Here is a 60,948-nt window from a genome sequence, read left to right as displayed (position 1 = left end):
CTGAGCTGGGCCGGGATCATGGGACAGAGAGAGCTCGTGGCAAGAGGGCCGTGGTGCAGAGAGACAGCTGTGGCCAGGAGCAGCTCCTCTGCACAGTGCAGCAGGAAAGAGACACAGAGGCACAGACATAGAGAGAAGAAAAGGAGAGAGGGGCTGAAGGCAGTTGGCAGTGGGATGATTCTGAGAGCTGCCTGCAGGAGAAACCTGCACAGCCCTTGACAAGGTAAGGGTCTGGCTGCAGGGCCATGCAGCTGCAGGTCCTGGAAGGGTCTCCTGCTGGGTCTTGTTTCTGTGAGGGCAGTGGGAAATGCAGTAGGCTTTGAGAGTCTTTGAGGTTCTGCTGCAAAAAGAGGGGCTTGGGCTGGGGGTGTTCTTAGGCTTGTAATAGGTTTTAGTTTAAGTAGTCTGTTCTAACTTTGCTCTGCCTTCTCCTCTTCAACATACAGCCATTTTCTAGGTTAGAGAATGATGAACAGCAGCTCTGTGAGTGAGTTCCTCCTGCTGGCATTCGCAGACACGCGCGAGCTGCAGCTCCTGCACTTCACGCTCTTCCTGGGCATCTACCTGGCTGCCCTCCTGGGCAACGGCCTCATCCTCAGTGCCGTAGCCTGCGACCACCGCCTCCACACCCCCATGTACTTCTTCCTGCTCAGCCTCGCCCTCCTCGACCTGGGCTGCATCTCCACCACTCTGCCCAAAGCCATGGCCAATGCCCTCTGGGACACCAGAGACATCTCCTATCAAGGATGTGCTGCTCAAGTTCTCTTTTTTGTCTTCTTCTTTGGCTCAGAATTTTCCCTTCTCACTGTCATGGCCTATGACCGCTACGTTGCCATCTGCAAGCCCCTGCACTACGGGAGCCTCCTGGGCAGCAGAGCTTGTGCCCAGATGGCAGCAGCTGCCTGGGGCAGTGGCTTTCTCAATGCTGTCCTGCACACAGCCACTACATTTTCCCTGCCCCTCTGCCATGGAAATGCTGTGGACCAGTTCTTCTGTGAGATTCCCCAGATCCTCAAGCTCTCCTGCTCAGATGCCTACCTCAGGGAAGTTTGGGCACTTGTGTTTAGTTTTTCTTTAGCCTTTGGTTCTTTTGTTTTCATTGTGGTGTCTTATGTGGAGATCTTCAGGGCAGTGCTGAGGATACCCTCTGAACAGGGCCGGCACAAAGCCTTTTCCACGTGCCTCCCTCACCTGGCCATGGTCTTCCTCTTTCTCAGCACTTCCACGTTTGCCTACCTGAAGCCTGCTTCCATCTCTTCCCCATCTCTGGACTTGGTGGTGTCACTTTTGTACTCAGTGGTACCTCCAGCAGTGAACACCCTCATTTACAGCATGAGGAACCAGGAGCTCCAGGTTGCAGTGAGGAAATTGTTTCTCTATGTGCTTCTTAAGCATCAGTGTTGTTAACATTACTGTGATTTGTATCATACCATTTTTATACTTAGTATTATTATCATATTGTAATAATAATAATAATCCTCTAAACGCTACCATTCTATTTGAGAAACTGACATAAGAGATTTTCATATCATTTTTTTTATTATTATTTATTATTTTCATAACTTTTGATATTGCTTTAATTTATTTAGTAATTTTTTTACTTTGACTACATCTTCCATTCCACCTATTGAACTAGGCTTCCTCTGTAGGTATAGACAATAAAGAAGACAGAATAAATTCAATGGTCTCAGTATCCCTCTCTTCCCATCTTCTCTGGAGCTGGGGGAGCAGCCCCAGCATGCAGGAGGGGCTCAGGGCCAAGAGCCCAGCTGACACATGCAGGAGCAGCCCATGGTGGCCCTCGGGGCTGCCCCTCACTGCCCGCTGGGCTCTGCCTCTCTGCAGCCTTTGGGTCGGGGCTGCTACTTCTCTGGAGCCATGCCCATGGCCAGCAGCATGATGTGGCCTTTTCCCTGCTGCTCTCTTTAGGTCTCCACATTTTTATCCTGTGCTCTTTTTTATGGATAAGCCATCAGATCTCATGTACTTTGGTGACAGTCTTGTTGTCCCTGCAGTGGCATCCCTGTGGCTGCAGGCAGCAGCAGGCACTGTGCAGCCCCGAGTCACATCTGCCTCCCTGCTAGCACCACAGTAATAAAAGGGTCTTGCTCAGGGCAAACCCAGAAGTCTGGACACCTCTTTCAAATGTGCTATTGGGAATAGAGCTAAGAGGTTGCTCCCTGCTCTTCTGTTTTCTGGGGATCTTCATGGAATGCAGGACTCAGGATGAAAGTCCCAGGGTGGTTTGTGCAGAAACAAGGGCAGCACTAAGAGCTCCCTTTATGGGGGCACTTGCCCAAGCAGATGACAACTGGTGTTGGACTCATCAGCATGAGACTGCACCCCCTGCAGTGGGGCTGATGGCCGAAGCCAGCCTGGAGAGCTTCCAGGAGATGTCAGAGGATCTCCAGGGACAAGGTGCTCAGTGGGTAGTGATTAGAACCTCATAAAATGACTGTGCAAGGTCGTTTCAGGTAACAAACAAGGTGAATCTGAGGAGTGCATGGGCAGCTCAGACTGCTCAGGCTGGATCAGCTGTCACTGCAGATTCTCCTCCCAGACTCTTTCCCACATAGAGCCAACTGTCTCCTGGGGCAGAGTGAGAAGCACAGAAGGCCTTGATGCTGTGCAACCACGGGTGACCAACACTGTTCTGGTCACCTATCAAAAACACAGCACCACAGGGCCTGATCTGCAGAGAGAAACTCTGTCCCAGCCATGAGTCATCATACCCACAATGGAGAAGAAGGTCTGGAAGGAGTCAAGAAAGTGCTAATAGACACCAGGACAATTGAGGAAGCCCAGAGGCCCTTCTGAAGGGTCACTGAGTGCCACCTGAGAGGCAGTGCTGGGCAGTGGGGAGGGTCAGGAGAAAGGCTTGGGTGAAGGATGTGAGAAACAAGGAAATGTCACTGCCATTGCCCCAGGGCTGCAACAGATCTCTCGCAAGGCTCATTGATGGGGATTTGTGAGCCCAGGGGCCAGAAATGAATGTAGCCTGCAGAGCATGAGCCTGTCCGAGGTGGACTGAGCAGAGCTGAAGTGCTCAATCTGGTGTGAGCAGGCAGGGGAGAACTCTGCAGCCCCACAGCACACAAAAGCCCCATCAAAGGAGCCTGGCGAGTGATTCCTTGCAGCCCTGGGGCAATGGCAGTGACCCCCTGAGCTGGGTCTGTCTCCCAGCCTGCCCAGCACGGCCCTGCAGACTGCCCCCATGCCCTGGACACCAGAACCCCTTCCTCTGCAGAACAGCACCGTCAGCTGGGGTTCGGGCTGGGGCTGGGGCTTGGAGGGCGCTTCCCTGAGTGTCTGCTAGGCCAGCTTCAGGCTTCTGGATGTGAGCGTGATCTTCACTGTGCACAAGGAGCTGGGAGACCGCCAACAGGCTTGGGGCTGGAACATTGCCTGCAAGGTCCCTTCTGCCCTAGCACCTCCCAGGACTGGCACGGAACTGGCTTCTGAGTGTCAGAGAGGCTGGGAGCCCAGCAGGTGTGCCATGGGCTTGCAGGATCACAACCAGATCATTTCTACCTGGACAGGTCCTGGCCCAAAAAGGGGGTGTTTTCTAGGTGTGGTATTATAAGCTCAGTGGTGTATCAGAAGCACTAAGTCCAGCAGGAAGCAAATGGCTGTTAAATGGCCTGTGAGGTGACTGCTTTCTGAAGTAGCTGACAGGTCACCCTTGACTCCTGGCTGGGATCTGTGCCTTTAGGCTCACATCTGCCAGTGTCCATGGTAGGGCAGCAGAAGGCACTTGCTGTGCATGTAGTTTCTGAGATCGGCTCTTTCTAAGTACCTGGTAGGCCCCATAGTGGAAGAGGTCTTGGATAGGGGTTGTCATGTCAGAGGTGTCAGCTGTGCCTTTAGGCTCAGAACTGATGGGCGCATTGTGCAGGGTGCTCCTACAGACATTTCTCTCCTTCTCCATGCTGGTTCTCCAAACTTCCCCTAAGAAGATGACTGATATGGGGAAGTCAGGAGAAGCCTGGCCAACAGAGATGTGAGACTTGTGGGAGGGCAAAGGAACGTGGACAGCAGAAGCTAATGATTTTGCAGAGGTAAGAATGTTCAGGTAATGTTGATCCTACCATAAAGCAGACTTAAAGCAGTCATGTGAGGCCCTTGCCCTATTTTAACCTGTAACGTTAATCCATAAAGCTAAATGCTACTCCACACCCTGACAGGAATCCACTGCTCTAATATTTGACCACAAGATTCCTTGAAGCCAAAACTAGTCCATAGCCTCATTACATCGCCCTTAGTCTCTTGCTCACCCTGATCCCTGCCCTTAACACTACCATTAACATGCTCTACTTAGCCCTAAACTTCTTGCAGACTTAAACAAAACCAAAGAACTTGTACATACCCTAACCACAGACCTGACACCACAAGCCAAACACCAAACCCTTCCACTACACATTTGATGAATCTCTATCACAGAAAGCTGAGCCCTAGTCCCTAACCCTATACATGAATGCCTAATGCCCAAAGCCCTGATTCCTTTTCATTCACTTATTCACATCAAGCCCTTTTCCTAACCCTTATCTTAAGCACATAAGATGCTTGGCCCTTATTCCAAGAACTTAAGGTTCTTGGCCCATGGGGCAGGGTAAGAACCATGAGATTGCTCTGCAGTCATGTGGCATACAAAGATGAATGTGAGGGGCCATGGATCTGACCAGGTTGTGGGCCACAAGGAGGAGATGGATGGGAGTGCGCTGAACAGCTCAACTCTGCCTCGGGATCTCCTGCCCCAGCACGAGGAATGTTACAGTGGCAGGGACTGTGAGGTCACTTCTGTCTCTGCACTTGATAGGGCAGCTGCAGGAACGTGTCAGGAAAGGGACTGTGAGGTCACTTGTGTCTGGAGGTGGCAGGTCACCCTTGATCCTCCCTGGTATCTGCACTTTTGGGCTGACAGCTGGCAGTGGCCCTGCTAGGCCAGCAGAAGGCACCTGCTTGGCATGCTGACTGGGGGATCCCCTCTGCCTACACACCCAGGAGGACCCAGGCAGAAAGAAGGCCCCAACATGGGTTGTCCTGTCCCTTCTGCTTGAGTCCCTGACTGCACAGCAGCTGTGCCTGACACTACTCTGGGACGTGTCACCCAGGTCAGGCAACTTTACCTTAGTGCTGACAAGTCCATCACTAAACCACGCTACCAAGCACTACATTTACACCTTGGTTCTCCAGTGGATGAACCAGCTCATCAATTTCCTATCTGGGAGATCCTCTACCCATACACAAATCTCTTCTTCCTCTCTTACTTGACCAGCACGGTGACTGGGATGTGGAACACCCTCATCGCTGTGCTGGTGCCTGACACCAAACACCTGCAGATGCCCGCGGTCTTCTTCCTGGGGGAGATTTCTCCTCCTTGCAGGCCTTGTACAGCTCCAGCAACCTGCGCCAGATGCTGGCCAGCTTCCTGGCTAGGGACAGCACCCCCGTTGCTCACAGAGGTGGCAGCACTCTCAGCTGCACCTTCTGCATGACCACAGTGCTTCCTGCTGGGGGCCATGTCCTATGGTCAGCCCTGGGCTGTATGCCATCCCTGTTCTCTGCAAGGCTCAAGAATTGGAAGGCCTGACTCCAGAAGGCAGCTGTACCTGAACCAGGGGAAGTTCTCTCATGTACACTAATTCCTTCTCCTCCTCCCAGCTACAGTTCTGTGGCCACAGTGTCATAGACACCGTCTGTGGTTTTGCCCTATTGCTGGAGCTGTCCTGCAGTGCCACGGTGATACTCATGGTCTTTGATTTCATAATCTACATTTTGAATCCAATCTTCCCTCTCATTCAGTTCTCATGTGTGTGTGTCCTGTATTGGCAGGCCAAGGCCTTATCCACCTACTCTTCTGTCCTCATGAGTGTCACTGTTTTCTATGATACTGCCATCACGGTGTGTGAGAAGCCCATAACAGCCCTCATCAGAGATCTTAATGAAGCCCTTTCCTAAACCACCATCCTCCCAGTCAGTCCTCAGGTTGCCTAGAGGTGGTACAGGAAGGGTGAGAGAGGTTCAAGTGGATCTGCACATGTCATCATAAGACCTATCTCAAAGACCTTGGAAAGGACAGATGGACCAAAGACATTCCTCAGAACTTGGAAATGACAGATGTCAAACTCATCTGCTAATAGGAAGGCAAGCAGAAGGATGATAAAGCCTAATCAAGGAATAAAATGCCAACCTTAGCCTTAACCCCCAAACCAGACCTAAACCGAAGTCCTCAAAGCTTGCCCTTATCCTAGACCTTGAGCAGGATCCTTAAGCACAACACCAATCCCTCCCTCGATGCTTTGCCATTCCCTTGACCCTGGAGGTCCTAAACATTAACCTGACCATCTAACCCCCAAAGCCCTCCACCATGCACACAGCACATCTCAGCTTCAACCCCACTCCTACCCCTAACTTCAGCTGCTTGTCCCCTTGGGGCAGGGCAGGGACTGTGAGGTCCTGCAGCAGTCCCATGGCATTGGAAGAAGCATGTGAGGTGACAGGTATGTGATCAGATCAGAGGCCACAAGGAGGAGCTGGCTGGGAATGCTGGGATGAGGTCAGATGTGCCTCTGGATCTGGTGGGCCTGCAGGAGGCAATGGCTGTGAAGGAGGCTGGGAGGTCACTTCTGTCTCTGGAGCTGATGGACCAGCAGGAGGAATGTGGCACAGATAGGGATTGTAAAGGGCAGAAGCATGCACTTGGAATTGAAGATGATGGTGAGGCACCTTCTGTTCTGGTCAGGTGATAGACCACAGGAAGCCTGATGGCATGGGAGTCATGCTTGAGGTATAGCTCGTGAGACCATAGAATCAGAGAATGGCTCCTGTTGGAAGGGACCTTAAAGGTCACCTAGTTCCAACCCCCTGGCCATAAGCAGGGATGCCCCCCATGAGATCAGGTTGCCCAGGGCATCATCTACACTGCTCTTGATCAGCTCCAGGGATGGGGCATCCCTAAGGTCTCTCAGCAACCTGTTTCAGTGCCTCACCTCCCTCTGAGTGAAGAGTTTCCTCCTAACCTCTAATCTAAATCTCCCCCCTTTTAGCTTAAAACCATTCACCCTTGTCCTATCATTATCTAATTGAGCAAAGAGTCACTCTCCATCTTTTTATAAGCTCCCTTTAAGTACTGAAAGGCCACAAAGAGGTCACCCCGGAGCCTTCTTTCCTCCAGGCTGAACAGCCCCAGCTCTCTCAGTCTTTTTTCATAGGAGACGTGCTCCCGCCCCTTGATCATCTTTGTGGCCCTCCTCTGGATTTGTTCTAACAGACCCACACCCTTCTAGTGCTGGGGGCCCCAGTCCTGGATGCAGGACTCCAAGTGGGGCCTCACAAAGGCAGAGTACAAGGAGTAGAAGTCACCTCCCTCCACCTGCTGGCCACTCCTCTGCTTATGGAGCCCAGGATGCAGTTGGCCTTCTGGGCTACAAGCACAGAATGTACTGTCTCACTGTTGATCTCATTGTCTGTCATAGATAAAGATATTAAACAGCACCAGTCCCAGGACAGACTCCTGAGGTACAACACTTGTCACCAGCCTCCACTTGGACATAGAGCCATTGAGCACCACTCTCTGGGTGTGACATTCAGGCCAACTCCTTATCCACTGAATGGTGCACCCAACAAATGCATATCTCTAATTTGGAGATCAGGATGTCATGTGGGACAGTGTCAATGGTCTTACAGAATTACAAGTAGATGATGTAGGTCTGTCTTCTCTTGTTGTCTGATGTGGTCACTCCATTGTAGAAAGCCAGCACATTGGTCAGGCACAATTTGGACTTTGGTGAAGCCATGCTGGTTGTCTGAGGTCACCGCTTTGTCTTGCATGTGCCTTGACATTGATTCCAGGAGGATCATTTCCATGATCTTGCCAGATCATGGCAAAGGGCACAAAGACCTTTGTGTCCTTTACTCTCCTGAGTACAATACGACTTCCTTCTCAGGAATGGAGTAGCCAACACAGGTGAGACAGATACTATGTGATCACGGATGTCATCAGAAAGCTGATCCCAATAAGATATGGGGAGGTCAGAAGCAGCCTGGACAAGAGACATATGAGATTTTGGTGTGGGAAGACGAGCATGGCCAGCAGAAATTAATGATTTCATAGAGGTAAAAACATTCCTGCAATGCCAATACTGCAGTAACAATGAATTAAAAAAGCCACATATGGCCCTTAATTATTTGAACCAGTAATTTTAATCCCTAAACCTAAATGCTACTACAACACTCTAAAAGGAATCAATTTTCTCTCTTGATAACCGTAATCCCTTCCCTTAAAACTAACATTAAAATGCTCTATTTAACCCTAGACTCCCTGGCAGATGTAAAACACCCGTAAACCACAGAGCTTGTCCGTACCTCAACCACAGACCTGACAGCACAAGCAGAACAACAAACACTCCTACTAAAACTTTGCTTAATCTCTAACATAGTAAGTGAAAAATAGGTACCGAGGGGGCTAGAGAAAACTTAGCTTTACCTCAGGATCTCATGGCCCAGCAGGAGCAATGTGACTGTGGCAGGGACTGTGAGGTCACTTCTGTCTCTGCACTTGATAGGGCAGCAGCAGGAACGTGTCACGCAAAGGGACTGTGAGGTCACTTGTGTCTGGAGGTGGCAGGTCAGCCTTGCCTTCTCCCTGGGACCTGCACTTTTGGGCTGAAATCTGGCAATATCCCTGCTAGGCCAGCAGAAGGCACCTGCTTGGCATGCTGGCTGGGGGATCCCCTCTGCCTACACACCCAGCAGGACCCAGGAAGAAAGAAGGCCCCCAGATGGGTTGTCCTGTCCCTTCTACTTAAGTCCATGACTGGGCAGCAGCAGGCACAAGGCTTGGCTGTGTCTAGCCAAGAAGCTGCAAGGCCAGCAGCAGGCCCCTGGCTTGGAAGGTGCTGCTGAGGTGACTTGTGTGTGGTTGGCTGAGAGGCCGCAAGGAGCCTGCTGGGTTGGGATGCCTACTTCAGGAGTGGTTTCCAACCTGATGGAGCTTTCTGTGGTAGTAGGAAAGAGCAGGAGAGAAAAACTTGCCACAATGTGTGCCCAGGAATGTTGGCAATGGCCATGAGGAGGAAGAAATATCCCTCAAAGGGTCGTGCTGTAGTGCCACAGGTCACCCTCTGATCAGACCATGGCTTTGTGTTTCAAGGAACAGCTGGTGAGGGTTGACAAGACATGGGAGAAAGCAAGGGATGAGAGCAAATTGGTGAACAGAGATGTTTGTCTGCAGACTTCAAGGAAATAGGACAAATTGTGGGACAACGTAGGAAGAGCTGCGGAGGAGAAGGCAGAGCGTGCTGGCAAGAATGGAAGGTCCCAACAGCCCTGAAGGTTTTGTCACCTTGGCTAGAGCTTATGAGGACAGATGTTATACTCGTTGCAGTGGGGCCTCATTGATTCCTTGCAACACTGTGCAGCAACTCAGAGGTGTCACACCACTGTTCTTCTCATGGCATCACACTGCCCACCACATCCCACAGACCCCAGCAAGACCCTTAAGCCAGATGTGGCAGTGCAGAATCTCCCCTTCCAGAGGCTGAGACCAGACCTTGGCTCTTCTGCATCACCAAAACCAACCAAGACCTTTCTCAGCACAGTGCTTTGCCTGTCTGCAATCATGGACTCCAATTATGTGCCCTAACAAGGCCCTGGGGAGGCTTTGTTAGTAACAGCCCTCAGTGGGGCCCATTAATACTCCAAGTCACTTCAGCTTTTCCTTCTGACTTTACTTGCTCAAACAGTTGCATCATTGTCCTCTCAGTACCTGAACTTCACAGACTCAGCACCAAAATGCACCATGGAACTCATTAAAATGCAGAAACACCTAACATCTCTTTGATAGTTTTCTTCAAGCCTTCATTCCTTTTGCAGCTAATTGCAGAGCTGCAAGATGTAATTAAGGAAGATTTCAAAGAGCAACCAATAAAAAAATTTTCGTGTTTCAAAGGCTGAATTTTGCTGCATTTCAGTTTTGAACATCATTCTCGTATTGCTATTCATCCAAGGTGACTTCTTTGGAGACCTTCATTGGGAGGAAGAGCAGAGTGTGCTGGTCTGACAGCTCCACTGCCAGCAGTGGTCTTTGTCCCTGTCAGTGCAGCCCAGCCCAGCACATGAAACCCTTTCTAAGAGAAGTCAGGGGTGTGTTCAGAAAATAATAAAAGAAAATAAAAATATAAAATAAAATAAAATAAAATAAAATAAAATAAAATAAAATAAAATAAAATAAAATAAGATTCAAATGACCATTGGATCCTGAGAAATTCAGCCTGAATCTCAGTAGACACCTGAACATCCATGGACTCTCTTGGATCGACTGTGGAAAACTGAGGGTGAAAAATAAAGAAAATACATCTTTATTGGCTGTAGCTGTACCCATGAGCTTGGCCTCATTGGGGAAATTGTCCCCTTCCAGACAAAGAAACCTAAATAGAATAAAGTGAAAAGACCTGCCCAGTCAATAGAGTAGGGCAAAGTCCTACTTCCTGTGCTATAGATGCAGAAGGCAAAAAGAATTGCATTGTGCCTGACACTACCCTGGGACGTGTCACCCAGGTCAGGCAACTTTACCTTAGTGCTGACAAGTCCATCACTAAAGCACGCTCCCAAGCTCTACATCTACACCTTGGCTCTCCAGTCGATGACCCAGCTCATGGATGGCAATCAGGGAGTCTCGGTTAGCGTGACGCTGCCTCAGGTGCGCCACCATGGTAGCCATTGGCACCTGCTGTTCTTCAACCCTCAGCAAACCCACAACAGAAGGGTTCTGTGGGAGGCCAAGCAAGGTAGACAACTGTTTCATGTCCTTTGTCTCCAAGGCACCTCTGCCAAAGCCCCACCGGTGGTGTCCTCTTGGAACTTGGAAGTTCCCTCTCCTGAAGCAGTCTATGCCAAGGATGCACATAGCCTCTGGGCCAGTCCCAATGGGGTGCTTTTGCCATTCCTTCCCAGTTAGACTCACTTCAGCCTCCAGTACAGTTAACTTTTGGGATCCCCCTGTCACTCCAGAAATACAGGTGGGTTCTACCTCTTTCTAGCTTGATGGCATTAGGGTACTCTGTGCACCGGTGTCCAGTAGAGCCTGATACATTTGTGGGTGTGATGTGCCAGGCCATTAAATATACCCAGTGCAGTAAACCCGAGTCTCCCTTTCCTCCCTGCCTCCCCCTGTCTGGAAGCAGGACACTTCTAGTCCTGCTCATATTATTCATTACTGTGTCTGGTAGATGGCCCAATGGAAACACGTGCTACCATAGCACAGTAATCCCATGGGGCAGGGGAATGGAGCCGACAGTCAAGGGACACATTTGGGTGGGGAAGGTGGGGTCGGGCCCAGCAGAGACAAGGAGTCAAGGCATTGGGATGGGGGAGGCCAGGAGAAGCAGCCCAAGGGGTGGTGCTGCTTGTGAGGACACGTTTGTGGCAGCAGCCGGAGTGGGCAGCAGCTGTGCGCAGGCGAGGGGAGGCCAGGAAGCGCATGCCAAGAGCACTCCTGCCAGCAGAGCCAAGGCCGGGACCGAGCCCAAGGGCAGAGGCAGGCCCAGGGCAGGGGGCTGCAAGGGCCATGCTGAGCTCCCTGCCCCTGCAGCAGCTGCCCTGGCCCTCGGCCTCCTCTCCCCTGCCCCTGCAGCTCTGGGCTCCCTTGGTGCAGCCCTGGCTCTGCAGCACCAAGCCCTGCTGGAAGCCCTCCCCTGCATGCTGCCACCGCTCCCTGACGCTGCTGTTGCCCTCTGCCAGGCACTGCCCAGCCCAGCCCAGCCCCTGCCCACCTCTCCCCAGCTCCCTACCCTTACCTGCTCACCCTTTTGACCCTTTCAACTGAAGGCCTCTGAGACCTTCGCACTGTGACCCAGCTGTGTGCCCTGACATTGCAGAGCTCCCATCAGCAAATCCATCCTTTGACTTAGCTTTACTGTGAAGATCCACTCACTGCCCACCCAACACAAGGCACACAGTGTCCCAGGATAACCCTTAGGATATTCTGGTGGCTCCCAATACATCCTTGATGCCACCAGTCCTGTCAAGTTTCAAACCCAGGAAGCTGCTTCTTGACTGGTCATGTTCTCCAGGGGCACTGGGCATCCACCAGTGATGACTCAGTCCAGCCCTGACTCCCTCACCCAAAACCTGGTTCCCCCATGCCCCTGTGTCCAGGTGGAACCCCAGTACAAGACCACGACCTTCAGTCTGGTACTCCCTGATTATCTTCTGCAATCCAGTTTGGGAGCCCTGAGCACTGGGCAACTTCCTTTTACTATCAAGATACTACAACAAAGGCCAGGTGTCATTTAGGGATAAACACATTCAGAGATAGCCTCTGGCTCATGCAGAGAACTGGTTATCTGGAAAAGAGGAATGAAAGCACACATTTAACAGCAAGCAGAATTTTAAAGAATGCTCTACCCAAAGGTCAGAAATTGCCTGAGATTAACTTGAATAAAACTAGAAAAGTGAGATACCAATTTATTGCTAAATAAATATAATCAGTTTCTTCAGTGTGGCTTTCAGCTCCTGGTTCCTCATGCTGTAGATGAGGGGGTTCAGTGCTGGAGGCAGCACCGAGTACAGAAATGACACCACCAGGTCCAGGGATGGAGAGGAAATGGAGGGCGGCTTTAGGTAGGCAAACAAGACAGTGCTGATAAACAGGGAGACCACAGCCAGGTGAGGGAGGCACGTGGAAAAGGCTTTGTGTCGGCCCTGAGAAGAGGGCATCCTCAGCACTGCCCTGAAGATCTGCACATAGGACACCACAATGAAAACAAAACAACCAAATGCTAAAGAAACACTAAAGACAAGTGCCCCAACTTCCCTGAGGTAGGCATCTGAGCAGGAGAGCTTGAGGATGTGGGGGATTTCACAGAAGAACTGGTCCACAGCATTGCCATGGCAGAGGGGAAGGGAAAATGTAGTGGCCGTGTGCAGGACAGCATTGAGAAAACCACTGCCCCAGGCAGCTGCTGCCATCTGGGCACAAGCTCTGCTGCCCATGAGGCTCCCGTAGTGCAGGGGCTTGCAGATGGCAACGTAGCGGTCATAGGCCATGACGGTGAGAAGGGAATACTCTGATGACATCAAAAATACAAAGAGAAAGACCTGTGCAGCACATCCTTGATAGGAGATGGCCCTGTTGTCCCAGAGGGCATTGGCCATGGCTTTGGGCAGAGTGGTGGAGATGCAGCCCACGTCGAGGAGGGCGAGGTTGAGGAGGAAGAAGTACATGGGGGTGTGGAGGCGGTGGTGGCAGGCTACGGCACTGAGGATGAGGCCGTTGCCCAGGAGGGCAGCCAGGTAGATGCCCAGGAAGAGCGTGAAGTGCAGGAGCTGCAGCTCGCGCGTGTCTGCGAATGCCAGCAGGAGGAACTCGCTCACTGAGCTGATGTTGGGCATTTGCTTTGGACATGGAGACTGCAAAATGAGAAACAAATATACATATATAGAGTCTTATGATTAATGTCTTTGACTAAAATTCAGTAAATTCCCAGTGAAAGCCTTACATTCCCTGTTTCCAAGAGCACCTTTGTCTATCTCCCTGTCTGGAGCCCTGCTTTGTATTTGCTGAGTGTCCTGTACACAGCAGCCACTTCTGCCCATCAGCCCCCAGTGGGACACATGCTCCACTGCACTGACAAATGTCATTGCTGTGGGGGCAAAGCTCAGCCAGAGGGCACATCCAGGAGGGCTGCTCTGTCCATCCCCTGGTGCCCAGCTGTTGGCTCCTTGCACCACTCACCTTGGGGATGGATGCACACAGAGGCTGTGTTGAAAAACCACATTCCCTTGTCTGCAGGTCCTAAAGAAGAGCTCAGAAAAACCCTGGTGCAGTGTGTAAGCAGAGTGAAAAGAAGGGATATTCTCACGTTCATCACTAATCTGTTTGTGTCTCAGTTCAATGCAATAGGAAGCTCAGTCACCAGTGCAAATCCAGCTACCCCATTAACATCGAGCCTGCCCCACAATCAGAGCAGGAAGAGGTTGGCAGAGAGTGCAGAAAGTGCCTTCTCTTTTCAGGCAGCCCCTGCACTGCCCTTCCTTTGCCCAAGCCCCTGGGCTCCCAGGCAGGCTGAGTGCAGGGACCCTGCTCTACACCACAGCCCTGGGCAGCCCTTCCTGCACCCCCGGCTTCTCCTTCCTCCAGGGACTGCAGCTGCATTGCCCTCCAGCCAGACACTTACCGGGTGCAGGGCTGGGAAGTGTTCTCCCCCAGTGAGCTCTGTGCATCCTGCCACTTCTGCATGCCTTTAAGCACACTGTCTCTGCAGGCAGTGCCCCCAGCCCTGCTGCGCTGTGCAGAGGAGCTGCTCCTGGCCACAGCTGTCTCTCTGCACCAGGACCCTCTTGCCACGAGCTCTCTCTGTCCCATGAGCCTGGCCCAGCTCAGCAGCACAGCACCAGCCCAAGGCACTGCAATCACCCCTCTGGGGGCTTTGCTGATGAGCCCACGAACCTCAGGCACTCGGAGACAATTGAAGACAGCTCTCCAGAAGTCCAAGTCAGAGGCAAGTTTCCTGCAGTGTCCCCCTGAGGGCCAGCACTGACACAGCCTCCCTTGGAGCTCGTTAGAGCAGAACCCTGGAGGCAGTGAGGACAAGGAGACAAAGGCAGTGTGAAGGTGACACTGATGTGTAGGAAACATGGATGTGTTTCACCAAGCACAAGGGTCAGGCCTTGTCCCCTGTCCTCTGGGAAGGGAGATCCTTACCCTTCAGACACTGCTCAGGGCTCTTTGTGGGGCAGTAGGAGATGGGGATGTGCATGGCCAAGTGAGGAGAATGGTACAACCCCTGCCTGCTACATGGGTTGGCGAGGAGTTAACTAGGCTCCGTTGCTTTGATGATTAGCAGTCTCCTTATAAGGTTCAGTGGCAGAGACAACAGACATAGCCATGAACACAAATATCTCATAAGGCAGCTCTGTAGGAAGCTGGCCTGGTTCCTGGTGAGCAGGCACCACTGCTCGTATGGCATCCCTCGTGGTGCCTAAGACCCTCCTCAACCTGCACACTGCTCACTCAGCAGGGTCCCAGTCTGCCCCCATGTGTGGGGTTCCTCTTCCTTTGCTGCATGACTGGGCTCTTCTTCTTGTAAATGTCAAGAGGTTTCTCAAGGCAAAATCCTTCAGTTTCTAAAGATTCCCCCACACTGATGCTCCATTCTGTCAGCCATTCATGGCTGCAAGCAGACAGTTCAACCTTTGTGTCATTGTGCTATCTCTGAGAAGACAGCAGCATCAGGAGCTGCAGGAAAGTTTGGATAATACAGGAGTAACCAATTGAATGGAATTGCAGCACAGAGTCACTGAAGGTAGGGGATGGAAGGCTGCCAGGTTCCACCTCTTCTGTGCTTCCTTCTCATGCATGCTGTCAGTTTGTCTGAAGCAGTGTCCAAAATGTTTGGGGCTCTGCAGGTGAAAATTGGAAGGGCCAAAGACAAGGTGGAGCTCAATCTGTATATAACTCTCAAAGACAAACACTGCTGAAAGAAATACTTTAAAAAAGGAGGATTAAGGAGAATCATCATCCTTTATTGGATGTGGGGGAAATCTGGTAAGGATCTCGAGATAAGGTAAAGGCTGAGGTACTTAGTTCATTCTTTACCTCTGACTCTACCAGCAAGACCAGTTGTTGCTCTGGACATTTCTTCCTCCTCATGGACAGTGCCAACATTCCAGGGCACGCTTCATGGGTTTTCCTTCTCCCCTTCTCTTTCCTACTACCAAAGTAAACTCCATCAGGGTGGAAACCACTCCTGAAGTAGGCATCCCAACCCAGCAGGCTCCTTGTGGCCTCTCAGCCAAGCAGACACAAGTCACCTCAGCAGCAGCTTCCAAGCCAGGGGCCTGCTGCTGGCCTTGCAGCGTCTTGGCTAGACACGGCCAAGCCTTGTGCCTGCTGCTGTGCAGTCATGGACTCAAGCAGAAGGGACAGGACAACCCATCTGGGGGCCTTCTTTCTGCCTGGGTCCTCCTGGGTCTGGAGGCAGAGGGGATCCCCCAGTCAGCATGCCAAGCAGGTGCCTTCTGCTGGCCTAGCAGGGCCACTGCCAGATGTCAGCCCAAAAATGCAGCTCCCAAGGAGAAGGCAAGGCTGACCTGCCACCTCCAGACACAAGTGACCTCCCAGTCCCTTTGCGTGACACGTTCCTGCTGCTGCCCTATCAAGTGCAGAGACAGAAGTGACCTCACATTCACTGCCACAGTCACATTCCTCCTGCTGTGGCTGGAGATGCTGAGGCAGAGCTGAGCTCATCAAAGCATTCCCAGTCATTTCCTCCTTGTGTCCCACAAACTGATCAGATCCATGGCCCCTCACATTCAGCTTTGAATGCCATTTGACTACACAGCAACCTCAGTTCCTGCCTTCCCCCAAGGTGCCAAGCGCCTTAAGGTAAGGTTTAGGAGCGTTGTTGAAGGTGAGAAGGTTAATGCACAGGTACAGGGACTTTCGATGTTATTTGTTCATGTATGGTATTAGGGACTAGGGCTCACCTTTCTGTATTAAACATTAAGGAAAAATTAGTTTTTGTGTTACCGAGTGTTTGGTATTCTGTTTAAGGTGTGACATATGTGGTTAGGGTATGGGCAAGTTTTGTGTTTTAGGGTTTTGTTTATTTCTGTTAAGAAGAATAAGGTGATCTTTGATGTCCCTTTGAACCAAAACCATTCTATGATTCTGTGATCCCATGTTTCTATGATTACCTGTGACACTGCTACCGTTGTCCATACAAAGCCCATAAAGGCTCTCCTCAGAGCTTTTAACCAAGATTTTTGGTTAGTCCGGCTGGCATCCTCTTACAAGTAGTGTCCCCCAGGGGTCGGTACTGCGACCTATCTTGTTTAAGGTCTTTATTGATGACCTAGATGAGGGGATTGAGTGTACCCTCAGTAAGTCTGCAGATGACACCAAGCTCGGAGGTAGTGTTGATCTGCATGAGTACCTGTAGGTGGCCTTTCAGAGGGATCTGGATAGGCTGGATTGCTGAGCTGAGGTTAATGGGATGAGGTTCAACAAGGCCAAGTGCAGAGTCCTACATTTTGGCCACAATAACTCCATGCAACACTATAGGCTTGGGGCAGACTGGCTAGAAGACTGTGAAGAAGAAAAGGACCTGGGAGTGTTGATGGATGCTCGGCTGAACACGAGCCAGCCGTGAGCCCAGGTGGCCAAATAGGCCAAGGGCATCCTGGCCTGTACTAGAAATAGTGCAGCCAGCAGGAGCAGGGAGGTGATCGTCCTCCTGTACTCAGCTCTGGTGAGGCCACACCTTGAGCACTGTGTTCAGTTTTGGGCCACTCATTACAAGAAGGACATCGAGGCACTGGAACATGTCCAGAGAAGGGAAACCAAACTGTTGAGGGGACTGGAGCACAGGTCTTATGAGAATCGGCTGAGGGAACTGAGATTATTTACTTTGGTGAAGAGGAGGCTCAGGGGAAACCTCATTGCACTCTACAACTTCCTGAAGAGAGGTTGTGATGAGGTGGGGGTCAGCCTCTTCTCTCAGATAACTAATGATAGGACTTGAGGAAAAGGCCACAAGTCGTGCCTGGGGATGTTTAGATTAGATATCACAAAAAAACTTTTTCTCTGAAAGAGTAGTCAGGAACTGGAATGGTCTGCTCAGGGAGGTGGTGGACTCACTGACCATCACAGTGTTCAAGAAGCACCAGGACAAGGTGCTAGGAGATATGGCTTAGTAGCTTAGTGGGTAGTATTAGTGATAGGAAGGTTGGACTAAATGGTCTTGTAGGTCCTTTCCAAATCTGTGTTTTTATGATTTCTATGACTCTATCATAGGGCAAGGGAAATGGTTTTAAACTTCAAGAGGGTAGATTTAGAGTAGATAGTCAGATGAAATTCTTGACTTGGAGGTGAGGCACTGGCACTTGTGCTGTGGCTCCAGAGGTCACCCAGAGGGAGTTTGGATCAGCCCATGCCCTTGTGTTTGAAGGAACAGCTGGTGAGAGTGGAGAGGCAGCAGTGAAATCATGGGAACACCAGAGTGAGAGCAAGGTGGGGAAGAGAAGTGTCTGTCTGCAGCCTTCAGAAAAGTGTGCGACAGCATAGGAAAGTGTGCAGAGGAGAAGGCAGAGGGCTCTGACAAGAATGGAAGGCTTCAGCAGCATTGATATCTTTGTCCCCTTGGCCATGGCTTATGACAAGACGTATTATACTCATGGCATTGGGACCATGTATTCTTCTTTCAACCCTGTGCAAACACCGGGAGGTGTCATATCACTGCCCTTCACATGATATTGTGGACATCACCCCCTACCCCACAGACCCCAGGAAGAGTGAGACATGGGGATGCTGGGGGTGAAGGATCTCCCCTCCCAGTGGCTGGGGTCAGGCCTTCACCTTCTGATTCACCAAAACAAACCAAGAGTTTCTCAGCACAGTGCCTTTGTCTCTCTGTAATCATGGCTTCCAGTCATCTGCCCTAACAATTCCCACAGGAGGCTTTGTGAGTAACCGAATAAAATAGGCAACAGAGTATTGAGTATTCTAATACTACAGAATAGTGCAGCCAACAGAGGTGAGACAGGTACTCTGATATAATGACAGCCATCAGAAAGCTGATCCCAGTTAGGTGACTGATATGGGGAGGTCAGGAGTAGCCTGGCCAGGAGAAATGTGAGATTTGGGGGAGGGAAGAGGAAGGGAAGAGGAGCTCGGAAGCTTACCTTTGTAGAGGTAAGAGGGTTCATGTAATGTTGATGCTGCTGTAACACTGACTTCAGTCTTGTAAGGCCTGTAAACAATAACAATAATCCCTCAACCTAAACATTAGTGCAACATCCTGACAGGAATCCACTGTTGTAAAGCAGAACTCAAAATATCACCTCAAGAAAAACTCAGCGCATAGCCCCTGTCCCTTACATTTACACTCTTGCTCACCCTGATCCCTGCCCTTAACACTACCATTAAATGCTCTATTTATCTCTAGACTTCTTGCCAGACCTAAACAAAACCCTAAGCCATAATGCTTGCCCATACCTTGACCACAGAGCTGACAACACAAACAGAACACCAAACCTTTCAACTAAAACTTTGTTTACTCTCTAAACCAGAAAGGTAAGCCCCAGTGCATAGAGGACAACAGAGAGGTGAGCTCTGCCTCAGGATCTCCTGCCCCAGCAGCAGGAATGTGACTGGGGCAGGGACTGTGAGGTCACTTCGGTCTCTGCACTTGATAGGGCAGCAGCAGGAACGTGTCACGGAAAGGGACTGGGAGGTCACTTGTGTCTGGGGGTGGCAGGTTAGCCTTGACATAGACCTGGGATTTGTACTTTTGGGCTGCCAGCTGCCAGTGGCCCTGCATGGCCAGCAGAAGGCACCTGCTTGGCATGCTGACTGGGGGGATCCCCTCTGCCTCCAGAGCCAGGACGACCCAGGCAGAAAGAAGGCCCCCAGATGGGTTGTCCTGTCCCTTCTGCTTGAGTCCATGACTGGGCAGCAGGAGGCACAAGGCTTGGCTGTGTGTAGCCAAGAAGCTGCAAGGCCAGCAGCAGGCCCATGGCTTGGAAAACGCTGGTGAGGTGGCTTGTGTCTGGCTGGCTGAGAGGCTGCAAGGAGCCTGCTGGGTTGGGATGCCTACTTCAGGAGGGGTTTCCACCCTGATGGAGCTGTCAGTCGTGGAAGGAAAGAGAAGGAGAGGAGAAACAACCATGAAGCGTTCCCTGGAATGTTGGCACTGGCCATGAGGAGGAAGAAATGTCCAGGGGAACAACTGGTCCTGCTGCTAGAGTCTGAGGCAAAGAAGGAATTAAGTACCTCAGCCTTTACCTTATCTATAGATAATCACCAGACTTCCCCCACGTCTAATAAAGGATGATGATTCTCCGTAATCCTCCTTATCATTTCCATAAACAGTTTCCTATTGTCTTTGACATAAATAAACAGATTGAGCTCCAGCTGGGCTTTGGCCCTTCTAATTTTGACCTGCACAGCCCCATAACATTCAGGGGACAGCTCCAGACAAACTGACAGCATGCATGAGAAGAAAGCACAGAAGAGGTGGAAAATGGCAGCCTTCCATCCCCTACCCTTCTCTGACTCTCTGCTGCAGTTCCATTCAACTGGTTACTCCTGAATTATCCAAATTTCCCTGCAACTCTTGCTGCTGCTGCTGTCTTGTCAGAGATATCACAATCACAGAAAATTTGAATTGTCTGCCTGCAGACATAAAGAGCTGACAGAATGGAGCATCAGTGTGGGCAAACCTCAAGAAGCTGCAGGATTTTGCCTACAGAAGCCTCTTGACATTTACAAGAAGAGCCCAGTCCTGCAACAGAGGAAGAGGAACCCCACACATGAGGGCAAACTGGGACCCTGCTAAGTGAGCAGTTCTCAAGAAGGAGGAGGGCCAGGGCACCACAAGGGATGCCATACAAGCAATGGTGCCTCTTCACCAGGAAGCAGGCCAGCTTCCTACAGAGCTGCCTTGTGAGATATTTGTGTCCATGGCTATGGCTATTGTCTCTGCCACTAAAGCCTTTGAGGAGAAAGCTAATCACTAAAGCAACAGAGCCTAATTAACTCCTTGCCCACCCATGAACCAGGCAGGGGTCATACCATTCTCCTGCACTTGGCCATGCACATCCCCAACTCCTACTGCCCCACAAAGAGTCCTGAGCAAGGTGTGACTGCTAAGGATCTCCTTTCCCAGGGGACATGGGTCAAGGCCAGGCCCTTGTGCTTGGCGACACAAACACATCCAGTTTTCCTACACCTCAGTGTCACCTTCACATTGCCTTTGTCTCCTTGTCCTCACTGCCTCCAGGGTTCTGCTCTAACGAGCTCCAAGGGAGGCTGTGTCAGTGTTGGCCCTCAGGGGGACACTGCAGGAAACTTGCCTCTGACTTGGACTTCTGGAGAGATGTCTTCAATTGTCTCTGAGTGCCTGAGGTTCGTGGGCTCATCAGCAAAGCCCCCAGAGGGGTGATTGCAGTGCCTTGGGCTGGTGCTGTGCTGCTGAGCTGGGCCGGGCTCGTGGGACAGAGAGAGCTCGTGGCAAGAGGGCCCTGGTGCAGACAGCTGTGCCCAGGAGCAGCTCCTCTGCACAGCGCAGCAGGGCTGGGGGCACTGCCTGCAGAGACAGAGTGCTTAAAGGCAGGCAGAAGTGGCAGGATGCACAGAGCTCACTGGGGGAGAACACTTCCCAGCCCTGCACCCGGTAAGTGTCTGGCTGGAGGGCAATGCAGCTGCAGGTCCTGGAGGAAGGAGAAGCCCGGGGTGCAAGCAGTGCTGCCCAGGGCTGTGGTGCAGAGCAGGGTCCCTGCACTCAGTCTGCCCAGGGAGACGAGGTGCTTGAGCAGAGGAAGGGCAGTGCAGGGGCTGCCTGCAAAGAGGAGGCACTTTCGGCACTCTCTGCCAGCCTCTTCCTGCTCTGATTGTGGGGCAGGCTCTCTGTTAACAGAGCGGTTGGATTTGCACAGGTGACTGAGCTTCTACTGCCTTGAACTGAGACATAAACAGTTTAGTGATGAACCTGAGAATATCCCTTCTCTTCTCTCTGCTTACAGACTGCACCAGGGCTTTTCTGAGCTGTTCTTCAGGACCTGCAGACAAGGAGATGTGATTTTTCAGCACAACCTCTGAGTGCATCCATCCCCCAGCTGAGTGCTGCAAGCAGACAGCAGCTGGGCAGCAGGGGATGGACAGAGCAGCCTCCTGGAAGTGACTTCTGGCTGAGGTTTTTGCCCATATCAACAACATTTTCCACTGCAGTGGAGCTGTGTGGCTGTGTGCTGTGTACAGGACATTCAGCAAGCACAAAGCAGGGCTACAACCAGGGAGAGACACAAAGGTCACCTTGAAAGAAAGATAATGTGAAGGCTTTAATGAGAAAAGAAATGAGTATTGTTCGGGGAAATTTCCCCTAACAGTCTGTATTTTTCCTTCTATGCAGTACCTTTGATGAAAGGCAGCAAATGCCCAACATCAGCTCAGTGAGCGAGTTCCTCCTGCTGGCATTCGCAGACACACGCGAGCTGCAGCTCCTGCACTTCGCGCTCTTCCTGGGCATCTACCTGGCTGCCCTCCTGGGCAACGGCCTCATCCTCAGCGCCGTAGCCTGCCACCACCGCCTCCACACCCCAATGTACTTCTTCCTCCTCAACCTCGCCCTCCTCGACCTGGGCTGCATCTCCACCACTCTGCCCAAAGCCATGGCCAATGCCCTCTGGGACACCAGGGCCATCTCCTATCAAGGCTGTGCTGCTCATGTCTTTCTCTTTGTCTTCTTTATCACAGCAGAGTTTTCCCTTCTCACTGTCATGGCCTATGACTGCTACGTTGCCATCTGCAAGCCCCTGCACTACGGGAGCCTCCTGGGCAGCAGAGCTTGTGCCCAGATGGCAGCAGCTGCCTGGGGCAGTGGCTTTCTCAATGCTGTCCTGCTCACGGCCACTACATTTTCCCTTCCCCTCTGCCAAGGCAATGCTGTGGACCAGTTCTTCTGTGAAATCCCCCAGATCCTCAAGCTCTCCTGCTCAGATGCCTACCTCAGGGAAGTTGGGCCACTTATGTTTAGTGTTTCTTTAACATTTGGTTGTTTTGTTTTCATTGTGCTGTCCTATGTGCAGATCTTCAGGGCAGTGCTGAGGATGCCCTCTTCTCAGGGCCAGCATAAAGCCTTTTCCACGTGCCTCCCTCACCTGGCAGTGGTCTCCCTGTTTGTCAGCACTGGCATGTTTGCCCACCTGAAGCCCCCCTCCCTTTCCTCACCATCCTTGGATCTGGTGGTTGCACTTCTGTACTCGGTGGTGCCTCCAGCACTGAACCCCCTCATCTACAGCATGAGGAACCAAGAGGTGAAGGATGCAGTGAGGAAACTTCTTCAATACATGTTTCTTGATCATCAGTGATGTGTTCAGAAGATGTATATCTGATAACATGCAATTTTGATTCATATTATATCATATCATTTTTATCATTACTGGTGCTATCAAAACATTTTAATTTATAATAATCCTAACAGAAATAAAATGTTATTTGGGAAAATGATATGATATTTTTAAAATTATTTTTCTCTGTTAGAATTTTTAAAATATTTTATTTTGTTTTTAATAATGTAATTCTTACCATTCTAAATGTTACATTTTGTGTTTGCTTTGACCATATCTTCTAACATACATAGAGAACCAGGCTTCCTTGGTAGATAAAGACAATAAAGATACCATCAGAAATGCTTTGGTCTCAGTATCCCTCTCTTCCCATCTCCTCTGGAGGTGGGGCAGCAGCCTCAGCATCCAGGAGGGGCTAGGGGCCAAGAGCCCAGCTGCCACAGGAAGGAGCAGTGTATTTGGATTCGACCTTGTGGATCTAAGTGACAGTCCTGTCGTCTCTATAGCAGGGCCGGCACAAAGCATTTTCCACATGCCCCCCTCACCTGGCCACGGTGTCCGTCTTCCTCAGGCCTGTCATGGTTGTCTACCTGAAGCCCCCTCCATCCCCTCCCCATCCCTGGACCTGGTGGTGGCAGTTCTGTACTGAGTGTTGCCTCCAGCTGAGCACGTCCTCATCTGTAGCATGAGGAGCCAGTAGCTTAAGGATGCCTTCTGGAAATTAATGACTAGATGTGTCTTGGATGCAAGAAATGTCTGATCTGCTTCTGCACATGACTTGCAATGTCAATAATTGGAGGAAGAGCCAGTATACCTGTTTGTGTGTTTTGTTTTGTTTTGTTTTGTTTTGTGGTTGTGTTTGTGCATATTCTTATTACATTAATTCAGCTAATAAGCACCCATTAAAATGATATGGAAGTACCTGTTGAATATAGCTCATAGACTCTGTGCATGTGAAGCCATGCTCTCTGTGAATTTAACCTTAATGGAGTTAAAATTCAACTGCCATTTTGTCTGACATCTGTCCTCTGAGACCAGACCTGGCTCTGCAGGGGCAGTGCCTGTGCTCAGGGGTGCAGAGGAAAAGAGTCCCATCCCAGCAGCACGGCCAGGGAGCACCAGCGCTTGGGGCATGCAGAGCTGCTCTCTTGCCACTGCCGCCCTGTCCTGCTGAGCCCTGCTGGTGGGGTCAGGCCCGGCTGCTCCTGGAGCTTGGTGCCAGTGCTGCTGTGGGGCTGTGCTGGGACTGCAGGCAGGGACAGGCAGTGGGCACGGCAGTGGCACAGCTGGCCTCCACTGCAGCACTTCCCTCGTAAGGGGGGATCTCCTCCAAGGTGGGCTGACCAGAGCTCAAGTGCTCAGTCTGGTGTGAGCAGGCAGAGGAGAGCTCTGCAGCCCCACGGCACACAAAAGCCCCAGCAAAGGAGCCTGGTGAGTGATTCCTTGCAGCCCTGGGGAAATGGCAGTGACCCCATGAGCTGGGTCTGCCTCCCAGTCTGCCCAGCACGGCCCTGCAGAGTGCCCCCGTGCCCCAGGCACCACAGCCCCCTCGCTCTGCAGAGCAGCAACGCCAGCTGAGGCTGGGGCTGACACTGGGGCTTGGAGGCCACTTCTCCTGAGTGTCTTCTAAGCTAGTTACAGGCTCATAGCTTCTGGATACAAACATGATCTTCACTGTGCACAAGGAGCTGACAGACCGCCAACATGGAATGGTGCTAGAACATTGCCTGCAAGGTCCCTCCTTCCCTAGCATCTCCCAGAACTGGCACGGAACTGGCTCCTGTGTGTCAGAGAGGCTGGGAGCCCAGCAGGTGTGCCATGGGCTTGGAGGATCACAACCAGATCACTTCCACCTGGGCAGGTCCTGGCCCAAAAAGGGGGTATTTTCTAGGTGTGGTATTATAAGCTCAGAGGTGCCTCAGAAACACTAAGTCCAGCAGGAAGCAAATGGCTGTTAAATGTCTTGTGAGGTGACTGCTTTCTGAAGTAGCTGACAGGTCACCCTTGACTCCTGGCTGGGATCTGTGCCTTTAGGCTCACATCTGCCAGTGTCCATGGTAGGGCAGCAGAAGGCACTTGCTGTGCATGTCGTTTCTGAGATTGGTTCTTTCTAAGTACCTGGTAGGCCCCATAGTGGAAGAGGTCTTGGATAGGGGTTGTCATGTCAGAGGTGTCAGCTTTTGCCTGAAGTCATCCTTTAGGACTGCTTTCAGTTTTCTACACAGAGGGGGCCACTGCCTCCAAGACGCTTGGGGCAAACTGAACCATGCATGAGGGTTTGGAAAAAGGTACCCTGGGTGCACAGAAGCCATTCTGTATCCAAAAGTTGGAGGCAGGAAGCAGAATTTTGGGGTGGTAGAAGAGCTGCTGAGCACATTGTGCAGGGTTCAGCTACAGCCTTTGTGTTCTTTTCCATCCTGACTTAGGTGCCACGTCAGTCTCAAGATAGGAGTAGCCAACAGATATGAGACAGAAACTCTGAGATCATGAAAGCCATCAGAAAGCTGCCCCTGAGAAAATGACTGATATGGGGAAGTCAGGAGAAGCCTGGTCAGGAGAGATGTGAGATTTGGGGGAGGAAAGAGGAGTTTGGCTAGCAGAAATTAATGATTTCTGTGAGGTTCGAACATTCAGGCAATGTTGATTCTGCTGTAACCCTGACTTCAAACAGTCATGTAAAGCCTTTCCCTTATTTTAACGAGTGACATTAATCCCCAAACCTAAATGCTACTCTACACCCTGACAGGAATCCACTATTCTTATGCCTGACTTCAAAGTATCCCTTGAAGCCAAAACTCAGTCCATAGCCCCTTTCCCTTACCTTTACTCTCTTGCTTACCCTGATCTGATCAGCTTGTGGGCCAAAAGAAGGAGAAGGGTGGGAATGCTCTGAGGAGCTCAGCTCTGCCTCAGCATCTCCTGCCCCAGGAGGAGGATCATAACTTTGGCAGGGACTGTGAGGTCACTTCTGTCTCTGTACTTGATAGGGCAGCAGCAGGAACGTGTCACAGAAAGGGACTGTGAGGTCACTTGTGTCTGGAGGTGGCAGGTCAGCCTTGACTTCTCCCTGGGATCTGAACTTTTGAGCTGACATCTGGCAGTGGCCCTGCTAGGCCAGCAGAAGGCACCTGCTTGGCATGCTGACTGTTGGCATTGCTTCCTTGCAACACTGTGCAGGGCTGCGGAGGTGTCAAAATGAAGTTCTTCTAGTAGCATCACACTACCCACCACATCCCACAGACCCCAAGACTAGCCCTCAGCCAGACATGGGTGTGCAGGGTCTCCTCTCCCAGTGGCCGTGGTCAGGCCTTGGCCCTTCAGCTTCATTAAAACCAACCAAGATTTTTCTCAGCACAGTGCTTTGCCTGTCTGTAACCATGGCCTCCAATTTTCTGCCCTAACAAGGCCCTGGGGAGGCTTTGTTAGTAACAGCTCTCAATGGGACCCATTAATACTCCGAGTCACTTCAGCTTTTCCTTCTGACTTTAGCTTCTCAAGTGGTTACATCACTCTCCTCTCAGTACCTCAACTGAGTACAGGGGGACAATCACTTCCCTGGACCTGCTGGCCACACTGCTTCTTATGCAATCCAGGATGCCGTTGGTCTTCTTGGCCACCTGAGCACACTACTGGCCCATATTCAGCCGACTATCAACCAGTACTCCCATGTCCTTCTCTGCCAGGCAGCTCTCCAACTACTCATCTCCCAGCCTGTAGCTCTGTTTGGGGTTGTTGAGCCCCAGGTGAAGAACCCGGCACTAGAACCCCAGAAAACAGAAGAGCAGGGAACAACCTCTTGGCTATGTTCCTGGCAGCAGCTTTGGAGAGGCGTCCAGGCTTCTGGGTTTGCCCTGAGCAAGACCCTCCTGTTACTGTGGTGCTATCCGGGAGGCCAGCTGTAACCCAGGGCTGCACAGTGCCTGCTGCTGTCTGCAGTCACAGGGATGCCACTGCTGAGAGAACAGGACTGTCACTAAGGCCTATGAGATCTGACAGCTTATCCGAATAAAAGAGCACAGGAGAACACACTGAAAGCCAAAAGAGAGCAGCAGTGACAAGGCCACGTCCTGCTGCTGGCCATGGCCATGGCTCCAGAGAAGCAACAGCCCCCACCCAAACTCCATGTAGCAGCTGGGCTCTTGGCCCTGAGCCCCTCCTGTGTGCTGGGGCTGCTACCCCAGCTCCAGAGGGGATGGAAAGAGATGGCAGCTGATAAAATGTAGTTCTGATGGGTTTTTTTTGTTTTGTTTTGTTTTTGTTTTTAATTTATTATGTTTCTCTACATAACCTGCTTCTTTCAATAATTAGATGACTGGGTCACTATAAATGAAAAAATAGAAATAAGAAAATCAGGTAGCAGGTTAAGGATAACATAATTTAAATCAAAAGAAAAAAAATGTAGAAAATATTTATAGAGAAATATAGTAACAAAAATTTTCCTCACAGTTCCTGAAATAATCATGGAACTCACAAACATTATTGATTGCAAAGAAGCATGTATCCAAACAGTTTCCTTACTGCATCCTTGAACTCCTGGTTCCTCATGCTGTAGATGAGGGGGTTCACTGATGAAGGAACAACTGAGTAGAGAACTGACACAATAAGATCCATAGATGGGGAAGAGATGGAGGGAGGCTTCAGGTAGGCAAACATGGCAGTGCTGATAAAGAGGGAGACCACGGCCAGGTGAGGGAGGCACATGGAAAAGGCTTTGTGTCGGCCCTGCTCAGAGGGAATCCTCAGCACTACCCTGAAGATCTGCACGTAGGATAACATGATGAAAACAAAGCAAAGAAAGGCTAAAGAAACACTAAACACAAGTGCCCAAACTTCCCTGAGAGAGGCATCTGAACAGGAGAGCTTGAGGATCTGTGGGATTTCACAGAAGAACTGGTCCACAGCATTGCCTTGGCAGAGGGGCAGGGAAAATGTGTTGGCCGTGTGCAGAACAGCATTGAGAAAGCCACTGCCCCAGGCAGCTGCTGCCATCTGGGCACAAGCTCTGCTGCCCAGGAGGCTCCCGTAGTGCAGGGGCTTGCAGATGGCAACGTAGCGGTCGTAGGCCATGACGGTGAGAAGGTAATATTCTGCTACAACCAAGAAAGCAAAGAGAAAGAGTTGGGCAGCACATCCTTGATAGGAGATGGCCCTGGTGTCCCAGAGGGCATTGGCCATGGCTTTGGGCAGAGTGGTGGAGATGCAGCCCAGGTCCAGGAGGGCGAGGTTGAGGAGGAAGAAGTACATGGGGGTGTGGAGGCGGTGGTCACAGGCTACGGCGCTGAGAATGAGGCCGTTGCCCAGGAGGGCAGCCAGGTAGATGCCCAGGAAGAGCGCAAAGTGCAGGAGCTGCAGCTCGCGCGTGTCTGCGAATGCCAGCAGGAGGAACTCAGTCACAGAGCTGATGTTGGGCATTTGCTGCTTCTGGTCATGAGTTCCTGCACAAGGAACAGAAAAACACTGAGGGTTTATCAGAGTTATCTTAACAGAGTTGTCTTACAAAAAAAATAAAAAAATAATAATTCTTTGATGACTTAATTTCACATTTCAGAGGAAAACTCATTCCATTTTTCATTTAATCCATCCCAAATGATTCTCCACTTCCATTCAGACTTTTGACAGGTCCTTTTCATGAGTTCTGGCTGGTGCTGCTAGAGGGTGTCACTGAGAGCACGGGACTTGCTGTGGGCAATGTGGGAGTCAGTCCTGCCCTAAGTTAGTGGTAAAGATCATATAGTGATTTTTATTTTGTCTCTTTTGTGCTAGCAGCCCCACTGTACACAAAGTAAAACCTTGTGTGTCATCAACGTGGTGATGGCTTCAGTGCAGTGTCCTTGAGAGAGCACATCAAGTCTGTGTGTTAGTCCTAGTGTCAACTGCCCTGTGCTGGTGTCTCTTTGACCTACTGGACAATTGCACTCCTATGTTTGCCTGAAACAAACCAGGATACTGCTGAGAGCAGAGACATCCAGGCTCAAAGTGCCCATCTCCAGACCCCTCACCCTGTCCCCGTACTCCCCTTCCCCCAAGCACACTGAGGGCTCACCCCATGGGCATGTGAAACCCCCATCCCCAGCCAGCCTGGGAACAAGACCAGCAGCAGCACGGCCAGCTGGAGAAGCCAGGAGGAATGCCAGCGTGCTGCTGCCAGGGGAGGCAAGGCCAGGGAGGGACAGACGGACACTCAGCAGACCCTCCTGTGCTGCAGCTCTGCCTGCAGAGGAGGCAGCTCCTGCTCATTGCAAATGCTGTTTGCTCTGCCTTGGCCTGCAGACACCTCCCAAAGACAGGGGATATCAGGGGGGTTCTAGCTTCAAAAAATCAGTGAGGATAAAACCTGAGAGTACCACAATATGATGTTGGTGCAGTCCGTGAGATGAGGTTTGGGAAGGTACTTTACGAATTTCATCACTGACATATCAATTTCTCAGTGCAATGCTCCAGGAGTCTCAGTCTCCTGTACAACCCTGAAAATTCATTACCATGAAACCTTTGACCACTCCACTGCAGGAATATGAATACACTGACTGAAAAAAAAAGTCTTGCTTTTCAGGTAGTCCCTGCCCTGGTCTTTCTCTTGAAAAATCCAGTTTTAAATGCCACTCTCTTATGCATCTTCTACTCCTTTCCGGAGAAACAGAGAGAGCCACCTGACAGATGCTATCAGCCGTTGGATGTGCCAGCTGCAGAAGACCCCTCTGGCAACCCCACCTGCATGGCCCTCCTGCCAGAGCCTCACGGTGTCAAGAGCCTGCAGATGTGTCCTGCCACACGCTGCCCTCTGTTGTTGCACTCCTCAGTGCCTCCAAGCCCTCTCTCCTTCTCTCCTCTCTGTGTGCCAGCTGCGGTCAGAGCCCCCAGCCCTGCTGCACTGTGCAGAGGAGCTGCTCCTGAGCATGTCTCTCTGCAGCGCTTGCCAGGAGCTCCCCTTGTGCCCAGAAGCCTGGCCCAGCTCAGCAGCACAGCACCCGACCATGGCATCACTTGCTCTGTGCCCTTGGGCTCCCTCGAGGTGTCCCCAAGGCATCAGGGCTGACAGCTCCCCAAGGCAGCAGGGTCTCTGCTGGGGTGTGGTGGTTAAAGCAGACTGAAGTCATCACTGTCTGCTCCTAGATGAATTTCGGAGAGACTGATTTTATGCTCTTAAAGTTTGATTGTCAAACATGAGAACAAATATTTCCCTCCCTTAACTCCTATTGTGTTCCCACTGCATGGCAGGACACCTCAGCCACGACTGCCAGGGATCATTTCACCCCTCTGAATGTGTCCTAACAAGAGAGGGGGGAACTGAATGCTCTAAAAGGTTTCCCAAGAAGGGAATTGGACACTAAGACACCATTTGTTGAGTTTTCCCAGTAACACACATGGAAGATCCTCTACCCATACACAAATCTCTTCTTCCTCTCTCACATGACCAGCATGGAGACTGGGATGTGGAACACACTCAACACTGTGCTTGTGCCTGACACAAACACCTGCAGATGCCGTGCTTCCTTCTGGGGACCATGCCCTACGGTCAGCCCTGGGCTGTATGCCATCCCTGTTCTCTGCAAGGCTCGAGAAGTGGAAGGTCTGGCTCCAGAAGGCAGCTGTACATGAACCAGGGGATTTCTGCCATGTACAGGAATTATTTCTTCTCCTCCCAGCTATTCTTCTGTGGCCCCAGTGTCATAGATATCTTCTGTGGTTTTGCCCCACTGCTGGTGCTGTTCTGCAGTGCAAAGGTGATACTCATGGTCTTTGCTTTCATAATCTACATTTTGGATCCAATCTTCCTCTTCCCTCTCATGCAGTTTTCAGGTGTGTGTGTGTCCTGTATTGGCAGGCCAAGGCCTTATCCACCTGCTCCTCACGAGTGTCACTGTTTTCTATGATACTGCCATCACTGTCTGTGAGAAGCCCAAATACAGCCCTCCTCAGAGATCTTCATGAAGCCTTTTCCTAAACCACCATCCTCCCAGTCAGTCCTCAGGTTGCCTAGAGGTGGTACGGGAAGGGTGAGAGAGGTTCAAGTGGATCTGCAGATGTCATCATAAGACCTTCCTCAAAGACCTTGGAAATGACAGATGGATCAAAGACATTCCTCAGAACATGGAAATGACAGATGTCAAACTCATCTGCTAATAGGAGGGCAAGCAGAAGGATGATAAAACATAACCAAGGAATAAAAAGCCAGCCTTAGCCTTAGCCCCCAAACCAGACCTAAACTGAAGTCCTCAAAGCTTGCCCTTATCCTAAACCTTGAGCAGGATCCTTAAGCCGAACACCAATCCCTCCCTCGATGTTTTGCCATTCCCTTGATCCTGGAGGGTGCCCTCTAATCCCTAAACATTAACCTGACTATCTAACCCCCAAAGCCCTCCACCATGCACACAGCACATCTCAGCTTCAACCTCACTCCTATCCCTAACTTCAGGTGTTTGTCCCCTTGGGGCAGGGCAGGGACTGTGAGGTCCTGCAGCAGTCCCATGGCATTGGAAGAGGCATGTGAGGTGACAGGTATGTGATCAGATCAGAGGCCACAAGGAGGAGCTGTCTGGGAATGCTGGGATGAGGTCAGGTGTGCCTCAGGATGTGCTGGGCCTGCAGGAGGCACATGGCTGTGAAGGAGGCTGGGAGGCCACTTCTGTCTGTGGAGCTGATGGACCAGCAGCAGGAATGTGGCACAGAAAGGGACTGTAAAGGCCAGAAAAATGCACATGGCATTGAAGATGATGGTGAGTCACCTTCTGTTCTGGTCAGGTGATAGACAACAGGAAGGCTGATGAGATGGGAGTCATGCTTGAGGTACAGTTTCGGAGACCATAGAATGAGAGAATGGCTCCTGTTGGAAGGGACCTTAAAGGTCACCTAATTCAAACCCCCGGCCATTAGCTGGGATGCCCCCATGAGATCAGGTTGTCCAGGGCCTCATCTAACCTGCTCTTGATCAGCTCCAGGCACCTCTAAGGTCTCTCAGCAACCTCTTCCAGTGCCTCACCTCCCTCTGAGTGAAGAGTTTCCTCCTAACTTCTAATCTAAATCTCCCCTCATTTAGCTTAGAACCATTCTCCCTTGTGCTGCCGTTGTCTGGTTGAGCAAAGAATCACTCTCCATTTTTTTTATAAGCACCTTTTAAGTACTGAAATGCTGTAAAGAGGTCACCCCAGAGCCTTCTTTTCTCCAGGCTGAACAACCCCAGCTCGCTCAGCCTTTCTTCATAGGAGACATGCTCCAGCCCCTTGATCATTTTTGTGGCCCTCCTCTGGACCTGTTCTACCAGATGCACATGCTTCTTGTGCTGGGGACACGAGTCCTGGATGCAGGACTCATCCTCAGCGCAGTAGCCTGCAACCACCGCCTCCACACCCCCATGTACTTCTTCCTCCTCAACCTCGCCCTCCTCGACCTGGGCTGCATCTCCACCACTCTGCCCAAAGCCATGGCCAATGCCCTCTGGGACACCAGGGCCATCTCCTATCAAGGATGTTCTGCACAGGTCTTTTTCTTTGTCTTCTTGATTGTATCAGAATTTTATCTTCTCGCTGTCATGGCCTACAACCGCTATGTTGCCATCTGCATGCCCCTGTACTACGGGGGCCTCGTGGGCAGCAGAGCTTGTGCCCAGATGGCAGCAGCTGCCTGGGGCAGTGGCTTTCTCAATGCTGTCCTGCACACGGCCAACACATTTTCCCTGCCCCTCTGCCACGGCAATGTTTTGGACCAGTTCTTCTGTGAAATCTCACAGATCCTCAAGCTCTCCTGCTCAGATGCCTACTTCAGGGAAGTTGGGCCACTTGTGTTTAGTTTTTCTTTAGCATTTGGTTGTTTTGCTTTCATTGTGCTGTCCTATGTGCAGATCTTCAGGGCAGTGCTGAGGATGCCCTCTGAGCAGGGCCGGCACAAAGCCTTTTTCACGTGCCTCCCTCACCTGGCTGTTGTCTCCCTGATGGTCAGCACTGGCATGTTTGCCTACCTGAAGCCCCCTTACATCTCCTCCCCACATCTAAATCTGGTGGTGGCTGTTCTGTACTCCATGGTACCTCCAGCAGTGAACCCCCTCATCTACAGCATGAGGAATAAGGAGCTCAAGGAGGCACTGAGGATGTTATTGCAATATTCAGTATTTCAACAAGGAACCGATCTTCTGCATGTGACTCCCTGAAGTATACCTGGACAAAGCAGAAACACCTTTGTTCACATATTTCAAAAACTGTTCATTCTTTTCAATATTATTCCCATATGCTAAATATGTCTTTATACTTTTATTTTATAAATTTAATATATTTTTCTTCTTCTGTGTCCTTCTACCTTTTCTTCTAAGCCAAAGACTTCATGTAGAGGTGCTGCTAAGCTCTTTGTAACTAACTAAATAAAGGAACCAGCAGGCAGGCAGTTTCTCTGGATCTCATTTCTCATACACTCTTCTCAGGTACAGCAGTGGTTGTGGGATGAAGATCCCTGCTGCAACGTGGTGGAAAACCCTGGTGTTGTTTGGGGCTGCCCTTTTCTGTCCTGGCAGGCACTCCTTGCCTGCAGCCTTTGAGTCAGGGTTGCCACTTTCTTTGACCCACGAACACTGACAGCAGCAGGACATGGTCGTTTTGGTGCTGGTCTCACTTCTCTTCCACACTGCTGTCTTGTAGCACCACTGAATGAGAACTGGCCTTCCAGCTAACACCCCTAGGAGTACGGCTTTCAAAAGTGAGGAGGAGGAAGCATTGAGGAAGCAGCCTGATCTGATGTGAAAGTTCTCCCTGCTCAGAGCAGATCTTAGCACTGGAAACCTCCAGAGCTCCCTTCTGACTCTAATCCTGAAGGAAAGAAGGGCAGGACAGGGAGATAGGGGGAGGAAATACTGCGGTGGGTTGAGGTATTGCTGACATATGTAATCCTTGCTCCACATTGTCCTCAGGGTTACATCGTGAATGAGTTCATCCCCAAAAGATCCTCTGCCCCATGAGCACCCGGTGTCCAGCTGGTTTGGAAATACTGCAGAGACGTTCTTCTGATGCTTGTGTAACCAGATTGGTGATGGCAGGAAAAGACTGTTCCTTCACTAGTGATCAACTTTCTTCTTCATGTTAGGCCACAACTGAACATCCCTCACAATTCTTAGAGTGTTTGCTTTATGTCAGGGATGAACTGCATTAGGTCTCCTTGATTAGTCTGAGGCACAATGCAATACTTTTTCCCTTCTGCCACTCCAGCACAAAACCTCTGAATATTTTTTCCACATTGACCTGATGGGGCATTTCACATTTCTTACTTTCATATCCCTGATGGAAGGGGATGATTCCCAAACTAGGATAAGCAGATGGGTTCTGCTTCAGCCATTTGAACTGTCCTGTTCTTGAGTATTTCAGGCTGAGTTTTGCCACAACTCCTGCACTGTAATGCATCCCTTGTCTGGCATTACCCTGTTCCCTGTACTGTGGGATGACTGTGCTGTGGTGGGACGTGTTTCCAGTGGTTCGTCTACCAGACACTGTAAAGAATACTATAAGCAGGACTAGAGGGGTTCTGCTTCCAGCCAGGGGGAGGCGGGGAAGAAAGGAACAATCACGTTTACTGGACTGGGTATAGTTACTGGCCTGGTACATCACACCCACAAATGTATCAGGCTCTACTGACACATCAGTACTCACCGGTGCACAGAGTACCCTAATGCCATCAAGCTAGAAAGAGGTAGAACCCACCTGTATTTCTGGAGTGACAGGGGGAACCCAATACATAACTGTACTGGAGGCTGAGGTGAGTCTAACTGGGAAGGAATGGCAAAAGCACCCCACTGGGACTGGCCCGGAGGCTATGTGCATCCTCGGCATAGACTGCTTCAGGAGAGGGAATTCAGAGTTCCAAGAGGGCACCACCGGTGGGGCTTTGGCAGAGCTGCCTTGGAAACAAAGGACATGAAACAGTTGTCTACCTTGCTTGGTCTGCCACAGAACCCTTCTGTTGGGGGTTTGCTGAGGGGTGAAGAACAGCAGGTGCCAATGGCTACCGTGGTGGCGCACCTGAGGCAGCGTCATGTTAACCGAGACTCCCTGATTGCCATCCATGAGCTGGGTCATCAACTGGACAGCCAAGGTATAGATGTAGAGCTTGGGAGTGTGGCTTAGTGATGGACTTGTCAGCACTAAGGTAAAGTTGCCTGACCTGGGTTACACTTCCCAGAGTAGTGTCAGGCACAATGCAATTCTTTTTGCCTTCTGCATCTACAGCACAGAAAGTATGACTTTGCCCTACTCTATTGACTGGCAGGTATTTTCACATTACTCAATTTAGGTTTCCGTGTCTGGAAGGGGACAATTTCCCCAATGAGGCCAATCTCATGGGTACAGCTACAGCCAACGAAGATATATTTTCTTTAGTTTGCATCTTGAGTTTTCCACAGAAGACCCAATAGAGCATAGATGTCCAGTTGTCTGCAAAGATTCTAGCAGAATTTCACAGGTTCCAATGGTCATTTCAATTTTTTGTTATTTTATTTTATTTTTTTGTTATTTTATTATATTATATTATATTATATTATATTATATTTTATTTTATTTTATTTTATTTTATTTTATTTTATTTTATTTTATTTTATTTTATTTTATTTTATTTTATTATTTTATTTCATTTTTTTCCCTAGGAACTCCTGCCTTCTCTTAGAAAGGGTTTCATGTGCTGGGCTGGGCTGCAGTTACAGGGACAAAGACTACTGCTGGCAGCAGATGTGTCAGACCTCTAGACTCTACTTTTCCTCCCGATGAAGGTTTCCAAAGAAGACACCATAGAAAAATAGCAGAAGAAGAAAGATGCTCCAAATTGAAATGTAGCAAAATTCAGGATTTATAAACAGAAAATATTTTCATTAGTTGCTTTTTGAAATCTTCTTCCTTAACTACATCATGCAAGCTCTGCAATTAGCTGCACAAGTCGTGAAGACTTAATAAAACTATGGAAGAGATGTTAGGAGTTTCTGCATTTTAATGAGGTCCATGATGTATTTCGACACTGATGCTATGGAGCTCAGGTACTATAGAAGAGAGTGATGTAACCACTTTAGCAAGTAAAGTCAGGAGGAAAAGTTGAAGCGACTTGGAGTATGAATGGGCCCAACTGAGGGCTGTTACTAAGAAAGCCTCCTCAGGGATATGTTAGGGTAGATAATTAGAGACCATGATTGCAGACTTGCAAAGTCCTGTGCTGAGAAAACTCTTGGTTGATTTTAGTGAAGCAGAAGAGCCAAGGCCTGACCCCAGCCACTGGGAGAGGAGATCCTGCATCCCCATGTCTGGCTCAAGGCTCTTCCTGGGATCTGTGGGATGGAGTGGGCACTGGGATGCCATGAGAAGAACAGTGGTATGACACCTCTGAGCTGCTGCTCAGCGTTGAAAGAAATCAATGAAGCCTCATCAGAATTAATATAACATATCTCCCAACAAGCTCTAGCCAAGGGGACAAAAACCTCAGGGCTGTTGGGGCCTTCCCTTTTTACCAGCACCCTCTGCCTTCTCCTCTGCAGGCTTTCCTATGCTGTCCCACACTTTGCCCTATTTCCTTCAAGTCTACAGACACCCATCTCTGTCCACAACCTTGCTCTCATCCTTTGTTTCACCCATGTCTCGCCAACTCTCACCAGGTACTCCTTGAAAGACAAAGCCCAGGTCTGATCAGACACAAGCCACCTCAGCAGCAGCTTCCAAGCCAGGGGCCTGCTGCTGGCCTTGCAGCTTCTTGGCTAGACACAGTCAAGCCTTGTGCCTCCTGCTGCCCACTCATGGACTCAAGCAGAAGGGACAGGACAACCCATCTGGGGGCCTTCTTTCTGCCTGGGTCGTCCTGGGTGTGTAGGCAGAGGGGATCCCCCAGTCAGCATGCCAAGCAGGTGCCTTCTGCTGGCCTAGCAGGGCCACTGCCAGATGTCAGCCCAAAAGTGCAGATCCCAGGTCTATGTCAAGGGTGACCTGCCACCTCCAGACACAAGTGACCTCCCAGTCCCTTTCTGTGACACGTTCCTGCTGCTGCCCTATCAAGTGCAGAGACAGAAGTGACCTCACAGTCCCTGCCACAGTCACATTCCTGCTGCTGGGGCAGGAGATGCTGAGGCAGAGCTGAGCCCTTCAGAGCACTCCCATCCATCTCCTCTTTGTGGCCCACAAGCTGATCAGACCCATGACCCCTCACATCCATCTTTGCATGCCATGTGACTGCAGAGTAACCTCACAGTTCTTGGCCTGCACTAAGGGCCACACCCAGTACGGTACCTAAAGGTAAGGGTTAGGAGAGGGGATGAAGGTGAGGAAGTCAATGCACAGGAACAGGGGAATCAGCTGTTAGGTGCTCATGCATCAGGGGACTAGGGCTCACCTTTCTGGGTTTGAATTTAAAGAAAGATTTTTTGGGAGGGATTGGTGTTCTGCTTTGCGTATCAGGTCTGTGGTTAAAGTGCGGACAAGCTTAGTGATTTAGGGTTTGTTTAGTTTTTCCAATAATTCTAGGCCTAAATAGAGCATTTAAATCTAGCGTTAAGGGTAGGGATCAAGGTAAGCAAGAGAATAAGGGTAAGGGAAAGAGGCGATGGACTGAGTTTTGGCTTCAGTGCATACTTAGATGTCAGGCATAGGAGTAGTTGATTCCTGTTTGGGTGTGGAGTAACATTTAAATGTAGGAATTAAGTTTGCTCTTTGAAGCTGGGGAATAGCCTCATATAAGTGTTTTAAGTCACGGTTACAGCAGCTTCCGCATAGCCTGAACCCTCTTACCTTTTACAAAATCTTTAGTTTCTGCTGGATAATCTCTATTCCCTCTTCCAAATCTCACATTTCTCCTGACCAGGGCTTCTCCTGACCTCACTATATCAGTCATAATCTTAGGAGCATCTTTCTAGTGGCTTTCACGATCTCAGAGTATCCATCACACCTCTGTTGGCTACTCTATTCCTGAGAAAAGTGGCACTTAATACATTATGGAAATAATGTATTCTTCCCATGCAGTAGTGGCACCTCACCACAGCAGGTTGGTGCATCTCCAGGCTCAGGGGTGTTTCCTGAGGGCCTGCCCCATGTGGGGAGTGGTGGGGAGGAAGAGAGCAAGGTCATCTCCTGGGGCATGGCTGAGCACAGCCCAGCCATCCTGAAACATGGGCAGGCCCCTGCTCCCAGGCTGAGGCACACATGCAAGGTGGACACTTCTCCATCAGACCAGATTCACGCAGGACCCTTCAACCCTGCCCCAGTCCCAAGATTTGGCTACTTCTCCACCCACAGACATACCCTGCTTTCCATTTGGGGACTCAGGCAGGACTTTAAGGATCTGCTAAAGCCATGGATTTCCTTGTTTTTCACAGCCTTATCACAAGTCTTTCTCCTGGCCCTCCTCACTGCCCAGCACTGTCTCTCAGGTGCCACTCAGTGACACTTCAGAAGGGCCTTTGGGCTTCCTCAATTGTCCTGGTGCTTATTAGCACCTTCCTGGCTCCTTCCCGAGCTTAGAGGGAGTCTTCTTGTCCATCAGGGGCCCTGTACTGGCTGTTGGTGGGACGGAGTTACTCTCTGCAAAGCAGCCCTTTGTGGTACAGTGTTTTGGTTGTGTGACCAGTGATGGTCACCCACAGTTGTGGTTGCCATTTTTGAGCATTTCTTGCACAGCATCAGGGCCTTCTGTGGCTCACAATTTCTGAGTTTTACTTGGTTTTTCTATTCTGTTCCCAGTTCCTCTAGAAGAAGAGAAAGCAGGTGGCCAATAGGTGTTTATCTGCTGGATGCATGGAGCAAGGAGGTGTCTGTGGTGCCAGGAGATGGAGGTCCGTGAAGCTTCAGGAGCCCTGCTCTCTTGCCTGGCAGATCCCCAGCACACAGTGCCTGTGCCCCGCAGGGCCAGCCCCACTCCCCAGGCCAGCACAAGAGGCCTGGCCCAGCCACAGAGCAGCCTGCCCCGAGCAGGGGCCTCCACGAAGACCTTTCCCTTTGCCCTTTCCCCATCAGTGCAGGCCCAGCAATGCTGCCCTGCTCTTCCCCAGGGCCATCCCTGCTCCCAGACAGCCTTACCCAGGGCACTGTGTTTGTGCTGGCCTCGCCAGCCCTTGCTTCTTCCATCCCCGTGCTCCCCACAGGGCCATGAGCTGTCGGTGCTGCTGTGAGAGCCAGGGGCTGTGGTGCCCTGGGACCCCCGCGGGTCTCCCCCCTGCCCGTGCTGCTCAGGGTGGGCAGCAGACCTACGTCCATGGGGATCTCTGCTGCTGAACCCCTTTCCATCTGCCCTGATGGCTCAGCAGCACAGGGCAGTGCTGGGAAGGGCCATGGGGTGTCTCTAAGGGCACAAAAGGCAGGCGAGACCTGCACCAGACCTCGCCACAGCACTTCAAAATGGTTATCCTCAATTACTCTTCAGTCTTATGGGCCTTCACCTGCTGGCTCTTCACCACCTCTGCTGGCATTGCAGAGCCCTCCTTTAGACCATGGACTCCTCAGATTCCCCTTTTCCTTTAACAGACCTTTTTTTGGATGGTCACTCATTTTATGAGGTTCTAATCACTTCATCTGAGGACCTTGTCCCTGCAGATTACCTGACATCTCCTGGAAGCTCCAGATACCTTTACAGGCTGGATTCTGCCGCCTGCCCCGCTGCAGGGGGTGCAGTCCCATGCAGATAAATTTAAGATCAGTTGTCATCTCCTTAGGCAAGTTCTGTCATAATGGAAGCTCTTAGTGCTGCCCTTGGTTCCTCAGGGACCACCCTGGGACTTTCAGCCTGTGTCTTTCACTCCATGAAGAACCCCCAGAATACAGAAGAGCAGAGAACAGCCCCTTGGTGTCAAGGCTCCTGGGTTTGCCTTCAGCAGCCCCTTTTGTTACTGTGGTGCTAGCAGGAAGGCGGCTGTGACCCAGGGCTGTGCAGTGCCTGCTGCTGTCTGCAGGGATCGGGATGCCCTGCAGAGAAAACAGGACTGTCATCGAGGCATATGATAGCTCAAGACTAACAGATACAAGAGCACAAGAGAACAATGTGGAAGCCAAAGGGAACAGCAGTGAAAAGGCCATGTCCTGCTGCTGGCCATGGCCATGGCTCCAGGGAAGCAGCAGCCCCGACGCGAAGGCAGCAGAGAGGCAGAGCCCAGCGGGCAGTGAGGGGAAGCCCCGAGCGCCACCGGGGCTGTTTCTGCATGTGTCAGCTGGGCTCTTGGCCCTGAGCCCCTCCTGCATGCTGGGGCTGCTCCCCCATCTCCAGAGAAGATGGCAAGAGAGGGATACTGAGACCACTGAATTTATTCTGTCTCCTTTATTGTCTATACCTACAAAGGAAGCCTAGTTCAGTAGGTTAAATGGAAGATGTAGTCAAAGTAAAAAAAATTACTAAATAAATTAAAGCAATATCAAAAATTATGAAAATAACAAAAACAAAAAATGATATGAAAATCTCTCATCTCAGTTTCTCAAATAGAATGGTAGCGTTTAGAGGATTATTATTATTATTACAATATGATAATAATACTAAGTATAAAAATGGTATGATACAAATCACAATAATGTTAACAACACTGATGCTTAAGAAGCACATATAGAAACAATTTCCTCACTGCAACCTTGAGTTCCTGGTTAATCATGCTGTAAATGAGGGGGTTCACTGCTGGAGGTACCACTGAGTACAAAAGTGACACCACCAAGTCCAGAGATGGGGAAGAGATGGAAGCGGGCTTCAGGTAGGCAAACATGGAAGTGCTGAGAAAGAGGAAGACCATGGCCAGGTGAGGGAGGCACGTGGAAAAGGCTTTGTGCTGGCCCTGTTCAGAGGGCATCCTCAGCACTGCCCTGAAGGTCTGAAAATAGGACAGCACAATGAAAACAAAACAAATAAATGCTAAAGAAACACTAAACACAAGGATGCCAATTTCCCTGAGATAGGAATCTGAACAGAAGAGCTTGAGGATGTGGGTGATTTCACAGAAGAACTGGTCCAGAACATTGCCTTGGCAGAGGGGCAGGGAAAACGTAGTGGCCGTGTGCAGGACAGCATTGAGAAAACCACTGCCCCAGGCAGCTGCTGCCATCTGGGCACAAGCTCTGCTGCCCAGGAGGCTCCCGTAGTGCAGGGGCTTGCAGATGGCTACGTAGCGGTCATAGGCCATGACGGTGAGAAGGGAGAACTCTGCTCCAATGAAGAAGACAAAAAAGAAGACCTGTGCAGCACATCCTTGATAGGAGATGGCCCTGGTGTCCCAGAAGGCATTGGCCATGGCTTTGGGCAGAGTGGTGGAGATGCAACCCAGGTCGAGGAGGGCGAGGTTGAGGAGGAAGAAGTACATGGGGGTGTGGAGGCGGTGGTCGCAGGAGATGGGGATGTGCATGGCCAAGTGTAGGAGAATGGTACGACCCCTGCCTGCTTCATGGGTGGGGGCGAGGAGGCAATGAGGCCCTGGAGCTTTAACGATCAGCTGTCTCCTAATCAGTGGCAGTGGCAGAGACAACAGCCATAGCCATGGGCACAAAGACCTGGGTCCTGCTGGGACTTGGAACCTTGTCAAAGCCCTTGCTCCTCTCCTAACCAGGATGGCCTAGAGAATCCCAGACCTGTACCTCTTTACTGGTTAGTTGTAGACACTTGTCCTTGTGGTGTCATACCGGATCTGAGCTGAGTCTGATAACTCAGATCTTTTTGGTGGCCATGCTCCTCGTAAGGCAGCTCTGTGTGAAGTTGGCCTGGTTCCTGCTGAGCAGGCACCACTGCTTGTATGGCATCCCTCATGGTGCCCAGGCCCTCCTTGTCCTGTGTACTCAGCAGTGTCCCAGTCTGCTCTGATGTGTGGCGTTACTCTCCCTCTCGTTCAGGACTGGGCTCCTCTCCTGGTAAATGTCTAGAGGTTTCTTTAGACAAAATCCTGTAGTTTCTCAAGCTCCCACCACACTGACGCTCCGTTCTGTCAGCTGTTCATGTCTGCAGGCAGACAAGACAGTTCAGCCTTCATGTGATTGTGCTGTCTCTGACAAGACAGCAGCATTGCGAGGTACAGGGGACACAGAATCACACACAGAATCACACAGAATTGTCTAGTTTGGAAGAGACCTCAAGATGATCGAGTCCAACCTCTGACCTAACACTAACAAGTCCTCCACTAAACCAACATTTGGATAATACAGGAGTAACCAGTTGAATGGAACTGCAACACAGTCACAGAAAGGTAATGAGTGGAAGGCTGCCAGATTCTACTTTTTCTGTTCTTCATTCTCATGCATGCTGTCAGTTTCTCAGGAGTTGTGTCCTAAATGTTATGGGGTTGTGCAGAACAACGTTAGAAAGGCCAAAGCCCAGCTGGAGCTTAATCAATCCATTCCTGTTAAAGACAATAAACACTGCTTATATAAATACTTTAAATAAAAGAGGATTAAGAATCATCATAAATTATTGAATGTGGGGGGAAACCTGGTGCCAAGAGATGAGGTAAAGGCTGAGGTACTTAATGCCTTCTTTGCCTCAGTCTGTAGCAGCAAGACCAGTTGTTCCCCTGGTCATTTCTTCCTCCTCATGGCCAGAGCCCACCTTTTAGGGTGGTTTGTGTCTTTTTCTTTTTTTTTTTTTTTTTTTCCTCCTGCTCTTTCCTACTACCAAAGCAGGCTCCATTAGGGTGGAAACCACTCCTGAAGTAGGCATCCCAACCCAGCAGGCTCCTTGCGGCCTCTCAGCCAACCAGACACAAGTCACCTCAGCAGCAGCTTCCAAGCCAGGGGCCTGCTGCTGGCCTTGCAGCTTCTTGTGGAGACACAGCCAAGCCTTGTGCCTGCTGCTGTGCAGTCATGGACTCAAGCAGAAGGGACAGGACAACCCATATGGGGGCCTTCTTTCAGTCTGGGTCCTCCTGGGTCTGGAGGCAGAGGGGATCCCCCAGTCAGCATGCCAAGCAGGTGCCTTCTGCTGGCCTAGCAGGGCCACTGCCAGATGTCAGCCCAAAAGTGCAGCTCCCAGGGAGAAGTCAAGGCTGACCTGCCACCTCCAGACACAAGTGACCTCACAGTCCCTTTCTGTGACATATTCCTGCTGCTGGCCTATCAAGTGCAGAGACAGAAGTGACCTCACAGTCCCTGCCACAGTCACATTCCTTCTGCTGGGCCATGAGATCCTCAGGCATAGCTGACTGCTTTCTAGTCCCCAAGGGAATAAGGCGCATCTTTCTGGGTTAGAGAGTAAACAAATGTTTATTGGGAAGGTTTGGTGTTCTTCTGTGTTTAGGGTATGGGCAGGCTCTGTAGTTTAGGTCATTTTTAGGTCTGCCTAGAAGCCTAGGGTTAAATAGAGTATTTTAATACTATTATTAAGGGTAGGGTTTAGGGTGAGTAAGAGAGTAAAAGTAATAGAAAGGGGGTATGGGGTGAGTTTTGCTTCAAGAAATACCTTGTGTTCAAGCTTTAGAGAAATGGATTCCTGTCAGAGTGTTGGAGAAGCATTTAGATTTAAGGATTAAGACTATTGGTTAAAATAGTGTAAGGGCCATAGATGACTCTACAAGTCAGTGTTGCTGCACAATCTGCATTTCATGATGCCTCTTACCTCTACGAAATCATTAATTTCTGCTGGCCATGCTCCTCTTGCCACCTGAAAATCTCACATCTCTCGTGTCCAGGTTGCTCCTGACCTCCCCATATCTTATTGGGATCAGCTTTCCGATGACATCCATGACATAGGCAGTATATGTCTCACCTCTGTGGGCTACTCTGTTCTTCAGAGAGAAGTGGCATTGTAGTCAGGAGGGAAAAGGGCCTAAAGGAGCATCCTGCCCAGTATGCCCATCAGCTCTGCCTCTCTACAAAATTGCGCATCCTACCTACTAGTTTTGTTTCCAGAATAGCTTCCATGGATCTCGAGTTCTTTTTCCAGGCCCTTATGAATGCTTCAGTTTTGGATGTGCAGAGATGGGATAAGGAAAGCAATGCGCGGATAGACCTGAGCTTAGCAAGGGATGCAAAGAATAACAGGAAGAGATTCTATAGATGCATAGCTCAGAAAAGAAAGGCCAAGGAGAGTGTACCCGCTCTGAGGGATGAGAAGGGTAAACCGGTAATGACAGACATGGAGAAGCCTGAGGGCCTCAACAACATCTTTGCCTCAGTCTTCCCTGCCAGTGAGGCTTCCCAAGTTTTTCATTTCCCTGAACCCATAGATGGAGGCTGGGGGGCAAAGAAGATGATCAAGTGGCTGGAGAACCTCTCCTATGAAGAAAGGCTGAGAGCACTGGGGCTGTTCAGCCTGGAGGAAAGAAGGCTTCAGAGTGACCTCATCACAGCCTTTCAGTACTTAAAGGGGGCTTATAAAAAAAATGGAGTGTGATTCTTTGCTCAAGGACATCACAATCCCTGCCCTGCCCCAAGAGGACAAACAGCTGAAGTTAGGGATAGGAGTGGGTTTGAAGATGAGATGTGCTGTGTGTGTGGTGGAGGGTTAGGTGGTCAATTTAACATTTAGGGATTAGAAGTCAACTTCTACAGCTAATGTAATGGAAGGGTTTGAGGGAGCAATTCTGCTCAAGATGCCTGCTCAAGGTGTAGGAAAAGGGCAAGCCTTGTGGGTTAGAGTTTTGTTTAGTTCTTGGGTGAGGGCTAGGGTTAACGCTGGCATTCTAATTCATGATTAGGCTTAATCATCCTTCTGCTCAGCCTTGAAGTACAAGATGCTTTCGACATCTGCCTTTTCCACATCCCGAGGAACCTCTTTGATCAATCTGTCCTTTCCAAGGTCTTTGAGATAAGTCTTATGATGACGTCTGCAGCTCCACCAGCACATCTCTCATCCTTCCCATACTACCTATAAGCAACCCTAGGACTGACAGGGGGATGATGAAGGTATGAGAAAGGGCTTGGTTAAAACCTCTGACTACAGCTTTTATGGGCTTTACACAGACAGTGACAACGGTGTCATAGAAAACAGTAACACTCATGAGGACAGAAGAGCAGGTGGATAAGGCCTTGGGCTTGTCAACAGAGGATGCACGCACATGAAAACTGCAGGAAAGAGAAGAGGAAGATGATCCAAAGGAAGGAAGGAAGGAAAGAAGGAAGGAAGATCCCAAATGTAGATTATGAAAGGAAAGACCATGAGTATCACTGTGGCACTGCAGAAGAGCTCCAGCAATGGGGGAAAACCACAGAAGGTGTCTATGACACTGGGGCCACAGAACAGTAGCTGGGAGGAGAAAGAATTACTGCACATGACAGAAATTCCCCTGGTTCAGGTACAGCTGCCTTCTGGAGTCAGACCTTCCACTTCTCGAGCCTTTCAGAGCACAGGGGTGGCATACAGCCCAGGGCTGACTGTGGGACATGGCCCCCAGCAGGAAGCACTGTGGTCATGCAGAAGGTGCAGCTGGGAGTGCTGTCCCCCTTTGCTGACAGAGGTTGGAGCACTGTCTCCCCCATGTGGTGTCTTCCCCGTGTGGAGTATGGTGCCTTGTCTCCCCCACCGCACGGCCTTGACTCCTTGTGCCAAGCCTTGTGCCTCCTGCTGCCCACTCATGGACTCAAGCAGAAGGGACAGGACAACCCATGTTGGGGCCTTCTTTCTGCCTGGGTCCTCCTGGCTCTGGAGGCAGAGGGGATGCCCCAGTCAGCATGCCAAGCAGGTGCCTTGTGCTGGCCTAGCAGGGCCACTGCCAGATGTCAGCCCAAAAGTGCAGCTCCCAGGGAGAAGTCAAGGCTGACCTGCCACCTCCAGACACAAGTGACCTCCCAGTCCCTTTCCGTGACACGTTCCTGCTGCTGGCCTATCAAGTGCAGAGACAGAAGTGACCTCACAGTCACTGTCATGGTCACATTCCTCCTGCTGGGGCAGAAGATCCTGAGGCAGAGCTTGCATCTCCCTAGTCCCTTAGGGACTCGGGCTCACTTTTCTGTGTTAGAGATTAAACAGAGTTTTAGTGGGAATGTTTGGTGTTCTTCTGTGGTTAGGGTATGGATAAGTTCTGTGGTTTAGGGTTTTATTTTGGTCTGCCAAGAAATCTAAGGATCAGTAGAGCATTTTAATACTAGTGTCCAGGGAAGGCATTTGGGTGAGTAAGAGAATAAAGGAAAGAAAAAGGGGCTATGGGCTGAGTTTTGCTTGAAGGGATCCTTTGAATTCAAGCATTAGAGTAGGGGATTCCTGTCAGAGTGTTGGAGTAGCATTTAGGTTTCGGGATTAAAATTACTGCCTAAATAAGGTAAGGGCCATACATGGTTCTTTTAAGTCAGTGTTACTACAGCATCAACAATACATGCACCTTCTTACCTCTATGAAATCATTATTTTCTAATGGCCATTCTCATTTTCTCACCCCAAAATTTCACATCTCTCTTGTCCATGCTTCTCCTAACCTCCCCGTATCTTAATGGGGTCAGCTTTCTGATGACATTCATGATCACAGAGTATCTTTTTTCACCTCTATTGGCTCCTCCATTAATGGGAAGGAAGTATCATTGTAGTCAGGAAGGAAAAGGACACAACGGTCTTTAGGAGCATTCTGCACAATGTGCCCACCAGCTCTGTACCTCCACAAAATCACACTTCCTACCTACAAGATTTGTTTCCCAAATGGCTTCTAAGGATCCAGGGTTCCTTTTCCCAGGCCCTCTCACATGTTTCAGTTTTGGATGTGCAGGGATGGGATAAGGAAAGCCAAGTCTCACATGGAACTCAGCTTGGCAAGGGACACAAAGAATAACAGGAAGAGATTCTTTAGATTGCTCAGAAAAGAAAGACCAAGGACAGTGTACCCCCTGTGATGAATGAGAAGGGTGAACTGGTAATGACAGACATGCAGAAGCCTGAGGGACTCAACAACATCTTTGCCTCAGTCTTCTCTGCCAGTCAGGCTTCCCAAGTCTTTCATTTCCCTTAAACCATAGATGGAGGCTGGAGGTGCAAAGTCCCACCCACTCTAAGTGAAAAGCAGGTTTGAGACCACCTGATGGAACTCAACAAGTACAAGTCTATGGGGCATGATGACTTGCATCCCAGGGTCCTGAGGGAACTGGCTGATGTAGTTGTCAAGCCTCTCTCCATCATATTGGAAGAGTGCTGGCAGTCGGCTGAAGTCCCTGGTGACCTGAAAAAGGAAAACATCACTCCCATTTTTAAAAAAGGGTAGAAAGGAGGACCCAGGGAACCACCGAATGCTGAGCCTCACCTCTGTGCCTGGCAAGATCATGGAAAAGAAGTGATCTCAGACAGCCAGCATGGCTTCACCAAAGGCCAAATCTTGCCTGACCAATCTGGTGGCTTTCTAAAATGGAGTGACCGCATCAGACAACAAGGGAAGACCAACCGATGTCATCTACTTGGACTTCAGTAAGACCATTGACAGTATCCCGCATGACATCCTGATCTCCAAATTGGAGAGATACGCATTTGATGGCTGCACCACTGAGTGGATAAGGAGTTGGCCTGAAGGTCACATCCAGAGAGTGGTGCTCAATGGCTCTATATCAAAGTGGATGCTGGTGATGAGTAGCGTCTGTCACGAGTCTGTCTTGAGACTGGTACAGTTTAATATCTTTTTCAATGACATAGTGTGATCAAGTGCACCCTCAGCAAGTGTGCAGATGACACCAAGCTGAGTGGTGTGGTTGATGCAACAGAGGAAGGGGTGCCAACCAAAGAGTGCTGGACAAGATTGAAATTTGGGTCCCTGTGAATCTAAGGAGGTTCAACAAGTCCAAGTACAAGATTCTGCACTGGGCTTGGGAAATCCCAGACAGGAGGATAGGCTGGGAGAAGAACTCATTGAGAGGATCCCTGCTGGGAGGTACTTGGGGGTTCTGCTGGACAAAAAGCTCGACATGAGCCAGCAGTGTGTGCTTGTAGCCCAGGAGGCCAACTGCATTCTGGGCTGCATCAAGAGAGGAGTGGGCAGCACGTGGAGGCAGGTGATTGTCCCCCTCTGCTCTGCCCTTGTGAGGCCTCACTTGGAGTCCTGTGTCCAGGTCTGGAGACCCCAACACGAGAAGGATGTGGATCTTTTAAAACTGGTCCAGAAGAGAGCCACAAAAATGATCAAGGGGCTGGAACACCTCTCCTATGAAAAAAAGGCTGAGAGAGCTGGGACTGTTCAGCCTGGAGAAAAGAAGGCTCCAGGGTGACCTCTTTGTGGTCTTTCAGTACTTGAAGCAGCTTATAAAAAAGATGGAGAGCGACTCTTTGCTCAATCAGATGACAGAAGAAGGGGGAATGGTTCTAAGCTAAATGAGAAGAGATTTAGATTAGAGGTTAGGAAGAAATTCTTCACTTGGAGATGAGGCACTGGAACAGGTTGCTGAGAGATCTTTTGTTGAGGGATTTTTGAAACAGCAAAGATCCCATGGCTTGATGCAGCTGAGCAAACCAAGCTACCAGGACGACTATGAGAAGTTCCCATGACAGTGTTCCCACATTGCCCAGTTGAGGAATTTAGAAAAATGTTGTTCCCAGCAGCTCGCTTCAAGGACAGCATCTACATGACTGCTAATCACAAGGGGGTTGTTTTCTTGCAGGTTGGGTTGTTTTCGTGCAGTTCTTTGTCTGAGTGCTTTTGACCAATAATCTTGTGTGAGACACTATCCGCCCCTGTTAAGTATGCTATAAAAGTCAGGCTATTCAGGTAATAAAGAGAGAGAGCATGATCTGACCATTCTAGTGTCTGTTGTGTTTTCGACCGTTCTTCCTGCAACACATGGCACCTGCACAGGCTGAGACACGCAGAGAGACCTGAGAGACCTGAGAGACACTGAGAGACCTGAGAGACTCCGAGCACAGACACGAATATAGAGATTGCGGTGAGACGCTGAGATTGATTGATACAGATCGTGGTGAGACACGGAGATTGCTTGATACAGAGATCGCAGTGAGATGCAGAGATTGATACAGATCATGGTGAGATGCAGGGATTGATTGATACAGATCGTGGTGAGACACGGAGATTGCTTGATAGAGATCGCGGTGAGATGCAGAGATTGATACAGATCATGGTGAGATGCAGGGATTGATTGATACAGATCGTGGTGAGACGTGGAGATTCACCAAATCACAGAATCACAGAATTGTCTAGGTTGGAAGAGACCTCAAGATCATTGAGTCCAACCTGTGACCTAACACTAACAAGTCCTCCACTAAACCATATCACTAAGCACTACATCTAAACATCTTTTAAAGACCTCCAGGGATGGTGACTCCACCACTTCCCTGGGCAGCCTGTTCCAATTCCTAATAACCCTTTCAGTAAACAAGTTCTTCCTAATATCCAACCTAAACCTCCCCTGGCACAACTTTAGCCCATTCCCCCTCGTCCTGTCACCAGGCACGTGGGAGAATAGACCAAACCCCACCTCACTACAGCCTCCTTTAATGTACTTAGGAAGAGCAATAAGGTCACCCCTGAGCCTCCTCTTCTCCAGGCTGAACAAGCCCAGCTCCCTCAGCTGCTCCTCGTAGGACTCCAGATCCCTCACCAGCTTTGTGTTTTCTCTGGACTTGCTGGAGCACCCCGATGTCCTTCTTGTAGCGAGGGGCCCAAAACTGAACACAGTACTCGAGGTGCGGCCTCACCAGAGCCGAGTACAGGGGGACAATCACTTCCCTAGCTCTGCTGGCCACACTGCTTCTGATACAAGCCAGGATGCTGTTGGCCTTCTTGGCCACCTGAGCACACTGCTGGCTCATATTCAGCTGACTATCCACCATCACTCCCAGGTCCTTCTCTGACAGGCAACTTTCCAACCACTCATCTCCCAGCCTGTAGCTCTGCTTGGGGTTATTGTGCCCCAGGTGGAGGACCCGGCACTTGGCCTTGTTGAACTTCATAGTTGGCCTCAGCCCATTGGTGCAGCCAGATCCTCCTGCAGAGCTTTCCTACCCTCAAGCAGATCGACACACGCACCTAACTTGGTGTCATCTGCAAACTTACTGAGGGTGCACTCAATGCCCTCATCCAGATCATCGATAAAGATATTAAAGAGGACTGGCCTCAGCACCGAGCCCTGGGGAACATCACTAGTGACCGGCCTCCAACTGGATTTGACTCCATTCACCACGACTCTTTGGGCCCGGCTATCCAGCCAGTTTCTAACCCAACGAAGCGTGCGCCAGTCCAAGCCACAAGCAGCCAGTTTCTCAAGGAGAATGCTGTGGGAAACGGTGTCAAAGCCTTGCTGAAGTCAAGGTAGACCACATCCACAGCATTTCCCTCGTCCACCCAGCGCGTCACTTAGTCATAGAAGGAGATCAGGTTCGTCAAGCATGACCTGCCTTTCATAAACCCATGCTGACTGGGCCTGATCACCTGCTTGCCCTGCAAGTGCTGCCTGATGACAGTCACGATAATCTGCTCCATGAGCTTCCCTGGCACTGGAGTCAAACTAACAGGCAGATACTTTCCCAGGTCCCTGACACATGCTTGAAACAGTCCCCACACTGGGCTTACCCAGGAAGAGCCCTAAACCCACTGGAGGGACAGGATCTCCCTTCCCAGAGGCTGGGGTCAGGGCCCGACTGTTGGACTTCATGGGACACATCAAGGTTTCCTCAGCATCAGGGCCACCTTTTCTGGGCCTTGGTCTCCCCGTCATCACTGCCTGCACTTTTCTGCTCTAACAAGTCCATGGGGAGGCCTAGACAATAATGTCCCTCAGTGGGACCATTAGCACTGTGAGAGGCTTTGGAGTTTGCATCAGACTTGGACTACTGGAGAAGCTGCTTCAGCCGCCCAGATCAAGCTCCTCTGCCAGGCACTGCAGGGCTGGGGGCACTGCCTGCAGCTGGCATGGGGAGAGGAGAGAAGGGGGAGAGAGGTTCAGGGCAGCCTGGGTGGGGGGAAGGCAGGGGAGAGCTGGCAGAGGGAGAAATCTTGCCAGCCACCTCTCCACAGTAAGTCTCTGGGTGCAGAGCCTGCCAGGCTCTTCTGGAGCTGGCACAGCCCTCAGCTGATGGGAGCTGTCAGGAGGACGCTCGGTGTTGGAGCTGAAGGCCACACAGGGCTTGTGTGCTGCAGGGTCAGCGTGCAGGGCCCGAGGGCTCCCTTCTCTTGGGGCCGGCTGCAGGCAGTGCAGCCGGGGATGCAGGCAGGGGTGCCCAGGGCTGTGGTGCAGAGCAGGGTCCCTGCTGTGCCCCAGGGGCTGTGTGCCAGGACAGGGCCTCTGCCGCCTGCCAGGCTCAGCACTCAGCCTGGCCAGGGAGCTGCCCAGGGGCTGCAGGGAGAAGCTGTGGGTGGAAGGAGCCCCCCCGGCATGGCAGGGCACGGCAGGCCAGGGTCCTGCTGCTGCCCAGAGCCTGCTGCCTGGGGCAGGCTGCTCACAGCCCCACACCTCCCCAGGGCACTGCACAGCAAAACTGCAAGGCAAGACCTACCTGAAGGCAGTGCACTTTTCTCTGCTTTCATTTTCCCACCTGTGTGGTGCTTCAGAGGGATAGTAATGGAGTAGTAGTACTAAAGACTAAGTCTCCTTGATCATTGCTGTAGATATAAGGCACCTCACACACCTCAGTGTACAGACAGAACCAACATTACCTTTGTTTTTTCTTAGGGAATTATTTGACCTTCTCATGACCTGCAAACAGGGAGATGTCCCTTGCCAGCAGACTTCTCAGATCACTCCAGGTTCCCTTCTAAGTGTTGCTGCAGACCAGGACTGACTGCCTAAGAGCGCACAGAAGAGCCCCACACTTGTTGTGGCACCCTCAGAGCAACAACCAGACATAAGCTAAGGAGCTGCAGAAAGCTCTTCCTGAAAAGAAAGCGGCACAGACTATTGTGTGGTAAGGTGTTCTATGAGACTTGCAGTGGGTTTTGGTCAGAGAAGTAATTAAATTTTACACTGTCATTTTTTTTCTTTTGGACAGGCTCCCTTGCTCAGAGGCGATAAATGTGTAATGGCAGCTCCACCACTGAGTTCCTCCTGCTGGCATTCACAGACACGCGCGAGCTGCAGCTCCTGACTTTCGGGCTCTTCCTGGGCATCTACCTGGCTGCCCTCCTGGGCAACAGCCTCATCATCACAGCCATAGCCTGCGACCACCGCCTCCACACCCCCATGTACTTCTTCCTCCTCAACCTCGCCCTCCTCGACCTTGGCCTCATCTCCACCACTCTCCCCAAAGCCATGGCAAATTTCCTATGGAACATGAGGACCATTTCCTATGCAGGATGTGCTGCACAGGTCTTTCTGTTAGTCTTTTTGTTTTCAGCAGAATTTTCCCTTCTCACTGTTATGGCCTACGACCGCTACATTGCCATCTGCAAGCCCCTGCACTACGGGAGCCTCCTGGGCAGCAGAGCCTGTGCCACCATGGCAGCAGCTGCTTGGGGCAGTGGCTTTCTCAATGCTGTACTGCACACTGCCAATGTATTTTCTTTACCTCTCAGCCATGGCAATGCCCTGGACCAATTTTTCTGTCAGATCCCCCAGATCATCAGGCTCTCCTGCTCAGAATCTTACCTATGGGAAATTCGAATTACTATGGCTAGTTTTTTGTTACTGAGTTGGTGTTTTGTTTTGATTATTCTGTCCTATGTGCAGATCTTCAGGGTTGTGCTGAGGATGCCCTCACAGCAGGGACGACACAAAGCCTTCTCCACATGCATCCCTCACTTGACTGTGGTCTTTCTGAATTTCAGCACAGCCATGTTTTCCCACCTGAAGTCCCCCTACATCTCATTCCATACCCTGGACCTTGTAGTGACAGTTCTGTACTTACTGGTGCCTCCAGCAGTGAACCCCCTCATCTACAGCATGAGGAATCAGGAACTTAAGAATGCTGTGTGGAAACTCAAGACCAACTGTATTTCATAAGCAATAAGCGGCCTGCCCTGTTCTGCAAATCACTCTTAAAGGTATGCATAATAAACAAAGCCTGTCTTATGTTCTTGTGCTGATTATTTTCCCCCCAGTTTTATTACAAAAGTTGTCCAGAAAGAAATATAATTCTGCATTTTATTGTGCCTTTTATGCAATTAAAGCTTTTTTTTTTTTTTTTTTTTTTTTTTTTTTTTTTGCTGCTCCCGTGGCTTGGTTCCAGTGCTGCTGTGGGGCTGTGCTGGGACTGCAGGCAGGGACAGGCAGTGGGCACGGCAGTGACACACCTGGCCTACAGAGAATCATCTCTCTCCTAAAAGGGCTGTGCCTGAAGGCTCACTTCTGCGTTCAGGGCTGCTTTCAGATCCGAACGTGCCCAAGGAAGAGAGTCCAAAGAGGCTCCTCACTCGGCCAGACTGGGCACCTCTGAGCACCCCATGGCCACAGTTGTGGGAGGCGGTCAGTGGCAGGGCCCCCACCAACTGGCTTTGCCCCCCAGCCTGCCCAGCACGGCCCTGCATAGTGCCCCCGTGCCCCAGGCACCACAGCACCCTGGCTCTGCAGAGCAGCACCGCCAGTTGGGGCTGTGGGGAACATGGCCAGGGGCTGCAGCAGTGGCTGGCCAGGCCAGCACAGATGGGCTCACCTGGGAGAGGCTCCCTGGGAGATGGGGTGGCTCAGGAGAAGAGCAGGGCCTGTCCATGTACAGGGGAGACACGGGAACAGGAAACATTTGCTGCTGCTGCTGCCAGCGGGCACATGGTATGCAAGGGAACACGAATGAGCACAAAGGCCATCAGCTATCCCTAGGGGTGTCATGAAAGCCAATGGGGCAGAGAGTGTCCCAAGGTCCCTTCATGCTGAGAGAAACAGCCACAGGGCATCTGCCTGAACAGCACGGAACAGTCCAGTTGGAAGGCACCTTCAGACACTGTCTAGTTCAAAGTGCAAGACCTGAATGCGGCTCTGGGATTTGCTTCCTTGAAGCTCTGAGGCCCCTGTGTACCGTGTCCTGCCCTGTCTCTGCTGTCCTGCAGGGCAGGGGACAGGGTGGTGACAGCAAAGGGATTCCTTTGGCTGTGGAAGACACAAGGAGCCAAGGGAGAGGACAGGGCAAGGCAGCAAAGGCAGCACGAGCAGTGGTTTTGGTGCACAGCCATGTTTGTGCCAGGAGCCTAAGTGGGCAGCAGCTGGCAGGAGGCGAGGGGAGGCCAGGAAGCGCCTCCTCAGGCCGCTCCTGCCAGCAGAGACAAGGCCACAGCTGAGGGGAGGGGAGGGGGCTGGAAGGGTGGTGGTGAGGTCCCTGCCATTGCATGGCCTGGCTGTCACACAGGAGATGTGCTGTCCAGAAGGCCTTGTGAGGTCACCCAGAGCCTCACAGAGCACCCCAAGGCAGCAGGGATGGCACTGGAGAGGCGGGTGGCAGAGCCCAGCCAGGAGCTGGCTGGAGGTCCCCTCTGCTGCAGCCGCCTGACGGAGCGTGACAGGAGGAGGGCAGGCAGGGCTTGTGGCAACCACACTCACGGTTGCCTTGCCACAGGCTGTTGCAGAGCTCGGGGCATGGCCACCGCAGCCCCAGCCCCTCACAAGGCACCGCAGCTGCTGGGACAAAAGCTCCTCAGCCTCCCCAGCAGCCCCAGGTCCAGGGTCAGCCACGGCACCAGGAAATGGAGGTCTGTGAGATGCCGGCACCCCTGCTGCCAGGTCCAACAGAGCCCTAGCACAGAGCGCCTGTGCCCCTCTGGGCCAGTCCCTCTGCCCAGGCCAGAGCAAGAGGTACTCAGTACTTGAGGGGTGGCCTCACCAGAGCAGAGTACAGGGAGAGAAGCCTTCACCTGGTCCTTCTGGTTACACTGCTGCTGAAAATAGCCAGAATGCCATTGGCCTTCTTGGCCACCTGGGCACACTTCTGGCTCATGTTCAGGTAAGTGTTGACCAACATTCCTAGATCCTTTCCCTCTGTGCAGACTGTAGTGCTGCATGGGTTTTAGGGCCGGAACTTTTCAATATTTTTATCAACGATCTGGATGTAGGAATAGAAGGTATTTTGAGCAAGTTTGCTGATGACACCAAACTTCGAGGAGCTGTGGACTCGAATGAGGGTGGAAAGGCCTTGCAGAGGGATCTGGATAGGTTGGAGAGCTGGGCGATCACCAACCGCATGAAGTTCAGTAAGAGCAAGTGCCGGGTCCTGCACCTGGGACGCGGAAACCCAGGCTGCACGTACAGACTGGGCGATGAGACGCTGGAGAGCAGCCTAGAAGAGAGGGATCTGGGGGTCGTGGTAGACAGCAAGTTGAATATGAGCCAGCAGTGTGCCCTGGCAGCCAGGAGGGCCAACCGTGTCCTGGGGTGCATCAAGCACGGCATCGCTAGTAGGTCAAGGGAGGTGATTGTCCCGCTCTACTCTGCGCTGGTGCGGCCTCACCTCGAGTACTGTGTGCAGTTCTGGGCACCACAGTATAAAAAGGACATGAAACTGTTGGAGAGTGTCCAGAGGAGGGCTACGAAGATGGTGAAAGGCCTGGAGGGGAAGACGTACGAAGAACGGCTGAGGTCACTGGGCCTGTTCAGCCTGGAGAAGAGGAGGCTGAGGGGAGACCTCATCACAGTCTACAACTTCCTCGGAAGGGGGTGTCGAGAGGCAGGAGACCTTTTCTCCATTAACCCCAGTGACAGGACCCGCGGGAACGGGGTTAAGCTGAGGCAGGGGAAATTTAGGCTGGACGTCAGGAGGGGGTTCTTCACAGAGAGGGTGGTTGCACACTGGAACAGGCTCCCCAGGGAAGTGGTCACTGCACCGAGCCTGGCTGAATTTAAGAAGAGATTGGACTGTGCACTTAGTCACATGGTCTGAACTTTTGGGTAGACCTGTGCGGTGTCAAGAGTTGGACTTGATGATCCTTAAGGGTCCCTTCCAACTCAGGATATTCTATGATTCTATGGGGTTGTTGTAGCCGAATTGCAGGACCCAGCAATTAGCCATGTTGAACCTCAACCCCTTGTTCCTCTGCCCATCGATCCAACCTGTCCAGGTCATTCTTCAGGACCTTCCTCCCCTCTGTCGGATCAACATTTTCCCCCAGCTTGGTGTCATCTGCAAACTTACTGAGGGTGCACTCAAGTTCCTAGTCCAAGTCATCAATAAAGATATTAAAGTGGATGTGCCCCAACACCGATCTCTGGGGAACACCACTGATGACTGGTCGCCAGCTGGACTTCAGTCCGTTCACTACTGCTCTCTGGGCCTGGCCATCCAGCCAGGTTTTCACCCAGAAAAACATGTACCTGTCCAAGCCATGGGCCTCCAGCTTCTCCAGGAGAATCCTGTGGGAGACCATGTCAAAGGCCTTGCTGAAGTCTAGGTAGACTATGAAAGACTATGCCTTTCCCTTATCGACCAGGAGGGTCACCCAGTCATAGAAGGAGATGAGGTTGGTCAGGCAGGACTTGACTTTCATGAACCCATGCTGACTGGGCTTGATCCCCATGTTGTCCTGCAGATGCTATGGTTGCATTCAAGATGACCTGTTCCATCACCTTTAATGGCACCGAGGCTGTAATTCCACAGTTCCTCCTTACAACACTTCCTATAAATGGACATCACATTAGCAAGTCTTCAGTCATCCAGAACCTCTCCGGATGACCATGACCACTGTTAGATGATGGAAAGCAACCCAGCAATCACATCTGCCAACTCTCTCAGCACCCTAAGGTGCATCCCATCAGGGCCCATAGATTGCCTAAAAAACTTCGAACCCAATCCTCTTCAAAACTCTTCCTCCCTCCAGGTTTTCTCTCTTGCTTCCAGGCTCGGTAGTGCATGGGGGTTAGCCTTAACAGTGAAGACTGAGGCAAAGAAGACATTCAGTAATTCCGCCTTCTCTGTGTCCACCATCACCAAGGCACCTGCCTCATTTAGCAGCAGTACACACACATTTTTCTGTCTTCCTATTGCTGCTGATGTATTTGAAAAAGCCCTTCTTTTTGTCCTTGATGTCTCTTGCCAAATTTAATTCTAACCATCTTCGTCACCCTCCTCTGGGCACTCTCCAACAGTTTCATGTCCGTCTTGTACTGTGGTACCCAGAACTGCACACAGTACTGGAGGCGAGACTGCACCAGTGCAGAGTAGAGCGGGACAAGCATTTCCCTTGACTGACTAGCGATGCTGTGCTTGATGCACCCCAGGATACGGTTGGTCCTCCTGGCTGCCAGGGCACACTCATATTCAACTTGCTGTCAACCACAACCCCCAGATCCCTCTCTGTGGGGCTGCTCTCCAGTGTCTTGTCGCCCAGTCTGTACGTATAGCCAGGATTACCCCGTCTCAGGTGCAGGACCTGGCAGTTTTTAAATTTCCTGCGGTTGGTGATCGCCCAGCTCTCCAATCTGTCCAGATCTCTCTGTAAGACCTTTCCACCCTCAACAGAGTCCACAACTCCTCCACGTTTAGTGTCATCAGCAAATTTGCTCAAAACACCTTCTAGTCCTATATCCAAATCGTTTATGAAAACATTGAAGAGGACTGGCCCTAAAATAGAGCCTTGGGGGACTGCACTGGTGACCGTCTGCCATTACCGGCATTTACCACACCCCTTTGTGCCCTGCCCATCAGCCAATTGCTCACCCATTGTATGATGGTTTTGTTTAGTTGTATGCTGGACATTTTGTCCAGTAGGATCCTATGGGAATCCATGTCAAAAAACTTGCTGAAGTCCAAAAAGATCACATCGGCTGGTTTCCCTTGATTGACTAGATGGGTGATCTTATCATAAAAGGAAATCAAATTTGTCAAACAGGACCTACCCTTCATGAACCCATGTTGGCTGGGATCAATGACTGCATTGCCCTCCAGGTGCACTTCAATAACTTCAAGGATAATCTTCTCCATAATTTTACCAGTCACTGACATGAGACTGAAAGGCCTGTAGTTGCTAAGGTCTTTTTTCTTGCCCTTTTTGAAAACTGGTACAAAAAGGGCAAGAAAGTATAAGGGAGAGTTAAGGATAAGATGACGTGCACACCCGAGTTCCTGATCCCAAATCCTTGAAGTCCCTTTTGATTGCTCACAGGCTATGCGTTGCCACTCCTTCTCCTCCCAGATGTAGGACGAGCAATCGGTAATAGTGTGAGGGTTGAACCAAGCTGGGAAGCCTCCTTGTGATGTCCTTAACCCAGGCCCCAGGAAGGCAGCAGACTTCCCTTAGAGGAGGGTCCCTTCTACATATCGGACCCTCTGTTCCTCTGATTGATAAATCACCCTCAACTAAAACTCACCTTTTCTTCCTGCTGCCTGTGGTCACTATACAGGGGGTTGGTTTTCCAATGCTGGCAATATCTCTGGTGGAGAGGGATTGTAGCCTTTTCCATCCATCGACTGCCTTTCAGCCTCCAAGGCCTTATACCTGTTGCTCAGGTCTACCTGATAGTGTCATATGGGTGAAGGCGGGTTTTGCCCGCCACCTGGAGCCTGGACTTGTTTCCATTCATTCATATCCTTCTGCCTTGTGTCTGTTGAGGGATGGATACTGCATTCCCTTTGTGTTGGGGAATTCCTGGTGCCTGTTCTTGTTTCACAGAGGCCAGAGATGGGCATCAACAGTCTATCTCCCTCTCTGAATCCTAGATGTTCATAAGTTTTACAACCTCTTTTCATAGCTCAGCTACTATGCAGAGCAGGTCTTCCACCTGCTCGTATCTCACTCAATTGCTGTCTCTGCAGCTGCCCAATGGCAGTGTGAAGCTTTGGCACTCCCTGCAGCCTGACACCTGGACAGCTGAGTACTTTTTTGGAAGCTCAGTTTGGGTCCCCACCTCCTTTCTGGAAGTGTGAAGGTGGCCTTCTGCTGTTTGCCATGAGCGGTCTGTCACAGGAGCTCGCTGCAGCACCCTGCTTGCATGAACTGCCACACAGACTGCCACAACATGCCCTGACTGGCACCTAATGCCTTGTTTGCCTTCTCTGTGCACAGCATTCATGGTTGCTCGAGCTCCCTAGGGTCTCCCGATTGGCTCCCTAGGGGCTGCCTTCGTACTACAGAGGGGGGCGCTCTTGAAGGGAAACCCCTGCACCCTGCAGGCCCCCGCTCCTATGCAGAAGGTGTCTGCCCCAGAGCCGATCACCTCAGCAAGTTAGAGTCATTATAATTGGGTTAAATTGGTTTAAATACACAGGCACAATGAATAATGAGGTTTAATGGTGAAGCACAATTCTAATAAAACTGGGGAAAAAATACCACAAAAGAAGAATATAAAGCAGGCTTGGCCTATCATGAGTAACATTATGAGCGATTTTCAGAAAAATGCAGTCAGCTTATGGCTTATGAAATACACCCAGTCATCAGTTTCCACATTACATCCTTGAGGTCCTGGTTCCTCAAGCTGTAGATGAGGGGGTTCACTGCTGGAGGCACCACCAAGTACAGAACTGCCAGCGCCAGGTCCAGGGAAGGGCTGGAAGCAGGGTTCCCCTAATCCTGGTCAGAATCTTCTTCGTTTCTGTGTTTGAAGGACTGTCTGCTGGAAGTTCGAGCAGCAAACTTTTCAGGGAATCCCTTTTTCATGATTGTTTTCTTTTGCAACTCACGTACCCGTGCCTCTAGGATCGTGGTAGATTTTCCATCCCATTTTCTCATGTCCTCTCCATGGTCTCGTAAGTAAAACCACAGGGTAGCACGGGGTGAGTACCCACCATATCATCTTCCTTGTGTGGATGAACGCCTACCCCTGATAGCTGAGACACTGCTCTGTACAGGTACGGAGGAGAATAATCTCTCTTCAAGTTGGTGAACCTTTTCAGAAAGTTTCTCCACAGTGTTCTCTTTTGGTCGGTGGACACTGGTTGGTTCAGGTGGGGATGAAGATAGATTCTCTTTAAGTTGGTGGAACTCTTCAGAAAGTTTCTCCACAGCTGAGACGCAGGCCTGTAAGGAAGAGGAGAGACTTTCTTCGTACTGCCGGAGTTGTTTAGCCACTTCATCCACTGTGGGTTCCTCATCCTCTTTCCAGGCCATTATTGCCAATGAGCTGGCATATGATGATGGTGCACTCCGTACAAACTTCCGCCACATGGGTCGCGTACACCTGACTTCATCTGGATCTTTGGATGTTTGTCTGAGGTCTGGATCCTCATAAATCACTTCCCGTACGGCTAATTCCCTCAGGTACTGGATTCCCTTCTCCATAGTGGTCCACTTGCCTGGTAGACATAAAAGTTCTTCCTTGAAGGGATACCTTTCCCTCACAGCTGAGAGGAGACGCTTCAAGAGGCTGTGAGATTGTGCTCCATCTGCAATTGCTTTGTCAATGCCTGCGTCTCTAGCAAGGGATCCCAGTCGCTTGGCTTCCCTGCCGTCTAATTCCACACAATTGGCTCCAGTGTCCCAGCATCGGAGCAGACAGGTGACAAGCTGCTCACCTATACAGCGACCAAAATCTTTTCACACATCTCGTAACTCACTCTCGTTTAGGCTTCAGGTAGTTACTGTTGATTTTTTGGCATCCTCATCTTCCTCCTCCTGAATCCCTGATGGCCCAGCATCGTTGTCATCTCTATACCTAGATTTTTCAGAAGACTCTCTGCGTTCTAAACGACCTGAATCTATACACGATTTTTTCACCTTCTCTACAGGGGCAGCTTGCAGTGCTACAGCTCGCTTCTCTGACCCCGTTACAGGGTCTGCCACAGGGGTTGGAATACCCTCTGCAGGGTCAACTTGCACTGCTAGAGTTCATTTCTCTGACACAGTCACAGGAGCTGGAGCGGCTGCAGGAGCTGGAGCAGCTGCAGGAACCAGAGCTGGAGCAGCTGCAGGAACCAGAGCTGGAGCGGACTCGATGATCTTGGAGGTCTCTTCCTAGATGATTCTGTGAACTGGAGCTGGAGCGGCTGCAGGAGCTGGAACTGGAGCCGCTGCAGTGTCCACAGTAGGGGTCACAGTGGCCGTTGGATCTGTCACAGGGCTTGGAGTGGCCGCAGGGTCTGTCACTAAGTTGATAGCAGTATCCATGGCAGCTCGATAGGCATGAGCCAGGCCCCAGCATGTTACAATGATTTGTGTTACTTTGGAACTGCCAGAGTCATGACACCTTTTTTTCAAGCATTCTGCCAATTTTTGAGGATTTTGCAGTTGTTCAGGGGTGAATTTCCAAAACACTGGGGGTGCCAACTGCTCTAGATGCCTGCCCATATCCTCCCATACTCCCTGCCACCCACAACTATACTGCCTCCGGGCAGATCTCCGGATGAGCTTCCTAAGTAGTTGTTTAACTTTAAGCAGAACCTGAAGCACATTCATGAGGCATAACAACAAGACCATGCTGGTCTGAGTATCCCAAGAATATTCAATATC

The 60,948-nt window shown here is 50.7% G+C and overlaps 4 protein-coding genes across 4 annotated transcripts; 2 read left to right on the top strand and 2 right to left on the bottom strand.

The window, feature by feature from the left end:
* Positions 1-465: 465 nt before the first annotated feature.
* LOC311216214 (olfactory receptor 14C36-like) lies at positions 466-5,958 on the top strand (the record flags this gene model as incomplete). Its single annotated transcript, XM_084297762.1, has 3 exons — positions 466-1,380; positions 5,384-5,500; positions 5,833-5,958. 3 exons carry the CDS (start codon positions 466-468, stop codon positions 5,956-5,958), a joined length of 1,158 nt encoding a protein of 385 aa, XP_084153888.1.
* A 6,513-nt stretch (positions 5,959-12,471) lies between these two features.
* LOC311216213 (olfactory receptor 14J1-like) lies at positions 12,472-13,392 on the bottom strand (the record flags this gene model as incomplete). The annotated part of the gene is made up of 1 exon (XM_084297761.1): positions 12,472-13,392. One exon carries the CDS (start codon positions 13,390-13,392, stop codon positions 12,472-12,474), a length of 921 nt encoding a protein of 306 aa, XP_084153887.1.
* Positions 13,393-21,933: 8,541 nt separating this feature from the next.
* On the top strand, positions 21,934-22,869 carry LOC311216212 (olfactory receptor 14C36-like; the record flags this gene model as incomplete). Its single annotated transcript, XM_084297760.1, has 1 exon — positions 21,934-22,869. One exon carries the CDS (start codon positions 21,934-21,936, stop codon positions 22,867-22,869), a length of 936 nt encoding a protein of 311 aa, XP_084153886.1.
* Positions 22,870-27,324: 4,455 nt separating this feature from the next.
* On the bottom strand, positions 27,325-28,266 carry LOC311216211 (olfactory receptor 14C36-like; the record flags this gene model as incomplete). Its single annotated transcript, XM_084297759.1, has 1 exon — positions 27,325-28,266. Exon 1 carries the CDS (start codon positions 28,258-28,260, stop codon positions 27,325-27,327), a length of 936 nt encoding a protein of 311 aa, XP_084153885.1. The 5' UTR covers positions 28,261-28,266.
* Positions 28,267-60,948: the final 32,682 nt, after the last annotated feature.

This window comes from Netta rufina (genome assembly GCF_964035555.1).
Source record: "Netta rufina genome assembly, chromosome: 18".
NCBI lineage: Eukaryota > Metazoa > Chordata > Aves > Anseriformes > Anatidae > Netta > Netta rufina.
Note: the sequence above shows the minus strand (reverse complement) of the source record. Positions and strands in the feature narration are given on the sequence as shown.